Source organism: Panthera tigris, chromosome B2, assembly GCF_018350195.1.
Source record: "Panthera tigris isolate Pti1 chromosome B2, P.tigris_Pti1_mat1.1, whole genome shotgun sequence".
Taxonomy (NCBI): domain Eukaryota; kingdom Metazoa; phylum Chordata; class Mammalia; order Carnivora; family Felidae; genus Panthera; species Panthera tigris.
This window is the reverse complement of record NC_056664.1, coordinates 42,160,758-42,232,846: the sequence shown is the minus strand read 5'-3', so window position 1 is coordinate 42,232,846 and position 72,089 is coordinate 42,160,758. Positions and strand designations below refer to the sequence as shown.

Below are 72,089 nucleotides of genomic sequence, written 5' to 3'. Positions count from 1 at the left end.
GAACTGAACACAGCCTTAAATGTTTAGCAGTAGGGGGACTGGTATAAACAATGCCTATCCACTCAATGGAATAGTATGGAATACTATGCTCACCTTAAAAAGTAGGCGATAGATACACACATATAGAACTATATGAATGCTTTACTACTTTTGGTACACACACACACACACACACACACACACCTGCAAACGCAGACTACAAAACAATGTATGTGCTCACCATCAGTCAAGGTCCTACAAAACCTGAGGTGGGGTGATTTGGGGAGAGTTAAAAAAAAAGGGTTCAGAAAGGAAGGCGGGAAAGAGGGAAGAGGGTGCCTGGGTGGCTCAGTTGGCTACGCTCCAACTCTTGATTTCGGCTCAGGTCATGAGCTCACCATTCATGGGATTGAGACCACATTGGGCTCCGAGCTGGGTGTTGAGCCTGCTTAGGATTCTCTCTCTCCCTCTGCCCCTCCCACTCTGCTCATGCACACATGCTCGCTCTGACTCTCTCTTAAAAAAGTAAAATAAAACAGGGGCGCCTGGGTGGCTCAGTCGGTTAAGCGTCCGACTTCGGCTCAGGTCATGATCTCGCGGTATGTGAGTTCGAGCCCCGCGTCGGGCTCTGTGCTGACTGCTTAGAGCCTGGAGCCTGTTTCAGATTCTGTGTCTCCCTCTCTCTGACCCTCCCCTGTTCATGCTCTGTCTCTCTCTGTCTCAAAAATAAATGTTAAAAAAAAATTTTTTTTTTAAGTAAAATAAAACAAACAAAAACACCTAAAAATAAATAATAAATACATTTTTTAAAAGGGTTCTTTATAGGGTTAAAGGAATGGGCAAGGCGTGATGAAGGACCCAGGGGCCAGCAGCACCCCTTCCCCAGCCCCCACGAGCTAGAGTAAAGGGAGGAGGCGGCTGTGGGGATGGGCAGGAGGGAAGGAATGCACTTGACAGATGCTCTGACCCAGAACAGACACACCTGGCAGAGAGGAAGGAAAAAAACACCACGACACTGTCCCTGCAGGGGCAGAGAGAGGCAGAGCAGGCTGGGGGAGTGAGAGTGGGCCTGGAGGTGTGTCCAGGGAAGAAACCACGCAGGTTGTACACAGATGAAAATGTCCAAAGGGACACACGCCAACATGCGAACGTGTGCAGAGTGTTAATCTTGGGGGCGGGGGCCAGAACTGCAGGTGGTAGGGGAAATGACATGTGACCTTTCACTGTCTGTGCCTCTGCCTTTGAGCTGATGACAAGTAGCATATATGAAATGTACAATGGCCACTAAGAATGAAATACTCAATCCTGGGCACCATACCTGGACTTCAGGGAGCTGTGATGGCAAGAGCCCTGTGGGGGAGGGAGGGTGGCCTCCTTCACAAGGTCCTGCCAGTCTCCCTACTCCGACCACCCTCAGCCCTCCCTTCTCAGAGCGCCACGTGGGCTCCAGCTCACCTCGGGCTGTTCTGGACTGTTCCACTTAAACAAGGCGTGTGTCTCCACGGCTAGACAGCAGCCACCTCAACGTCCTTGCCAGCAGCCCAGCGTGGGGCACAAAGGAGGTGGCTGTGGCAAATACGCGGTCACGACAGACGGACGGAATGCACAGGGCGACCCGCACTGTGAGTCAGTAACGTGGTGTCCTCGTCTCTCAGGTGCACAGATCGATGGGGGCCCTGCTCGCTGCCCGGGGCCGCTGTGAATGGGGAGCCTTCCGAGAAGGCAAAAGCACACGCAAACCCAACGTGTCAGGAGTAACACGCTTGGATTCATGCACCTTTGCGAACACTTTTCTTTTCGTTACACATTTTTTTTTTAAGTGTGTTTAAGAAGAGTGATCATTTCTCTTCATTTCCTGCCCTCTCCCCTTCTCAGGGGCATGAGACGTTTCATTCAGGGTCGCAGATTCTGTTTCCGTCTGGGGGAGGCGGGCCTCGGGGGAATGGCCCCCTTTAGGAATTTATACCGGCTGGGAAATATAATCCAGTGTTTTCCAGCCATCATTTAGCAGAGAGTTGTCATCAGAGTGGTTTCCTCCCGCCCGACTTTGCCTCCCACCGCACCCCCTCCCGGCCCCCGATGGACCGACTTGGTGACTCTCTTCGTAGTTATGAACAAATCTGCGAAAACTCAGGAGGCCTCGGCTGAACCAAAACGTTTTTCAAAGAAACACTTTCCAGCCCAAGAAAGGTAATATCCTGGAGGGCTGCCCGCCTTCCTGCAATTAACTAGAATACCACCCAACGGCGCTTTTGTTGGCTACCATTTCCCGTGGAAATACCTCAAATGCTTTTCCTCCTGGTGGTTCAGCAACTAGAGACATGGAAACAGACAGCAGCCCTAAAATGGGACCTTTGTCTCTTTCCTGTTCAAGCCGCAGATGGGCAGCCGGGACCAGTGAGCCCTTCCTCTGCCACCCACCGCAGCGCAGGCGCCGTGGGCAAGGGACAAGGGGCCTGGCTCCCAGGTGGGCTCTGGAGGCCAGGGGCCCGAGGGAGGGAGAGGAGGGGAGAGGAAGGGGCACTGTCTTGAAGACGGGCCAGGGGTTGGGATTGTACCAAATGTGCGTGTAAGTGCGGCCCCGCCAGAGAGCCGCCAGCTCTGTGACCTTAACCGAGTAACTACCTTCTCAAGCCCCCAAACCTCCACTTCCCTATCTGTTGAATAGGAAAGTAAACCCATCTGTTGTGGGGATGAAATGAGATGATGCTTTGTGCAAAGCTCCTGGCATCCAGTGGGTGCTCATGACACCCAAGTCTTTTCTTAACTTTTTTTTTCTTTTGAGAGAGAGAGAGAGAGAGAGAGAGAGAGCATGCATGCGTGCCTGAACTGAAATGGGGGAAGGGCGAGGGAGAGAGAGAGAGAGAGACAGAGTCCTAAGCAGGCTCCATGCTTAGCAAGGAGCCCGACTTGGGGCTCAATCCCACGACTCTGAGATCAAGACCTGAGTTGAAATCAAGAGTCAGACGCTCAACCGACTGAGCCACCCAGGCGCCCCTCCACCCTAGTCTTCATTGTGTTCTTTGAGTTGGAGCATTGCCCTCTCTGGTTGCCCCACTGTCTCTTTTTATAATATAAAAAGGGAGGGAGACCCTTAGAGGGTTTCCAGGAGCCTATCAGGAAGAGAAAAGGAGGCAGGTGACGGTGTCAGGCGGAGGGGCCCAGAGCAGGCACGTCGGACAAACCGAGCCGCAAGGCAGCCATTCTACCAAATTGGGGCCGGTAGCGGAGAGGTCCCTCCAGGCAAGCATTGGGGTACCTGAGCCCCAGGGACACCGAGAAAATGCCCATCAGACGCAAGGACTACAAGAGCCACCTCCTGTCCCCCCCACCCCCCACGCCACCAGAGTTTCACCACTGGCAGGGTGCCCAGGGGAGCGGGCACGCAGGACACCCCTCCAGTTTCCCGCCTGCCCTGCACCCACCTCCACAGCCCGCTCTCCGGGTCTGCCGTCTCCCTCATCCACCCCGTGCAGCCTGCCTAGCCTCGGGAGGATCTCCTACCCCAAGCGACCTGTCCCAGCGGCAGTGTCTATACCTGAAATCACACCACTGGCTGTCGACCTGTTTCAACAGGAAATGTCCAGATCTTGAACACGTTCAGACCATGGGGGAGGAGGGGAAGGGGGGAAAAAAAATGGTTAGAGAGGGAGGGAGGCAGACCATAAGAGACTCTTAAAACCTGAGAACAGGGGCGCCTGGGTGGCTCAGTCGGTTAAGTATCTGACTTCTGCTCAGGTCATGATCTCACGGTCCGTGAGTGAGTTCGAGCCCCGCTTCGGGCTCTGTGCTGACAGCTCAGAGCCTGGAGCCTGCTTCAGATTCTGTGTCTCCCTCTCTCTGACCCTCCCCCGTTCATGCTCTGTCTCTCTCTGTCTCAAAAATAAATAAACGTTAAAAAAATTAGAAAAAAAAAAAACCTGAGAACAAACTGAGGGCTGATGGGGGGTGGGAGAGGGGCATGGAGGAGGGCGCCTGTTGGGATGAGCACTGGGTGTTGTATGGAAACCAATTGGACAATAAATTTCATATTTCAAATAAAATAAAATCAGGAAAAAAATAAATAAATAAACAAACAAACATTAAAAAAAAAATTTTTTTAACTACTTAAGCACCAGCCCCTCATTGGGATGAATAATCTCAATAGCAATGAGAGCTGACACTTACAAGGGGCTTGTTCAATGCCACGCACCTTTTTAAATGTATTAAACTGTATAAATGCCACACACCTTTTAAAATGTATTATGTATTAAAATGTATGAAATGTATTTTAAAGGAGGCACCTGGGTGGCTCCGGTGGTCAAGCATCTGACTCGACTTCAGCTCAGGTCATGATCTCATGGTTTTTAGGTTCAAGAGATCACAGCTCAGAGCCTGCTTGGGATTTTTTTCCCTCTCCTCTGTCTTCCTCTCCCCCTTCCCTGCGCACGGTCATACATTTGCACTGGCTCTCTCTCTCTCTCTCTTTCTCTCTCTCAAAATAAATAAACGTTAAAAAAAGTAAATGTACTATATACTTCACTAAGTACCATCATCATCACCATCCCCATTTTTACAGGTGAGGAATCAGAGGGCAGAGATATTTAGAACTTCACTGGCAGAGTGAGTCCAGGCTTCAAAACAGGCCATCTGGCAATGGAGAGCCCACCCACTCAGCCAAGTAGGCTGCCCTCCCTCCAACCGCCTGAAACTTTGCACTTGACCCAACTACACATGACATTTCAAAGAACGATTCCCGGCGATTTTGTCAATAATTAGAGGTATGGAATATAGAAAGCTCAGGGAAGTTTATAAGGCCTAGAAAATGTTTAATTTAATTGCTGTTAGTTTAGCAGAATCGAAGATAAGCATCATTTATAGTATCACTGACATTCAGAATAATTTTCCACTTACGGAGGCTACACGTTACCCAATGACTATAATTTAAGTAGGGAAATCGCCAGAAGAGCTTGGTGCCATGTCCTGCATCAAATCATTGTCCAGACAGGTTGCGTCACTTCAGAAGGGTCAGCCACAGCAACCGGGAGCCCACACCAACGGTTGTTGAACGTGAACAAGTAATGTGGACATTATCAGATGTGTTTGATGAACCATTTGTGCTACGACTTGGAGAGTAAAAGAGAATATGTTTCTTTAGTTTATTCTGTCATTCTGAAGAAAGACAGACTTAAAGTCACTCAAGTTCTGTTTGTCTTTTTTTTTTTTTTAATATATGTGTTTGTCTTTATTAATCACTGCACTGTCATTGTCCATTTCAAATCCGTTGTTTAAACCCAGAAGTACTCACCCGGGGGCTGGAGACACGGGCTGCTCACCAAGCCTGAATGCTTTTGAATAGCTGTGAACTTCTTCTCCAGGCGAATGTACACACAGTGAGTTCCCATGGGTCAGGGGCCACCTGTAGAACTGAGTATTCTCCAAATGTACTTCCAGGTAAAATAGTAACCTTCCTTCCTTTCTTTCTTTTTTTTAAAGTAGGCTTCACGCCCAGCGTGAAGCCCAACACAGGGCTTGAACCCACGACCCCAAGATCAAGACCTGAACTGAGATCAAGAGTTGGGCGTTCAACCGACTGAGCCACCCAGGTGCCCCAAATATTTATTTCTTAAAAGATAAAGGAGGCGCCTGGGTGGCTCAGTCGGTTAAGCGTCCAACTTCGGCTCAGGTCACGATCTCACGGTCCGTGAGTTCGAGCCCCGCGTCGGGCTCTGTGCTGACAGCTCAGAGCCTGGAGCCTGCTTCCGATTCTGTGTCTCCCTCTCTCTCTGCCCCTCCCCTGCTCGTGCTCTGTCTCTGTCTCAAAACTAAATAACAAAACCATTAAAAAAATTATTTTAAAGATAGATTAAAACAAGCTAATTTAAAGCTTACGTATATGTTACAACAATTGTTTATGACTTAAGCCAACGAAACATTTTTTCAAGGAGTCATGTTATCACTGCCATGGTTCAGAACTGCTGGCTTTATTGCTGATGCACGGTGATCGTGAGAAGCCGGTTTTTCTTTGTTTTTGTTGTTGCTGTTGTTACTTTCATTCTTTAGTCAATGTACCCCCTTGCCACCTGCTCCCCCCATTCACACCACTGCCATGCTCAGAAGTGTTCCAGTTTAGATGATACGTTATTTGGTTAATAATTTATTGGCATCTTTGTTTTTGCTTACATAGGGACCGGAGGGGGAATGGGGAGAAAATGGCCATTGGATACAAGTGGGAGAGGAGAGAAACAGCCAGAAGCACAGAAGCTTTGAGACACAGCCCTGCACCTTCTTACCAGGCTGTCCTCCGTCTCTGTGGAACTGCCCCCCGCCCCCAGCCCTGCCTCTCTCCCTTGAGGTCCTGTAGAAGAAAATTAAGCCTCTTTCCCAGGGCAACCCTCCAAGTATTAGAAGAGGGCTTGTTATGGCTTGAATTGCATTCCCTCCAAAAAGGTGCTGAAGCCCTAAGCCCCCAGTACCTGTCAATATCTTATTTGGGAACAGGGTCTTAGCAGATGAGCAAGTAAAATGAGGTCATTATAGAATAAGCCTAACTTAATATGACTGTGTTTGGACACAGAGACATGCACACAGTGAGACGACCCCGTGAAGATAAAGAGATAGGGCTGATGGGTCTACAAGCCAGGGAATGCCGAAGATTGACGGGAAATCACCAGAAGCTAGGAGAAAGGCACAGAAGAGGGAACCAACCCTACCAACGCCTTGATCTTGGCTTTCTAGCCTCCAGAACCATAAGACCACACACATTTCTATCATGTTGGAACTTGGTTTTGGCAGCCCAAGGAAACTAAAGGGGCTCTTGCCTCATTTCACCCCATCCCACCAGCTCTTTCCTCAACCGGATCTCCCATAACACATGTCTGAGTCTTTTCACACTGATGGCCAGTTGCCCCCAAAATCAGAGCTCAACGCAATTCCCGCAGTGGGAATTATACTGAGGCTGCTGGTGTGTGGTTCCCACATCAGGCAGATTCTTCCATTCAGCCTCATCTCGTGGACCATATTGTTACATTCAGCTCAAAAGGCTGTTGGATCAAAGTATGCTTTGCATCTTTCTAATATTTTTCAAAATATCAGCTCTCCCAACTCGTTTCAAATCATCGCCAAATGTTGTAAGTATGCTCTTTAGGGCTTCAGCCAAGTTACTGCGTTATCCATAGGGTCAAGGTCAGAGCCTGGGGCACAGCACCAGGTACCACCCTTGGGAGCAGCACTATTCCCGGCACTGGCCGGAGTATTTCCTCTTCCCGTTTCTCTCGCTTACCCACAGCTGAGCTAAGCTCACCAGGCACCACCGCAAGCCTGCTTACTCCTGCTGAAATTTTAAGTAGTGCATTGGGAGAGATAATCAGCTTCTTTAGGGATATCTTTGCATGTTCAGAAGTCCAGAGATGGTCCAAGTGGGGCTAGTGTGTCCCTCCCTGGTGTCGGGGACCTAAGCACCTTCTCTCCTGTTCTCTCCTAAGCCCGGTTTCCCTTCTCAGCATGTCCCTGTGGGACGGTGGCTACTGTGTCCTATCCCCAGTTCCTGGCACAGGGCTCCTAATCTGTTTGGAATGCCCTTGAGTGGTAGGGGTGTCGGGAATGTCTTTTGTTATTCATAACAAGCCCTTTAAGACCATAAGGTGACTCTAATCTAATAAGGTGACTCTTGGTGGTCCCCTAGATGGTGATAAGGAGGGAGGCTGGTCGCCAGAGGAACCGACCATGTGATTGATTAGAGGGTTGGAACTTTCAGCCCATCCCCCACGCCCCAGGGAGGGGAAGGGACTGGAGGTTGAGTGCAGTCACTAGTTGATTATGACTTTTTTAATGTTTATTTTTGAGAAGGGGGGGCGAGTAGCAGAGAGAAGGGGGACAGAAGAGTAGGCTCTGCACTGACAGCAGTGAACCTGACACGGGGCTCGAACTCATGAACCATCTGACCATGACGTGAGCCGAAGTTGGACGCTCAACCAACTGAGCCATCCAGGTGCCCCATGATTTAGTCAACCGTGCCAACATAATGGAACCTCCATAAAAACCTGCAAACGACAGGATTCAGAGAGCTTCCAGATGGCAAATGCATCCGTCTGCTGGGAGGGTGGTGCACCCCAACTCCATGGGGCCAGAAGTACCTGTGCTTGGGACCCATCCAGACCTCATCATACATGTCTCTTCTTATGGCTGTTCACTAGTACTCTTTATCATATCCTTTATATCCCCAACCAGTAATAGTTGGGGCACCTGGGTGGCTCAGTCAGTTGAGCATCCAACTTCTGCTTGGCTCGTGGTCTCACGGTTTGTGGGTTCGAGCCCCACGTCGGGTTCTGTGCCGACAGCTGAGAGCCTGGAGCCTGCTTCAAATCCTGTGTCTCCCTCTCTCTCTGCCTCTCCCCCACTTGTGCTCTGTCTCTGTCTCTGCCTCTCTCTCTCAAAAATAAGTAACATGTAAAAAAAAAATTTTTTTTAAATAAACCAGTAATAGTTAAGTTGAGTGCTTTCTTGTGTTCTGTGAGCCATTCTAGCAAATTGCCAAAACTGAAGGGGTCGTGGGAACCCCCGATTTGTAGCCAGTTGGTCAGAAGTGCAGGCGCCGGGGTGCCTGGGTGGCTCGGTCGGTTAAGCGTCTGACTCTTGATCTTGGCTCTGGTCGTGATCTCAGGATTCTTGAGTTTGAGCCCTGCATGGGGCTCTCTGCACGATTAGCACAGAGCCTGCTTGGCATTCTCTCTCTCACTCTCTCTCTTCCCCCTACCTCAAAATAAACAAACAAACAAACAAACTTAAAAAAAAAAAAAAAAAAAAAACAGAAGTGCAGGTGACAGCCCAGGACTTGTGATTGGGCATCTGAAGCGGGGCAGTCTTGTGGGACGGAGCCCTTAACCTGTGGGATCTGACACTAACTCCAGGTCAGTAGTGTTGGAACTGAACTGAATCGTAGGACCCCCGGGTGGTGTGCAGAGAATTGGGAGAACTGGTTGGTGTGGGAAACAAAACCCACACGGTTGGTGTCATAAGTGTTGGGAGTAAAAGTGTGGAAAGAGGGACGAAGGGCACCCGGCCTCTTTTTAAGAACACATCTCTCACCTACACTTCTGCTTCCGTCCCACTGGCCAAACCTTAGACACATAGGTCTTTCTTTTTTTTTTTTTTTTTTAACATTTATTTTTTATGTTTGAGACAGAGCATGAACGGGGGAGGGGCAGAGAGAGAGGGAGACACAGAATCGGAAGCAGGCTCCAGGCTCTGAGCCATCAGCCCAGAGCCCGACGCGGGGCTCGAACTCACGGACCGCGAGATCGTGACCTGAGCTGAAGTCAGACGCTCAACCAACTGAGCCACCCAGGCACCCCAGACACATAGGCCTTTTATATGGCCTTGAAAACTTACCGCCAAACCGTGCTGAGAATGTTAACTGAGAAAGTAGTAGTTATTTTAGAAAAATACGAAACAGGCTTAAAGGCTAGGCCGTGTGTAGGAAGTCTGGGGCTCATAACTTTGGGTTCCTCTCCTAAGAGACGTGTGGAGTTTATTTGTAAAGTGAGTGTATTAGTCAGGATTAAGTTCAGCTGTAACACAAAACCCCAAAGTAACAGTGGTTTGGTTCCGTTTCCCGCTTCTGGGCGTTTTAAGTGACCGTAATACCTACCATTGACTGGAGGCCTGCTGCGTGCTGGGCGCAGTCTGAGACACTTTACATTTAATCGTCACAAGAGCCTGGAAAGGAGGATCTGCTTTACAGGTGAAGAAACAAGAAACCAAAGCTCAGAGAAGGTAGGTCACTCGCCCAAGGTCACACAGCTCCTTCGTGGTAGAGGCTGCATGAATCCAAAGCTCTTTCCACTCTGCTGTCTGGCCTTCTGAGGACAAATGCCCCCCCCCCACCCTGCCCACTTCTCCCCCATCAGCATAAGGGAGGAAGGACATCACCCAGCTCACCCTACAGTTGACAGAAGCATGTTTTTCCAGACCGGCTTTCAGAACATATGTGTTAATGGTTGAAAAGGCAAACCGAAATGTGCTTCCACACTCATCACCCCCACACTGCTCTTCCTGTTAATTTGTTTAAATCCCACAAAGGAACATATTTGGGTTGTGCTTCTGGTTCACCAAGTACAACTAATCAGCACATCCACTCACTCAGATACAAACCAATGCCAAGGACTTCTGAGTCAGGACACTGTGGAATGAGGAGTCTGCAGGCACTCCCAGCCTTCCCGGCCAAGTCCCCTTTTCCTCCACAGTCCCATGTTTGGGCTCGGAACCTGATAGGGGGCTCGCGCTAGTATCTTTCCCCATGAACGATGGGTCAGGAAGTCGTGAAGAGCTTGGGTGGTAGGGAAGCTTTGCAGGCGTGAGCGTTCGGCAGCTCACAAACCCACCCTAACCGGACTCTCGGGACAATCCACGAGAGCAGAACAGCCGCATCGCGCACAGAGAAGTTCAGAGACATCAAGTAACCTGCCCCAAGTCACACAGCCTGAAAATAAACAGAGGCAAGACTCACACCCAGGACTTGAGACTCTGAGAACAGTGGTTTCTCCTTCCCGGGACATTTCTCCTCGACGTCCCTTTCCCTTCTGTCCAGCCATCAAAAGTAATTGTTATTTTCCAGATTGAAGGCGCATCTGCTGGCATGGGGGTCAGGGGTGGGGACTGACAACGGGATCTGTTTATGGGCCAGAGGTGCCAGGACACAAGAGGTAGACGGGGAAGAGACACAAAGAGACAGAGACAGAGACAGAGACAGAGAATGAGCAAGATACTTAGATACCCAAGTATCTTTCTGAGGAGATGCTTGGAAGACATGGTTCGAAGAAGCTCTGGTCTAGCTAAGGAGTCAAGAGGAGACACAGGAAGAAATGAAGCCTAAAATACATGAGGCCAAGGAGCACCTGTGCGGCGCAGTCGGTTAAGCATCCGACTCTTGATTTCGGCTCAGGTCATGATCCCACAGTTTGGGAGATTGAGCCCCGAGTCCGGTTCGGCACTGACAGTGCAGAGCCTGCTTAGGATTCTCTCTCGCTCCCTCTCTTTCAAAACAAACAAACATATTTTTAAACAAATAATAATAATAAAATTCATATTTTTTATTCACATTTATTCGTATGGGGGCGCCTGGGGTGGCTCAGTCGGTTGAGCGTCCGGCTTCGGCTCAGGTCATGATCTTGCGGTTTGTGAGTTCGAGCCCCGCGTCGGGCTCTGTGCTGACAGTGCAGAGCCTGTCTCGGATCCTCCGCTTCCCTCTCTCTCTCTGCCCTTCCTCCTCCTCTCTCTCTCTCTCTCTCAAAAATAAATAAAACATAAAAGAATTTAATAAAATAAAACAAAATGCGTGAGACCAGATACGCGTCAGCACCACAGGTGACAGAGGAGGGCTGAGTGCGGGAGGGTGGGCTGGGGCTGGCCTTGCTGGACTTGAACAGGGCCGAGAGGGAAGACAAAGACAAGACCGGCCTGAAGCAGGGGTGAGCAGGGGTGGGGGGGTGCCCCAGCCCCAGGGCACAGGACTGCACAGCGTTCCATGGCGCAGGCATTGCCGTGAAGAATTGGATCCGTTTACGGGCATCTGGGCTGTTCCCAGTACACAGTGCTGCAACGGAGTACCCTTTCGTCGCCGTGGTCTCTGCAGGTGGCTATTCCCAGATGGGCCACTGTGCTAAGACGGCCCCAGAACCGCCCTCCTGCTTCTTTCCAGCTCAGTGACATGGAAATCGGTGCTCCGATCGTGCATTGGAAGAAATGTAGAGAAATGAAGGTTTACAGGCTCATTCTGACCTTTGCAAATGTCCGAGGGGGCTAGGCAGGTCTGTAAACCCCACCCCGACTCCCACATACAGTGACCACCCTCTCTTTTACGTGCTGTGGGAAAATGTGTGGGGAGGACACCGTCCTCTGGCAGTGACCTCCGTAACCCCAGGCCCGAGTGGGCCACGCCGGACATGAGACGGAGAACTGGGCTGAACCGCGAATGCCTCCCAACCTTCGCCCTCATCCTAACCTTATCTGAAGCTGGGGATCCTGACTTGGGCATTCCCTCCCTCGCGCCCACTTCCGTGCTGCTGAGTAAGCAAGTTTCCCCCTGTGATCACCCCGTGTCCATGGGATCTCAACGGAGTGTGAAACATTTTGAAATAGGCTTCAAAGACCAAGGCACAGAGAGGAAAGCCTTCGAGACACTGTTTTACTTGTGTATAAGGAGAACCAATCACCAGGGCTAATAACTAAACGCGCCGAAAGAAATAAAACCTTCTTATTCACAGAGGAAACAACTGCTAAGACAAGGTGCTTTGAGCTTGAGGCAGGAAATGTACAGACACATTTCATACGTGCAAACCCTCACGCTTAACCGTTAGCCGTAGGAGAACGCGAACCCGCGAACACCTTTGTGTTTGAAAAGTACCATTTTGAGGAACTGCCCACCGAGGTTTTCTTCTGTAAAACAGCCTGCATCAGGGTTAGTTTCGAACCTGTTAAAATCAAATCTCTCAAGCAACACAAAACTGATACAGCTTCCTTGTCTAATACAGTTTCAAGAGCTCACTTCTGCCATGTTCGCCGTGCCTGGTTTTCTTCCAGAGAGAATAATACGCACATTGCTGGAAGTGCAGGGAGCCAGGAGTGTCTTTTTTGTTATTGTTGTCACTTGCTTTTATTGTGGCCGTTTTACTTAACTGAATGAGGATCCGTGAGTTGTTGTTTTGTGTGTGTGTGGGGGGGGGGGGGGGGGGTTAGTGTTTTTATTTAGAGACAGAGCATGAGCAGGGGAGGGGCAGAGAGAGAGAGGGAGACACAGAATCCAAAACAGGCTCCAGGCTCTGAGCTGTCAGCACAGAGCCCAATGCGGGGCTCCAACTCGTGAACCGTGAGATCATGACCTGAGCCGAAGTCGGATGCTCAACCGACTGAGCCACCCAGGCGCCCCATCCATGAGTTTTCTTCTGATAAGCCTTGTGGGCAATTCAGAACGACACCATCTCTCTCCTCTCTCCCCGCCCCCCCCCCCCCCCGCTCTCTCTCTCTCTCTCTCTCTCTGGCACCCAAGCACACTTCCCAGTTAGTGACACACACTATCCTTAGAGACCACTGCTGTCCCCTACTGTCCAGTGTGACACAAGGCAATGAAACATGGCCCACAGTTCCTTATCACTTGGGCAAAATGAGCACGGATGCCCTGTTTTACTTGGTCTTCAAAGCATTACAGAACTGAAAGGCACACTTATCCCACCACGTCTAGGGAAGACCAGGCAGATCTTTGGGTCCCCTCTTGTAAATTTACTCTTGTGAGTTAATACTGCACGCCAGCAACTGACATGTCAACCCTATACGGCTTCCCCAAATAGCAATGCCCAACAGAACTTTCTTGGTGGAAATGTGGCCATTGAGCACCTGAAATGTAGCTGAGATCACTGAACATAATTTTATTGAACTTAATTAAAATGTTCATTTTAATAGCTACATGTAGCTAACGTCCATATTGGACGGCGTAGTTCTAGAACCCGCACTTTTTTTTTAATTTTTTAATTTTTTTTTATGAATAGAACTTGTCAAATTGGCTTCCATACAACAGCCAGTGCTCATCCCAACAAGTGCCCTCCTCAATGCCCATCACGCATTTTCCCCTCTCCCCCACCCCCCTCCATCCACCCTCAGTTTGTTCTCTGTATTTAAGGGTCTCTTGTGGTTTGCCTCCCTCCCTCTCTGTAACTTTTCCCCCCCATCCTCTCCCCCATGGTCTTCTGTTAAGTTTCTCAAGATCCACAAACGACTGAAAACATGTACCTGTCCTTCTCGGACTGACTTATTTCACTCAGCATAATACCTTCCAGTTCCATCCATGTTGCTGCAAATGGCCAGATTATATTCTTTCTCATTGCCAAGTAGTATTCCATTGTATATATAAACCACAGCTTCTTTATCCATTCGTCAGTCGATGGACATTTGGGCTCTTTCCATAATTTGGCTGCTGTTGAGAGTGCCGCTATAAACATTGGGGTACCCGTGCCCCTACACATCAGCACTCCTGTATCCCTTGAACCAGCACCTTTTTGAACTTTTTTCCTTGGATTTCCCGGCCTCTTTGTCAAAGTACAAAAATGGGAATTTACGGATACAGCACGAGTCCTTGTTCTCCCCATCCTCACCCCCTAACTGCCCCTGCCCTTTCTACCTTCCCCCCTTCCACCCAAGTTCTCTAGAGCTTTCTAGGACCAAATATTATTTCTAATAACAGAACTTTCTCACTCCAGTTATAATCACAAATCCCTCTGGGGAAAAAGTCTTATAGAGAAACAAATGGCCTATCCAAAGGTTTCCGAAAATTGCTTTTTAAAAACTCTTTGGAGTGGACTATGCAGGGAAATGAAGTAAGTATCAGGTTGGTTTGAGTAAGTTATCACATAAGCCCCACAAGCTCCAGGGCATGTTTTGAGAAGGCTTTTTTCATGGCTCCCAAATAACGGACAAATTGTTGATATAATGAGTGATCGAAGGAAGGGCTGGTCGGCAGCCTCCGGAGCAGAAAGGCCTCTGCAGGGAGGAGAATATTAATGCAGGCTTCCCAAGAGCAGGGGCAACTGGGAGAGAAACAAGCTTCTCCTTCACGTACAAGGCCGCTCCTGGGTATGTTTCCAGCAGTGTTTCCCGAACTTTAACGTGCACGCACGCCAGTTGGGGAATCGCATTAAAACGCAGATTCCCATCCAGTGGGACCGGTGCTCTGAGGCCGCTGGTGCAGAAACCACACTTTGTGTAGTGAGGCTTAAGGCCTCAATGCTGCTGGCGTCCACGGAGAGAGCCCACTGACGACAGCCGGCAGCTGGTTCCAGCGCCCTGACTCCCGACCCACTCCTGCCTGCCGAGGGCTAGGTTCTCTTGCAAGGATCGCCTCGAAGCCTGTCTCGCAGAAAATCGGCCCCGCTTTGTAAACTCACCTGCCGCAATCAGCAATCAACAGAACTCTGCAAAGTTACCAGAACCCGTCCGAACACAGAGGACCGACGCCCCGAGAGCCCAGGGTCTCTGGGAGAGCCAGCAGTCTGAGTGAACACATCTGCGCCCCAAACTCACCGGCTCACAAGGGGCCTGTGCTGAGGCTTGGGAGTGGGGGAAAGACTCCAGAAGCCACTGTCAGCACAAATCTCGGCCCCACCTTCCAGCCTTGTTTCATCGGTAATAATGTTGATATTTTCGCTGATTTCTTCTCGGTTCTTCTCTCCCTCACACTTAATTCCGTCTAAACTGGGGGTGAAACACTTGGCCCGTTCAAACCACTTTACCTCCATCTGGAAAAGGAGGGTATGAGAGCACCTACGCTTCTCAGTTTTGTGAGGATTAAGTTAGTGCACAGGGGTCTAGCACTGTCCCTCGTATGACAGGTACTTACGACACGCAAGCCATTACTATAGGCACTTTACAATGTTCGTTCCATGAATAAATACAGATCAGTCTGCAGTAACAACTGCCCTCTGGGCCTCTAGAGCCAATGCCTGCTCGGTATTTCGCTAGAAGCAAACATTTCACCTTTTCTCCAAAATCTGGTCCCCTCAGCATCTTCTGTCAGAAATGACTAACCCGTAGCTTTGTTTGTTTGTTTTGCCTCCATATCCAAATGCCAACAATTTTCAATCCTGCCTTCACCTCTTGAATTCTTCTGCCTTCACTGCCCCCCCGCCCCGCCCTTGTCACCTCGGGGTGACCTCACCTCGGGCTCCTTCGGCAACTTCTCACCAGCCTTCCTGCCTCCACCTCTCTCCTTCCCAACCCCATTACAGAAACAGCCTCCAGGTCAGTCTTTCCCGAGCACCGCTGAAGAAATTCCAAACAATTCCAATAAGCCTTTTATTTTTAAGCAGTGGCGGCACTGTTGAAGTAAGCGCATGGCTTCCTAGGGGACTGCTTGGGAAAAGGCCACACAAATACACCCTGGCGCTTACGAAATTAGTCCACAATCAGGCATGGTACTTTAGAGCCACATCGCAGGTACTGTGTGACAGAGACGCAGACAGACCTTCGCTGCCTCGTCCACACTCAGGGAGCCCCCGCTAGGGCTAGACGGTGAGGCATTAACAGCTCAGTCTAGTGAGGGACAGACGTAAGTCTCGAGTTGGAGGAACCCGTTTCTCAGACAGCACTGGTTTTGTTTAGGTTTTTTCCCTTAACCTATTGGCTATGATTTTGTCATCAAGAAATCACTGCTTCTATTTCTTCATTACCTGCTAGGGATGTCAGGGCCTAGTATTATTCTGGAATTCATCTCGTTCAAAAATCAGGATTTCCAAAGAAGCAAGTTCCCTTGAAAATAGCAGTGACACTGGAGAATGAACATGTTCTGTTTCTCAGATTTGAAGGTCAAAAAGTCTTAACTCAGTTGTTGGTTCCTTGGTTGAAAAACAATTCCTCCACTTAACCACTAGATGGCACTTGAGCCATGGTTTGCGGAGACAGCTGGGTAGAGTTTAGGGCCAAACCCCGCGGGGGCTGACAAGAGACTTGGAATTCGGAAGGTATGCCGCTACTTCCTTAACCCAGACATAACAAGCATGTCGCTCAGAACTGATTCTTATTAAAGGCAAGAATAAAATACTTGACTATCAGCAAAGAAGTAGCAGAAAAGCAAAGAGATGACTTGGAAAATAATTCCACATAGGAGTCTAGGTCATGATTCTTCCTAGCCCCACCCTCTAGTTTCAGCTCCTCACCCCGTGAAAACGACAGCTTTTGCAGGTTAACTACTTCCAAATCCCTCTGGCTTAGCACCAGGTCCCTATCTGCAGGCTCATCGCTGCTAAGATTCCCGCCTTCCCTCTGAGCCCAATTCTCCAAGATGCTATCCTGTAAGTATTCAGAAACCATTCGTTCACATGGGCTCTTAACTCATCAACCAGAAAAGTGGCTCACTGCCAAGCCTCAGTTCCCTTAGCCAAATACCAAATTAAAACATGACTGTCATCCTCTTTCTTCTTCCTTTACTAGATTTTATGAACCCATTCTGAACTTTGAGGGCAGACACTGGACACTTCCACAGTTGTTAAAAACTTCTACATTTCTCAGGCAAGCAAATCCTGAATCTGGGCAGGTTTTCCGGACATCTCCTTCCTCCAGTAAAGAATTTTAAACACAAAACTAATAGCTGGCAGACCTGATGCTTTTTGTTGGGGAGTAGGGAGTTCTCCTTGGGAGAAATCAAGTAACCATCACCTACATATTTTGAACAGTTCTCTTCTCCGTCAGATACTAAATTTCCCTGCAAGGGCTCTTCTGGAAGCAAAGAGTAAATTACACATTTGATCTTCCAATTAATCCAAAATATACCTCCTCGAGGCAAGCCATATGCATCACTTCTAAAATCTGGTCCAGCTTCTGTCTTTTGGCCACTTCACTATACCAGGACAATCTTCAAGTACATTCTGTAAGAAACTCTTGGCAAGAAGGGGCACAGGGACAGAACATCAAGTGATGCTCAGTGGGAAAGGGTGACAATTGCTCTTCCCTGAATCAGTTTCAAGGGTAATCAGTACAAGATAATACTCCTAAGATATAGAAGGAAAGTCCATAATTATTCATTATTCATTAAAGAGGGATTATTCAAAAAGGTGGATTTCTTTAAACTGAAAGGTGGGGCGCCTGGGTGGCTCAGTCGGTTAAGCGTCCAACTTTGACTCAGGTCATGATCTCACAGTCGTGGGTTCAAGCCCTGTGTCGGGCTCTGTGCTGACAGCTAAGTGCCTGGAGCCTGCTTTGGATTCTGTGTCTCCCTCTTTCTCTGCCCCTACCCTGCTCATGCTCTGTCTCTGTCTCAAAAACAAATAAAACATTAAAGAAGAATTTTAAAAATAAACTGAAGGGTGATGAGTCAGTCCCAAGTTTATTAGATTATAGGAGCGTACAGTGTTATTTCATTTAAAAACAAGTGTCCTTGGATTCATCTTGAGATTTCAGATCCCATGGTGCCTGCCTACAGTAGAAAAACCAGGCCTACACTCTGGATGTGGCTTGAACATCAATTTCACTATTTAGGCAAATCCCTTCCCCTCATGAGATTTCAGTCACCCCATCTGCAAAGGAAATTATACTGCACTAACCGCTTCAGGTTTCCTCATGACTATATTTTGCACACCTAATATCAAGAAAGAAAAAATAACAATAAAAACAACAAAATCTAACTAGTCACTTCTGCTATTTAAGTTGAAAAGCCCCAGAATCCAAGAATGAGTGTAAGGACAGGACAGTGACACAGTGCACACACAGGACACAGCCACCACCAGCCTCTCTCAGGCACATATATGTGGGGTGAGAGGCCCAGGAGTGCAGGGCACACCACACTTGTTTTGTTTTGTTTCTTAATTTTTTTATTTTTGAAGGAGAGAGAGACAGAGCGTGAGCAGGTGAGGAACAGAGGAAGAGGGAGATACAATCTGAAGCAGACTCCAGGCTCTGAGCTATTAGCACAGAGCCCGACCCGGGGATCGAACCATGGACCATGAGATCATGACCTAAGTTGAAGTCGGATGCTTAATGGACTGAGGCACCCAGGCGCCCCATCTGCATTTTTTTTGTGTAATTTTTTTTGACATTTATTTATTTTTGAGAGACAGAGCAAGATAGAGCATGAGTGGGGGAGGGGCAGAGAGAGGCAGAGACACAGAATCTAAAGCAGGCTCCAGGCTCTGAACTGTCAGCACAGAGCCCGATGCAGGGCTCGAACTCAGGGACCATAAGATCATGACATGAGTCGAAGTCAGACACTAAACCGACTAAGCCACCCAGGTGCCCCGCCCCATCTGCACTTCTGATCAAAGAGCAGAGAAAGCTGTGGATTCTCTGAGTAGATGTTCCTTTTTTCCAGCCAGCTTAATCTAAATTAGCAGTTCTCAACTGGGGGGGGGAGGGGGGGGCTCAGGATCCCTTTATACTTTTAAAAAAATTGAGGACCCCAAACATCTTTTTTGTGAGTCACATCTGTTGATATTTACTGAAAACGTCACACTCCCTGATTTCTAACTATATTACAAAGCTACAGTAAGTAACACAGTATGGTGTTGGCATAAAAACAGACACACAGATCAATGGAACAGATTATAGAGCCCAGAAATAAACCCATGCATATATGGAAAATTAATTTACAACAAAGGAGCCAAAAATATACACTGGGGAAAGAACAGTCTCTTCAATAAATGGTGCTGGGACAATGGGACAGCCACATGCAAAAGAAGGAAAGTGGACCCGTCTTATACCACACACAAAAATTAACTCAAAATGGATTAAAGACTTAAATGTAAGCCCTGAAACCATACACCCTCTACAAGAAACATAGGCAGTAAACTCCCTGCCTTGGCAATGATTTTTTGAACCTGACACCAAAAGCAACAAAAGGAAAAATAAACAAGTGGGGCTACATCAGACTTAAAGCCTTCTGCACAGCAAAGGAAACCATCAACAAAATTAAAAGGCAAGCTATTGGGTGGGAGAAAATATTTGCAAATCATGTATCTGGTGAGGGACTAATATCCAAAATATATAAGGAACTCATACAACTCAATAGCCAAAAAAACAAACAATCGATTAAAACATGGGCAGACATTTTTCCAAAGACATACAGATGGCCGATGAGTACATGAAAAGATGCTCATCATCATTAACCATCAGAGAAATGCAAGTCAAAACTACAATGAGACATTACCTCACACCTGTCAGAATGACTAGTGTCAGAATTACTAGTATCAAAATGACAAGAAATAATAAGAGTTGGCAAGGATGTAGAGAAAAGGGAACCCTCATGTACTGTACTCAGGAATGCAAACTGGTGCAGCAACTAAACAGTATGGAGCTTCCTCAAAAAAATTAAAAACAGAACTACCCTGTGATTCAGCTGTTCCACTTCTGGGTATTTATCCAAAGAAAATGAAAACACTAACTCCAAAAGATATCTGCACCCCCGTGTCCATTGAACCATTTACAATAGCCGAGATGTGGAAACAACACAGGTATCCATCAGTGGGTGAACAGGTAACAAAACATCACACACACACACACACACACACACACACACACACACACACACACACAAAGAATATTATTCAGCCATAAAAAAGAATGTTCCCTACTTAGGTACTCTCTATCTCTGTCTACAAGTAGTAGTTCCTCTCTACATCTGCTAGTCCTACATTCTTTAAGGTTGCCTTTGTCCCTCTTAGTGATTGATCTCCTGTTACTAGCAAATAATTCTTCGTATTAAATTTCCCTGTTCAAATTACTGGTATGGTTTCTTTGTCCTGAATGGATCCTGAACCCTAAATGATACCATCATCATCTGTAAAACTTAAAAGAGAATGCATATTTCCTAAATCACTAAGAAAATTAAAGCCCAGGGCATTATAGCCCATTTAGGAAATGAGAGGAATCAGTGAGAAAGCATAAAACATGATCACAAAGACCAAAGTCAGTAATTAACATAAAAGCAAATGGATTAGTCTCCCCTATTAAATTGCAAAACCTCTCCAAATGGGTTGAAGTATAAAATCCAACAAGACATGCTCTTTAGAGAAAACAAAAAATTATATAAAAGTTAAAAAAAAAATAGACAACTTATCAAGCAAGTATAAACAAAAAAAAAGAATATTCCAATCTCAAAGAGATAACACATAAAGGACAAAAAGAATAACTTTATAGATTGTCTTCTTATGAATGATCCCCAACAGACACAAGTATTTACATACTAAACAACCGTATCAAAATATATAAAGAAAAAGCTCCAAACAAAATAAAACTGAGAGAAAGAACGATCTAGAAGCCTTTAGGACAACACTACTAGTCTATGGTAGTTTACACCCAAAAATAAGAAAATAAAATTTCAATCATATAATTAAAGTGGTTGAGTACGTGTTCAGCTGTCCCACATACACTGAATAAACCTTCATTTAAAACATCCATAGCATGCTTTTTTAAAATGCTGGGCCCCAAAACCTCAATCAATTCCAAAAAACAGAAACTACATAAGCCATTTTTCCTTGCTACAAGTAACAATTATTTAAAACAAACAAACAAAAAAAAGCCAACCACACAGAAAATTTTAAATATTCTTAATTATTTAACCAAAAGTTTAAACACAATGATAAACTACTTAGAAAAAAAAGACACATCAATGTAGCTGGGATAGGAACATATTTGAAATTAAAGATAACTAAAACCCTTCATTTGTATACATATAAAAACAAAAAATAAACATCAGACTCAAAAAGTTACAGGGAAAAATTCTACAGAAAACAAAAGAAATACACATAAGATGAGAAATTAAAATATTTTAAAACAAATCTCACGTGATAAATCCAAACAGCAGGGGTTTCTTTTTAAGGGAAAAAAGATTACCTTTAGCAAGTCAAATCAAGGAGAAAAAGGAATGGTCAAACTAAGAAAAGGTCATTTCTTATAACTTAAAAGTAACAAACTTAATATAGAAAATTTCTTACCCTATTCAAATTCTCTGCTAATAAATGTGTTAAATTTCAACAAAATTCGGTTTTCTGGAAAAACATAAATCACTTAAATTTAACAAGTAACAAACAGAAGGAGAAATACATTTGAAACAAAATCTTAAAATCAGATATGAAAATACCTAAGTTTAAAAATAGGTAACAGTCACAGAAGAAACTTGACAGTTATCAAGAAATGACTTCCAAACAGGGCTCTCAATTCAAAAGTTTTATAAGCGCAATCCTTCCATGTTTAGTGGAACAAGTAACCCCAACGATATACGTGCTTGATGCAAATACACATATTTATCCTATTCGCCTCATACAGCTAGCAAAATCTCTACGTCAAAAATTGGACATGAGCCCAAAAGATTAAATTCACTCACGTAAAAATGCCATTTTCCTAAATAACATATTAGCAAATCAAATTTTATAGGACCAATAAGGCGGCCACATTTGAGGAGAAATGCACTGCATGACAATCACAAATTTCACAACGGATTTTCCCAGAAAAATAAACGTAAAAATCAGGAGAATAAAACGGTTGGACAGCAGAAGTCTACAATTGCTGGTAGCAGAGAGGCGGCATCATTTCTAATATTTCAGAGAGGAGATCCCACTCATGCTGGCGGGTTTGAGGGCTCTTTATCACATTTAATGTCTGTCCCAAAGTTACTGACACTTGAACATGACTTTCAACACTAATGTTACCACAACCATTCAATGAATGCCTGTAAGAGAATACGATAAATGTGAATGTGAAAACAGTCACCAAAATCACTCTCAGAGTGGTACTGGTGAAGAACCCTGGGCTTTACAGGATGCTCACAAAGGAGGATGGCAGAACTCTTTACCAGTTAAAGCTTCACTGCTACAAAGCAAAAGCATGAGCCATGCACGATGCAGACTGCCAGTTATGAAATTACACAAACCGTGGTCATTCTTTAGGCTGAAAGTATGTGTGTACTACTTCGGATTTTGAAAACAAAGGGAGTCTTTAATACGAGAGCAACTATTTTAAATCCATATAATTCAAGTCTACACAAGATGCAAGCAAAATGTAAATCTTAAAAAAAAAATTTTTTTTTAATTATCTACCTGATTCCAGGAGTTCAAAGATTGGTTTAATGTTGGAAAAATCGACTGATGATCTCATCAACAAATTAAATGGAAAAAAACCCATATGACTATCTTACAAGATACCCAAAAAGTGTATGTGACAAAATTCCAGAGCCAATCCTAATTCAGATTCTTTAAAAACTAAAAATAGACAGGTATTTCCTTTCTAGATAAAGAAGAACTCAAAACAGCCAACCTCGAAAGAAAATATTACGGACATTCCCATGAAAATCAAAAACAAGGTCTGCCATCATCGTCATTTAAAACTGTTCTAAACATTTGTGCCAACAAAATATGCAACAAAAACGAAACTACTAGAAGAAACATTACTGCTATTCACAGATGATAAAGTGTTTCCTAGAAAATCCATGTGAAATTATTGAAAAAAGTTCTAGAATTAAAGTGACTAGGTAACTAGAAAAATATAGTCTGAGGAGACCGCATACTGATTCCTGCTCAAGTCGCTGCACCTGCCCCACCAGGACTGCCTCTATCCTGGTTGGAGTCAGTATTATTGTTCGTCTGCCATCACCTTCATGCTCAACTAAGTGGCTTCCCCACCCCCCGTCAGCCTGGTGAGACGTTATGCACTATGACCACAGGATGTTTCTAAACCAAATCTGATGCCATTCCTTTGCTCAGAATCTTCTCACAGCTTCCCATAATAGAATAAAAACCAAATTTCTTACCAAGGCCTTCTACATATGCCCCTATACACCCAGGCCTTACTCAAAAGCCATTCTTGACACCCTAGCCACCTTGTCTTCCTTCCTCTTCCTCAAATACCCCAAAGGCGCTTTGCCGGCATTGCTCTTCCCCACATCCTATCTTAAATGTTAGCCCTTCAAAGAGCTCTTCTGATCATCCAAACTAAAGTCGCCATCCAGTCACTGTCTCCCATCACCCGATTTTAATTCCCTCCAGAGAATCAAAGTTCATGATCTGATACTTTTCCCTGTATGTTGAGTATCTCCTCCCACTAACGTCACCTCCATGAGAGCAAGAAGTTTGTCTTAACTCTTTATCTCCAGCACTTAAATAAGTGTCCGGCACTTAAGAAGAGTCACTCAAAAAACATCTGAATTTGAGTCGCCTATCATCATTCCCAATGGACTGTAAGCTCCACAAACTAGGAGTCATACCTACTTTACTCATTGTTCTATCTCCATGACTCTGACACCGAGCGGTTAATAAATTACCTGATAACTGAATAAATCCCTCCTTCCCTCCTTTTAATCCCTAGGATTAAGATGGGGAAATATTCCTGGTAGGTCCAACATACTGTTGGTCCATACTGAACTTGTAGCCAACTAGTAACTATCCCAAACGATTTCATGTGAATTATAAAGTCTGGTCTTCCCACTTCTACCAATTCCCAAAATTCTACACTTGTGTAATTAACTTAGGATAAACACAAAGCTTTAATAAAGTGTGATAGCCTTACTGAAATTAATCTTCAACACACCTTCATAGAAAAGACATTTAAAAGAACCTAACAGGTCAATAAAAATGAAATCTTTTGAGTCCTAATCCATAAACTGTGTGAGTAGCTGGGCAAAGAAGAGAACTTCTTAAAATTATACTTGAAAAAAAACCAAAAAACGAAAAAACAAACCCTGAGGTATTAAAATGTTAATCCATCTTGTCAGTGTATAGAGAAATGAGTGCCCTGTGCTAAAACTAACGAGGCCACAAAAGGACTGCCTCTGAAGGAATTAAGATACGGGATCACCATTCTGATTACCCAAGAGTTACTCATTAAATATGACACAGAGTACATACTTGCTGGTTTGTGGGCACTCTAACTATCTAATTACTTCAAACAAAAGGCTACACTCACAATTTTTTATATTTTCTTTTTATTCAAGAGTTTACTCACAGGCAGCACTTTAAAACCAGGCTTTTAAAATTAAAGGCCAAAACTAAAAAAATTTTTGCAAATATGACACTGCTAAAAGAATGATCATCTTAATAATTTAAACCCTAAAACATTTTGTGGAGTTAAAGTCTTTATACATAGACTGTGTAAGATCGATATCATTTAAAGTAAACAACTGAAAAACCACAGATCGTGGGCAAATTTGTCAATGAAGATAATCATCAGTTTCAGCCTTCCAAAGTATGAAAACCAGCAATTAATTCATCCTGTGACAGAGTATAAACTATGCTTCAGAATTTGGACTTTAAAGTCTCTTTCTCCAGCAGCAGATCAGCATATCTATGCTGAAGTTCTTTTTCTCTTTCCTGTTGTCGCTGAACATCTTCTTTTAGACACTTGAAGAGACAAAAATATTAAATCATTATTTCGTATGTAAGCATGCAATGAAAATTAAAAATATCTTATGGCACTTTATCATCTTACGAACAGAAAGGTTAAGTCATGACTCTTAAGAGAGAAGTATTCCCCAGAGAAACAAGGAAGAACAACTACTTATGCTCTAAAGCCAGTACTGCAACGGTTCTTTGGTCATACGACTACCATCTTGTTGCGAGAATCTCTGCTAGCTCAAATACACAAGCCACTGCTGCCCTATCAGTACCCACAAATGCACCTCGATAAGCCCTCACGGCCCTTTATCTCGGTAGGGACTATCATGCACACTTCGGAAATAAAAGTTAAACCAAATCTGGCCAGAGGAATTTCATGCTGTACAATGACCAGCTATATTCCCAGCATTCTAAATTACAAAACAGGCAACGGTTTAATGTACCTCAGAGAGCTGTAAGAATGGGATGCAATTAAGTTTCAGGGGGACAAATCACAAGGGTTACTTATTCTATTTCACCGTGTATCTATATGCAAACCAGAAAATCAGTAAAGGAAAAGCCATTGTATCCACCACTAGCCTGGTCTATCCACCTATACACAGACAATTCTAGATAAGAAAGTCAAAAACTTCAGGCTCTCACTGAAAAAAGCCAGACAGTATCAACTTCAGAGATAAATCTGCACAGGAGAAAGAAAAAACAGGAAAGCCCTGGTAATTTTTTGCAGTTCTCTTTTTAAGCAATGCTGCAAGGCAATGATGTTACCTCTAGCCTCCGGGGAATAGCAGAATCTTCGTGTTTCTTGAGTTCTTCAAAAGTGCGTAACTCCAAGTAAGCCTGCTCGATTTGGTCCCATAAGTCATTCAACTGTTTCATAAGCCCCATAGCACGAGACTGGTAACCCCCAAGCAAAATTTTCATCTTCTTTTCCATCTTTGCAGCTCTCTTGGCTTCCGTTGTCATGTGACCCCTGTTTATCTGGGGGAGCAGGGGAAGATCACATCAGCAGACATGAGAAAAGCAGGCTAAATAACAGAAAAGGTCCTGTTGGTTCATCTACCTCCTCAAAGCCAAGGCGCATTAGAATTCCTCATACTTGAGCTACCATAACACAAAATGTGGCCTAAGAAGGATTTGTCTTGCACTGGAAGGGTTGTACAGTTTAGTCCCAAATAATCGATTTGTAATAATCTCACCCATAATTCAATTTCAAAGCAGGCTTGAATTTCACAGTGTAAGAAAAAGTAACCTGCACTTCTGAAAATAACTTCTGCTATCATTAATCTGCATGGATGTGGGGACTGGCAGAGACCTGTCTTCACCAGCTTCATCCCCAAAACGCATTGCTATACAATATGACGACTACAGCTAAGACTCCTGTATGACGTACCGGGAAGTTGTTACAAGAGTAGATCTGAAGATCACAAGAGAAAATGTTTTTCTTTCTCTGTTTTCTTCTTTTCTTTACATTTTATCTATGTGAGATGACAGATTTTTAACTGAGATGAGACTGTGATCATCATTTCACAATATATGTAAGTCAAACCATCCTGCTGAATGTCCTAAGTTTATACAAGGATGGATGTCAATTATTTCTCAGTAAAAGTGGAGAAAATGCACTTCTATATTATACATCCAGTACATTTTTAATAACTGAATAACAACCAATTAGTGCACCACAGTTGTAATCAAAATGTAACCCCCCTCAAACTATAAAACTACTGGTTATTTTTATAATGTTATAATTCTAAATTTGGCATAAAACCCATAAAGGAAAAACAATGCCACGTTTGGCAAAGGAAAAAATATTTAGTTTTTGTACAGTGAAAAGACACCATAAAATTGAGAGATGGCAGTTTTCCTATTAAATATGTATCCTGGGCACAGATGGGCTGCCTCCTCAGCTCACTCTAAAGTTAGGGGAAAGGAGTTCAAAATATATAAACTCACAAAAGAACAGGAGAAGGACAATGAACAGGAGCAAGTTATCAACAAAATTCTAGAGCTGAAGCAGGACAGAGAAGGCCCCAGTTGAGAGAGAACGAGAGAGTCTAAGGAGAGATGGATGAGAAGGGGTAAAGGTATGTAATGCAGAATCCCATCCACATGGCATCTATGCCAGGTATCTAGTCTACGTCCCACAGTATATAACCACTTCATATTTTAAAGTGATCTGCAAATGCACATACGACACTTACAACTGTGAGGTCAAAGCCTTAAGAGTAATTATTAAATCTGTTAGCTTCTTATATTCAATCTGTGTTAATTTATTATCTATATATGTCTGTCCGTTCCTTTCCTCTCTCCCTCCCTCCCCTTACTTCACCTCTCTCCACTCTCTTCCACTCCCCCTCAAACTGATTTCATCAAGTGACTCCAAAACTAAGTAGTTTCAAGATAACATACACCCAAATGATAATCCATAATTCATAACAATGTAACTATAAACAAGGAAGACCATATGACAATGTAAATACCCTTTTTTTTCTAAGATACCAAATGTGGAATAAATAGGATAGGGATAAGTAAACAGAAATGGTACCACGGATAAATGTCAAATGCAAAATAACTGATAGGAAAAACTATACATAGGATGTTTTATTAAAATATTTAGAAACCATATAATCACCAAAACAAATATATAGCTTTCCAAAATAACAACTTTGAAACATCCACTTCAATGCCTAATATCCGATTTAAAAATAAACACATCAATTACAATGCTTTATGGTTAGAATATATAAGAACACCAAAAAATTAAAATGTTCCTCAAGGGCACCTGGGTGGCTCAGTCAGGTAAGCGTCCAACTCTTGGTTTCGGCTCAGGTCATGATCTCATGGTTCCATGAGTTCAAGCCCCCTCACTGATCTCCGCACTGACAGTGCAAAGCCTGCTTGGGACTCTCTCGCTCTCCCTCTCTCTCTGCCGCTCGCTCCCTCCCCCTCTCTCTCTCGCTCTCAAAATAAATAAATAGATAATAAATAAAGTAAAATAAAACATAATAAAATATTCCTCAAAATACAAAGTATAGTTGAGCCTTGAACAACATAGGTTTGAACTGCACGGGTCCTCTCACATGGATTTTTTATAGTACTGTAAATGTATTTTCTCTTATAATTTTAATAACATTCTTTTCTCTAGCTTACTTTACTACAGGAACACAGGACATAATACATACACAATAGAAAATATGCGTAAATTGACTTTATGTTATCAGTAAGGTGCCCCAGTCAACAGCAGGCTATAAGTTTTGGGGGAGCCAAGCCATGCATGAATTTTGAACTGGGGGGAGGGGGGCGGTCAGCGGCCATAAACCCTGTGTTGTTCAAGGGTCAAGTGTATACTTTTACCGGAAAAGTAACACTTCATACCTATCCACCTCCAGCTTAGTTTATTAAAAGTCAAAGTCAAATAAGCCTGTGGGGTGGAAAGAACGAACATGTCGCATGTCCACGCCTTGCCTTAAAAATGTGAGATGGATCTAAAATTAAAATACAGCTTTTTAACAACCATTTATATCTTCGGCATTTTATACAAGTTAATAAGCTTTTATTCCTCTGCAATTCATTTGAAGAATAAATCCAAGAATAAACAATGTCCTTTATAAAGGGGCCACTTTCCTCTAATAGCAAATCAAAGTAAGTTCCATGGCAGTTGTATGTCTTCTAAGGAAATACTGTGTGAAGTCAAGGCAGCACAGTATAGTGGGGGAGTGAGTCGTTCTTTCCTCGCAGCACAGCCACCCAACTGTTGTGAATCGATGCAAGTTATTTAACCTGTCTCCATTTCTCCATCAGTAAAATGGCAGTCACTGCTAAGTTATTATGAAGCTTAAATAAGATAATGTACGTAAAAGCCCTTAGCCACCCAGTGACTGGCACAGAGTAAGCAGTTAACAAATGTCAGCTCTGATTACAATTATTTCATATATACTAAGAGTTTAACCATTTTGATCTCCTCTCTAATGGACCAAGGGACTAATGATGAGGCTTTCAAACCTTCTTTAAAATTCCAACCTTAATTAAAAAATGACCTGGAATCCTTGCTGGAAATAAAACAAGGAAAAATAGCTGTTCCTTCTTTAAGAGAGCAGTTTGCCTCATGAGGACAACCATACCAAGTAACACGTACTCAAACACATCTTCTCAAGCCAGTGGTTTTCAATCCCAGCTAAACTTTAGAATTACCTGTAGAGCTTTTACAATGTACCAGTGTCAGTGCCCTAAACCCAGAGACGCTTATTTAAATGGTTTCAGACTTTGGTATTTCTAAAGCCCCCAAATGATTCTCCTGGACAATCAGGATAGAGAATCTGTTTCAACCACTGTCATTACAGAAGCTGGACATCAATCAGCTGTTTTCTCTGAACTAGACCCACCAAAAAGCCCTCACTCCCAATAATAAGTGAACTAAATCAATGAGTTGCATGCAGTTCCTTAAATATAATTCAGCACGTTCTAAGATACTCTAATCACATGTGGATTCAAATAAACATTCCAAAAACCTTACCAGTACAGAATTTCAAATACACATAGCACATTTTTAAAAAAATAGACATACAAATTTTCATTTTCATTGGTCAAGATAATCCACTTAACTATATGCTGCACTCCATGGATATTCAATTTCCAATTTGGTGCAATAGCTTAATACTTATGTTCCAAAAGTGTTTAATTAGTCATCAAGGCACATTTACTATGACTGGTACCTTGCATCCGGGGAATACCTTGCCTCGTACAATTGAGTCATTTATGCTTCCCAAACTATCAAGGATTTTAAAACTACTAAGCTGCTAGGTTCCATTTCACGCCAACAATTTAATTTAGCTCAAGCTTTATATAAAATCTTCTGACTCAAACACTGTGCTAAGATTTCAAGCAAATATGGAAATAAATGATACCCCAAAAAATTAAGTACAGGAAAAAATTTAGTCGAGTAACTATATAAATTTAATCACTAAAAGTATAAAGAAGAAATTAAATGCAGCTTTTAATATTCAATTTAAGCTCAGTTATCTTAACACCTATCATCTTATCATCTGATCATTAAAATGTGAAGGAAGAGATCTGTACACTTTGTAAAATTTTCTATGACTGCTCAATGTGCTTTAGGAGGGAAAAAACTAACCTATAAGGCTGGCGTTTTTCTAGCAGCAAGAAATCACAAGCATGAAATAAATGCATATGCAAATTAGTCCAAACCCCCCCCCCCCCCATACACTACAGAAACATTAAAGTCCAACAGGATATAAGACCTTATTGTTTAAAATACAAAAAATCAGGGATGCCTTCTTGGCTCAGTCAGTTGACCACCCGACTTTTGATTTAGGCTCAGGTCATGATCCAAAAGTTGTGGGATCAAGCCCTGCATCTGGCTCCACTGCTTAATATTCTCTCTCCCCCTCTGCCCCTCTCCCACACTTGCTCACTCTTTCTAAAATAAAGAAAATTTTTAAAGATTTTATAATACAAAAAAAAAAAAAAAAAAAAAACGGGAAAAAAAGACTGATTTAATCATATTCGTGTTTCTAAACCTTTTTTTAAAAATTAAGTATTTGCGGGGCGCCTGGAGGGCTTAGTTGGTTGAGCATCTGACTGTAGCTCAGACCATGATCTCACAGTTCGTGGATTCAAGCCCTGCATCGGGCTCTGTGCTGACAGCTCAGAGCCTGGAGCCTGCTTTGGATTCTATGTCTCCCTCTCTCTCGACTCTTCCCCCACTCACTGTGTCTCCCTCTCAAAAATAAATAAATGTAAAAAAAAATTTTTTAATAAAAGAAATATATATTAAGTATTATTAGCAACTGCCCTTCCTGAAGGACAACTTATTTTAAACAAAACGATATTGGCTTAAGGAGCTTGGATGGTACATTAGAGCTGACTTACAAAAAGTTCTCAAAAATTTTTTTCAAATCCTTATCTGCACTATAGATATGCACTTCAAATTGCTCTTCAAACATCTAACAGAGGGGTACAGAGGGGTAGCTGGGTGGCTCAGTCACTTGAGCATCCAGCTGGCGCAGGTCCTGATCTCACGGTTGGTGAATTTGTGCCCCACATGGGGCTCGCTCCTGTCAGCACGGAGCCCACTCCAGATCCTCTGTCCCCCCTGCCATCTGCCCCTCTCCCACTCGTGCGCAAGCTCTCTTTCTCTCTCACAAATACTAACAGAGACGGCAGTGGAGACAGGATTAAATACTTTGTTAACTTGTCACTAGACAAACCTACCAAATATGGTTATAATGGAAGTTTATGCTTTAAATACATATCAGCACAAAATTTCTAATATCTATGAGGAAATTAAAGTAGGCAACACTTGATATAATTGAAGCTGACTACGCCCAAAATGAAAGAGTGAAATTCAATCCAAGAGATGAATGAGAATATATCTACATATAAGTGTGTAGGGACACCAAGACAACAAATTTCATGTACCATAACTGTTTTACAATACAATGTCTGGAATTTGGTTCAAAATAGTGGGGAAGGGAAAATGCCATATGAAAACAAAAGTGGCGGTGAGTTGATACAGCTGGATGATAACACTGGAGGACTCATTAAACTAATCCACTTCAGGATGTATTTGAAAACTCCCATAATAAAAGGTTTTATAAAATTCAAATTCAAGATCTACTGCAGAGGCTATTTAAGACTGTACACCACAAACCATGAAACACCAATACAATGAAATATAAGAGACATCAAAATCTACATGTCAACGATTTTAGCACACCAGATGTATATATGAAATGTTAAATTAAAATCCACAATTACGTTAAGATCCATTTATACTAACCAAAATCTGAGCCTTCAGTCTTACTCAATCTCTGCGAAAATCAACCCATATCTCCAATTTCGGACAGTCATCAAAACTTCTAGAATAAAAACTCAGCCACCCTGCTGTTCAAGGTAACAAAGTTACTTCATGACACCTAAAAGTATCAAACCAAGTTTAATCCAATTTAGACAACACTAACGGTGGTTAACAGACCTGAAGAGACATGGGACGGAATTCCCATTTGCTAAAACTTGCTATTTGCTAGGCACACAGTATCTCACTTAATCTTACATTATCTCAAACTCTCACTTCCGTGAGATAAGAACTATTACCCACCCTAATTTTACAGGTAAGTATGAGGAAATACGAGGCTCAGAGACAGGTAAGTAACTTGCCCGAGGCTACACGGCCACTAAGTGATGAAGCTATGAAGTACGTCCTACTTGAAAGTTCAACACACCACTACTAATAAACCGAATGTCCCCTCTGCCTCAGCCTGTGAAATGCAAACATGCCTGAAGAAATTCAAGCTGTGGGACTGAATGGCTTAATGCCATCAGACAGTTCCCTGAAAAACAAGTTATTCTAGACACATGTAAACAAGATCTTAATTAATGGATCTGCCCATCACTCTTTCCCTGATTGAGACATTAACCTACAAGAGTTTTATTTGACACTTGAGAAAAGCTTTGACTTTCCTCAGCTTATCCTTTTAAATTCCTAACTCTTCTATTCTTAACAAGCTATAAAATTAGAAGAACACAAACATTTCTCAGAAAAAATTTACAGGGAAAAAAAATGTTATTTAACAACTTCTCAAGAAGTTGGGCAGAATATAACCAGCATAATTGGGGATTTCACCAAACCAGATCTTTGCCACAACTCTATAAATGAGAGCAAGTGATCAGGTCTTTTTAAAATGGTATTTGTAATATGTTATTAAATCTACAAAGTAGTATATGATGATTCCAATTCAGTTTTAAACATCTTCCTCCTTTCATCCACACACAGATGCATACAGTAATTTTTTTCTATATTTAATTATACACACACACACATATATTAATAGATATACACACACATACATATCCCTCAAAATGTATAAGGCGATTATGTTTGGATGGTAGGCTTCTTTTCAAATTGTTTTTTAATTTCTTTTTAAATTTTCTACAAAGTACAGGTATTATTTTTAGAAAAACGCCCACAAATGTTATTTTTTAAATGCATAGAAGAGAAACTGTCTAAAAAAGGCTGGCCAGAGACCAATGGAAAACTGATGGTCCCCAGGAGATGAATCAGTGGAACCATAAGTGTTTCCTCGGGTCATTACAAAAGGGGGCTGTATGGGACTTATAAAAGTGTAATTGTTACTTTCAAACTCACTAAGTTTGTTAAGGTTACTAAGCTTAAGTAATTCCAAAATAAACACATTATCCTTGGGTCTCCAATACTGTCTTCAGTTAAAGTCTGTTACAGTGAGGTTCAGAAACATTAAGAGCATCCCTCAGTGAAACTCTTGCTTGGAGGCCCAGAATATAACTTTACACCACTGGAAAAACAGGTTTAAGGATACCCAAAATAAATACATAGTTGATGGCAGCTCCACTTCCTAGTCCATCGTTTAGCAATATGATCCTATGGTAGTAACGATGTGGTTCAACCACCGAAATGTTTGCAAACAACAAGAGCCCATCAGTGCCTTTCCTTTCATCTCTATACTACTCACTAGCATTAAATCGTATCGGTGAACCTTCTCCACACTGACGAGATGCAGGTCCAAGCATGTGATTATTGCTTGCATCTACCAGAGTTAGCATCCACCAGACTGCATCCCGGCAAAGCAAGCTAAACAGGAAGGCAAAAAACCTTACCAAAAACCTTTCCAGGAACAGTAATGTACCAACAAAGCAATACCAAGAGCACCTGACATCTGCATGAGCTAGGAAATGAAACACATAAACTGCATGAAAGAAATTCAACTCAACGTTGAGGCATACCAGAAGCAACACGACTGTACCAAGGAGATCTCTGGTCCAGCTCTTCTTGATAGAACAAGCAAGAACTCTGCCAGTGCCCTTAAGGGTCAAAGCACAGAGCAGAATTTGAGAAAGGGAGCATTCCAGAGTACCAGAAACTTCTCTCCTGTGCCCCATGTCACCCCTCCCCCACACGCACAAGAGAACATAAACCTGCCGAGTTACTTCAACATACAGTCCTCCATCCAGATTTGCCCAACAACTTGATCCTTACCCTAAATTTCCACTCCTTAAAGTATTAAGGGAATTTTTTCCTATGTAAAAATATCTGACTTTATAAATAAAATCACTGAGAAAATATGATCCATTGTACAGTCAATTTTGCTGAAATATAACCATTCAGTAAAGTCAGGGGTGCTCCTAAGAGTTCTACAAGTACACTGAGAAAGATGTGTTATCTGTGTTTTTCAAGTTACTTTATTTCCAAGAAGTCGATGTTACATAATATTTCTTGACTAAGTTGACTGTGCCAGTAAAATACAGAGAGAAGTATTACTTCTGGACCTAGTTTCCACCTCTAAGGAAAGCCTTTCCATTTTTATAGCTAACATGACAAAATCTACTTTTCAGCCAAACTTCCTCAACGCAGCAGTTTAGATACTATTTCAAATACTATTAAATTTAATAGCAGGCCTAAATTCAGACTTCTCTTTTCACTTTTGCACCTCCTGGAAATTATTTCACTCAAAATAATTATGTCTTCAGACGATTTCCTATTTCCACTTAAAGTGGAAACAAATTAGAACACTTCAAATTCTATTTGCACTTCCCAAATACAGTAATGACTCATTTATCTGGCATCATCAGAAAATGAGGTTCTCCTCCACATGAAGCATTTTCCAGATAACTGATGTCCACAAGAGCATAGAGCTTGTCCGCTTTGTTCCTGCTACACTCCCAGGTGCTAGAACAACGGCTGGCACATATTAGATGCTCAGTAATAGTCACTGAACATACGATCACATCAAGGACTATAAAGTCCTTTTATTTTTTACCATTTGATACAAAATTTTCCTACCATTTTAGGCATCCTTCTTTAAAAATATATATATAACAGTGAGCAGAAATTAACCATTTTTTTAAATATCTGGGGCATCACTACAGATAGCAATCACTCTGCTCTCCCACCACACACCCATAATGCCCTCAGAGGCTAATAAAATAGTGTATCTAAATGGCCTCGACATGCTATGCTTTCTAACTTTTCCTTTTCAGATATTAGTTATCATTTCTGTTTGCTGCTGCTGCTGCCTTGTTTGACACACAAATGTATGGCACAGTTCTAAAATTAATTCTGCCTCCAAAGCAGAATAAAACACGTGAACTTGGTTACAACTCAGAAGTCTTTCCCACTTACTTCTGACCTGTGACTACTTTCCAATTCCATTTATTTAACAGACTCCTTATACCACCCACCACATTCTACATAAAATCTGAGATGGTTCCATTAGTTTTAAGTGAGTATCCTAAGGATTTTCATTTAAATTCTGCATTTCAAATACTAATCATGAGTAATGGCTCAAAGACCCAGCTCCAATATAAACCTCAGGGCATATTTTTTAATCCATTTAGGAGACACCAACCACGACAAAGCTGGATCTCATCTTGCTTGGTACACTGTGATAGGGCCATAATTTAGATTCACTGTTCCAAAGTTCATGACAGCAAAAATCAAACACACTGGCAGCCATGGTGTATTGTGCTTGCACAGAAAGGCATATCTCCCTGAACCTAAGAGTGGAAAGAATAATTTAAGTATAGCATTTAGTTTATATAATACAACTGGAGTTCCTTCCCCACAACAAACTTTGAATAGTGTTTATAATTTAGCAATCAACTGAAATGATGAAAGAATTACCACAATTGAAATAAAATATTTATGTATTTCAAACCAGTAGAATTGTGTCTTCAAAAACTAAAATAAGCTAACACAAGCCTAGTTCTGAATTAGGGATGGATACAAATAAAATGGGGGAGTTGTTTATTTGGGTTTTTGAGTCTCTTTTCTTTTTAAAGATTTAATGAACTTTCATTTGAAATAAGTGTAGTTTACTAAATTAAAGGATTTGATTACATATTCTTTAAAAGTAACTAGCTGAGTAAACAATAAAGTAAGTTATCCAGAAGTCAAGAAAAGAAAAATTACTTCAGACTGTTTTATGAATATTCTTCCAAAATCACCAATCCTTCAACAAAAATAGTTCAACGGAAGATTTCAGTTCCTGGTACTGAACTGAACAAAGAGAGCCACATGTTTTTAATGGTTGCTCATAAACGACCCAAATAAATCTCCAAAAGAACGGCAGTGGTTCTTTCTGTATTTTTCCCTTCAAAACTCACAAGACCAATTCAACATAAAAATAAAAATTACTGTACTTTATGGCACCACTCACTTCGTGACACATTTATTTGCTGTCACGAAAGTTAGTGCCTCAGCAAAGTAAATGAGATTTAGGGAAAAACTTTTTTTATATTTTAAAGAGCACAAAATGTCCTTACCACGTGGGGCAGAAAACGTTTACCCACCTCAAATGAGAAGATTTTCAAACTAAGTGAGAGACCAAAGTATTTATATATAAAGGTTACAAGAAAGCTTTCCAAATAGCTTTCTAATCAATTACAATGCTGACCTTAGATCAGGATTACACTGCTAACTACCACTTATAAATAAACGAAGCCAACACAACAGAAAATGTAACTCAAAATGTGCCCACTGATGTTCTACTTTCCCTGACTTTAAATCCCAAATTAAAACACAGAACAACAGCACACCCTGCTGGAAGTTAGCAGTACAACGGAGTAACAAGCAGCAACTGGACTGCAAAGATTTCACCCACGATGAGAATTACTTCAAAGAGAAACTAATTTCCCACTAAGTGATAAAAGAGGCTCAAAGACATTAACCACCAGATGCCTATACGTGTAGTCTTAAAGGTAAAATTAAGACTTAGAATAATTTCATATTACTAGAACTCTTTTTCCTGTTCATTTCCCTAGCCCCACATGATACCAACCACTCCCAGTGGTACTGCTATTTTTATTTTAACTCTAAATAAAAATATTTTCCAATCTGCTTTCTGTAAAGAGAAATTAGTAGTCACAAAGGAGGAAATTGAGGCCATTTCTGCATGTGACTGCCTGAAGCACCCTTTTCTCCCCACCCTACCCTAGCCTCAGAAACATCCCTGAAGACCACCTTGAAAAATCCACAAGACAGCCCAGTGGTCCATGAACCACAATTTACATGCCATTGGCAAAATGCCTACACAGATTCTGGAATTCAAAACCTGCAGACTATATTAAGAAACCATGTGCCATGAAACTCCCATCTAGTACATTTCAACATTTCCTCAGATGTGAAAAAAATCACAGAAGCCATTATCTAAGATAATCCAGCTCGGTGCTCTCTCTCTAACAAACCCAAAGGAATCAGAGAATGAACAGAAAGGAACCAAAGTTACATGAATGTGCTCTTTTGGCTCCAGAAAAAAAAGCTCCTTGGCACCACTGAGATCCTTCTTTACAGAAAACAAGCTATTCTAGCATTGATGGACATTGTTCTGGGTGACCAGTGTTAACTTCTTGTCTTCCTTGCTCCCACATTTAAAAGGTCCTGTTTGACCTGTGATCAACCTGGAGGGCACCATTCTTTATCATAAAGGCCAGCAATTCTGAAAAATCAATGAAAGCCAAACAAGACCAAACACTTTAGTACAGTTTTCCCTCCAGAGCTGCAAAAGCAAGGGGCACTCGGCTGGCTCAGTCAGAAGAGCATAATACAACTGTTGATCACGGGGTCGTGAGTTTGAGCCCCATACTGAGTGTAGACATCACTAAACAAAAGAAATAGACTTTAAAAAAAAAAAAAAAAAGGCAAGAATTGCAAAACCAGTAAGTGCCTCAGGTCTGTTTTTCTGTAATTGTCTCCAGTGGTTATTACTTGGTCCATTGTCTCAATCAAGGTACATTTAAATTAGAATTTTAAAAGGATACCAACCTCAAGCCTCTTTTCAAGTGACTCGATTCTGTCCTTTTTGCTAGCTAAGTTGGCCCGTGTGTAGCGGCTCTGCCCAGGAAGATACAAAACTTGACTGTAGCATTCTTCCCACACCTGGTTATAAGCTTCACTTGAGAGTTCTCCGTGGCTCATACCTTGTTTTACCACCTCCATCTCCTGTACCAAAACATCCTGGGCCTGTGTACAGTAATAATTTCAGTAAGCTTGGGTACCAGAATTACTTGCTATCAAGAGAGAACTTTAAAACACTAATTTTCCTCTTTCTTTGGGTAAAGGCAAGGAGTTGTGGTTGACTTGTTTTTTTGTTTTTCGTTTTGGAAGGGGGGAACAATATCTAAACAAAATGAATTAAGAAGCCAGTAAGTTGACGCAAACTGATTTGAAAGTCAAGCTTCCGTATATCACCAATAAACATCTTTGCCTTCACTCTATTATTAACAGTAGCTACCATTTCTTGGACATCTACTCTATGCCAAGAACTCAATTTAAAAATTTTACCTACATTATCTCCAAACACCATTAACACGTTACAAAGTAGCTGGTATTACTCTCTTATTAAAGATGATGAAACTAAGGCTCAGAAAGATTAAGCAATTTTTGAAAAACACATCACACTAGTAAAGGCAAGACAGGATCATGCCCCAAAGCCGAATGGTACCTTCGCTTGGGTGTGCTCCTTCCACTCTACCAATTCCTCCATACACTTCAGACTTCACAGGATTATGAAGGGGAACCAGGCATTTATTGCTTCTGATACATGCCTTTTTTCTCATCTGAAGAGATGCCCCTGACATTGCCAAAGAATGAGATGGGGGCACAGATCAAATAATAATGGCTCACACACCAGCTTTTACTTTACTAAAGAGAGTTTAAGATGACAGAATGAGGAGAGATAAAGTTGGACAGGCCTGGGTACATATCATACCTTTACCATTTAAGTAGCTGTCTGAACTTGCTTAACATCTCTGAGCCCGTTTCTCATCTGTAAAGTGAGGATAATACCCACCTGACATGTTTGTTATCAGGATTAAATGATAAAACATACACACAGAGTGTGGCCCAACTCGAGACCCAAGGACTCCACAAGCATACCACATCAACTTTTTCCAGCCCTTTGCTTCCTGGCTCAAAACTGACAACTATCATTTTGTGCCTTAAAGAAAGCTTTCGATCGTTCCAGTACATCACAGACCAAAATATATAATAAAATCAAATACAAAAACGTAAAACAACGGAAAATCATGTCTATAGAAGATAAAGAACGGATACTTTTAAACAAGATCTCTGAGAAAATAACAAAAACAAACCAATTTTAACACACTTAATGAAAACCCAACATTTCATAGTAACAGAAATGGTATTTCACTCCAAAACTGTACACAGTAAAAATTTACAAATTCAGCTCTTATGATTATTAGAAGACAGTAGTACTATCTTTAAATTTTTTTATGTTTACTTATTTTTGATAGAGAGACAGAACATGAGCGGAGAGAGGGGCAGAGAGAGAGGGAGACACAGAATCTGAAACAGGCTCCAGGCTCTGAGCCGTCAGCACAGAGCCCGACGCGGGGCTTGAACTCACAGACGCAAAATCATGACCTGAGCCGAAGTCGGATGCTCAACCGACTGAGCCACCCAGGCGCCCTACTAATTTATCTTTAAACTGCCCATAAAGAATCTGCTCGCTAAGTAAATGCTGTTTCAAATTCATTTTGGAACAGAGAAGAATATAAATACATACAATAAAATATGAAAGAATATTTAAACTAAAAAAAAAAAAAACCAGGGCTGCATGGGTGGCTCAGTCAGGTAAGCACCCAACTCTTGATTTCAGCTCAGGTCACGATCTCACTCATGGTTCATGGGTTTGAGCCCTGCATAGGGCTGCACACTGACAGCAGAGACTGCTTGGTATTCTCTCTCTCTTTCTCTCCTCTCTGCCCCTCCCCTACTCACCCTCTCTCTCAAAATAAACTTAAAAAAAAAAAAAATTCAAACTACTTTGTAATGGTTTCCAATAATTCTAAAGCACTACCTACAACTATTATTTTTAAAAGTTTTATTAGAATCGATTCCCCACAGAACCTTCTGTTACATAACAATGTGATCCTTATTTCAGGTTTCCATACACACAGTAAATTTCTCAAATCCCATCTTCCCCTATTTTCACTTTAAAAAGAGGAGACTGTTCAAGTATGGAGTTCACAGTGTAATTCTCAACCCCAGTCCAATGGTAAAATGTGCCTGCCACAAGCGTAAGCATTCAACAGATGTCAGTTTCCTATCATACTTACTAAGAGTAATTCAAGGTTACTCAGAAATCGGGGCCAACTGTCTTTCCTTTCTCTAATTTCTAAAAATCCTTCAATAAACACGTATTACTTTTGCAAAAAGGAAAATAGAAAGCAAGAAAAAAATACAGGTAAAGAGCAGGAGAGAAGACAGAAAAAAATATATATATATTGTAGGGATTCTCTCCCCAAGTATTCAATAACCCATTCCAATCAACAAGTCTATAACTGCCCTTCAGGGCTAAGGACTAAAGAAATAAGACTAAAGCTAATGACCACTCTGCTTCCAACCATGACACCAACTGTATTTTCTCATACCATGGAACAGATTTCTATTTGCAATCACAGCTGTTTGCTCTGTCAGAACAGAAAAATCAAATGCATACGGAGGAAGAGGCAGGACAGACTTTATACAAGAAAATGTTCCTGCATTTCCTTATCTAAAAGGATAGTGGGAAATGATTTAAGGGAAAAAGATTCAGTACACTGTATTTCTTTTCTTTGAATAGGTGAAAAAAACGTTTTTTACGCATGCCTGCTTTTTCATATTAATCTAAATAAATGAGGTTTAGGTATTAAAGGTATTCAATTCAACTCAGAAGTAGCAGAGTTAAACACAGAAAATGGCAATTTGCAGCAACTGTCCATGAGGCATACACCCATGAAACAAAACACCTTGCCACCTAAGCCAGTGTTTACCTGGAAAAGGTCTGTCACTGAATGAAAAGGGGCGGGGGGGGGGGGGGGTGATTAAGTATGTCTTCTTCATAACACTTACTATGAACGTTTATCTCCTAATCATGAAATTCACTTGTTTATAAATATCAGCATGAGAAAAGACAGTGTTTGTCCATGATACACAGTATTTAATGAATACTTTATAATCAACGATACCTTTTTCAGCTCTTCTTTGGAGAACTTTTCATAAGGGTTATGTTCCAGATAGGCAATGTGCTCTGAATTATTAGTACCAAATCCTACAGTTTTTCCTTTTTTATTTCCAGATGGTTCATAAGGGTGATGCAGAAGGTCATAATGAAGCATTGTGATCATTTCTTTTTTGATTAGTTCTTCACTTTTTTGTAAATCTGTTAGAGGTGGTTCTACATTTAAGGGTCTTAGAATAGTTTCATTTACCTAAAATTTTAAGACAAGTACAATTACCAAACATTATCACTCCAATGCTGATGTTATTACTTGTTCTAGCATGAATTAAATAGTAGTTTTACATTTTCAAAAGAATTTTGCTTTCCTTCTAAGGTCTTATTTGTACCAGCAAAACATTTTACATTATATCTGGGAAGTGCTTTACTATATTCCAGAAAGAATATAATATTTTGTTTCACAAACTTTATGAATGATATAAAAGCATCAATCACGTAAGAAGAAACTCAAAACTTCCTAAGCCAGAAACTCTAATACTTACTTCTGATGGTCTTGGCAGATCTTTCTGGACAGCTTTGTGCATTCGCTTCATTTCCTTTACACGCTCTGCCTCTCGTATAGCCTAAAAAAATTATTTTTATATCCATTATTACAGCTATATGGTATTTGCCACATTTCAATAAAGTTGAAAACATGTATAAGAACATGTATGTTCAAGAGTTAAAGCTGTCGAAGTCTGTGTAAGTTTGTAGAAAGGTAATAAAAGGCAACAGAAATCAGTCTATTCATTCTCTCATTACAATACAAACTAAGAACTGCCAACAGCTACTAGAGCATTCTCCAAGTTTATGTGGCTCCATCCATCAGATAATCATTCTTTTCTTGTTTAATTTGGAATTCTAATAAAAATCCTAGAAGAGAGCATAGGCAGGAATGTCCCTGACACCAGCTGTAGCAACATTTTTCTAGATACGTCTCCAGAGGCAAGGGAAATAAAAGCGAAAATAAACTATGGGAATTACATCAAAATAAAAAGCACAATGAAGAAAATAATCAACAAAAGACAACCTGTTGAATGAGAAAAGATATTTGTATACAACATATCCAAGAAAAGGTTAGTATCCAAAATATATAAAGAACTTATACAACCCAACACGAGAAAACAAATACTCAGTTACAAAGTAGGCAAAAGACATGAACAGACACTTCTCCAAGAAGACATCAAGATGGCTAATGGACACATGAAAAGATGCTCAACATCTCTCATCATCAGGGAAATACAAATCAAAACTACAATGAGATATCACTTCATACCTGTCAGAATGTCTAAAATCAAAAACACAAGAAAGAACAAGTATTGGCGAGGATGTGAAGAAAAAGGAACCCTTGAGCACCGGTGGTGGGCATGCAAACTGGTACAGTCACTGAGGAAAACAGTATGGAGGTTCCTCAAAAAGTTAAAAATAGAACCACCTTACAATCCAGAATCACACTATGGGGCATTTACCCAAAAAATACAAAAACACTAATTCAAAGGGACATGCACCTTTATGTTTAGAGCAACATGATTTACAGGAGCCAAACTACAGAAGCAGCCCAAGTGTCAAATGGATTGATGAATGGATAAAGAAGTTGTGGTGTGTATGTGTGCGTATATGTATATACCTATAAAGATAATGAAGATGTAATACATACATACACACACACACACACACACACACACACACACACACACACACACACACACACGGAATATTACTCTGCCATGAAAAGGAATGAAATCTTGCCATTTGCAACAACATGGACGGAGCTAGAGAGTGCAATGCTAAGTGAAATAGTCAGAGAAAGACAAATACCATAAAATTTCACTCATATGTAGAATGTAAGAAACAAAACAAACCAGCAAAAGAAAGAAAAAAAAAGAGAGACAAACCAAGAAACAGACTGTTAACTATAGAGAACTGATGGTTACCACAGAGGAGGTGGGTGGGGGGGGATGGGTGAAATAGGTGATGGGGATTAAAGAATGTACTAGTCGTGATGAGCACTGGGTGAGGTATGGAATTGTTGAAACACTATACTGTATACCTGAAACTAACATCACACTGTATATCAACTAAATTGGAATTAAAATAAAATTTAAAAATTTAAATAATCAATTGGAATCCTAAACTTAGAGGATAAGTTTAACAAATAAACTCTTATTTGTTCCTCCTGCAACACAACCCTCACTTCCACCTCAAAAGCTACTGATTTTTAATTTAAAAAACTAGCCAATGTGTTGTTTCCTGATTCTTAAATCACGAATAATATAAGTTAACATATTAGAATTTCAAGGCATTTCTGAGAGTAAATGTAGGGCAAAGTAACTAAGAAAACTAAACATAAAAAGTAATATCCTGGGGGCACGTGGGTGGTTCAGTGTGTTAAGTATCCAACTCTTGATTTCACTTCAGGTCATGATCTCATGGTTCATGAGTTCAAGCCCTGCACTGGGCTCTGTGCTCACAGTGCGGAGCTTGCTTTGAGGTTCTCTCCCCCCCCCCCCCCCTCTCTGTCTCAAAATAAATTAACTTAAAAAATAAAGTATTATCTTGTACTACCAACTAAAAAGCACATTCAGGGGCACCTGGGTGGCTCAGTCGGTTAAGCGTCCGACTTCAGCTCAGGTCATATCTCATGGTCCGTGAGTTCAAGCCCCGCGTCGGGCTCTGTGCTGACAGCTCAGAGCCTGGAGCCTGCTTCCGATTCTGTGTCTCCCTCTCTCTCTGCCCCTCCCCTGTTCATGCTCTCTCTGTCTCAAAAATAAATAAACATTAAAAAAAATTAAAAAATAAATAAATAAAAAGCACATTCATGTGACTTCTCTCTGAAATACATTTACATTGATGCTATTCACACTCAAGTCCCATGAAATTCCATTTCTAAAATTATCCTAGGGGTGCCTGGGTAGCTCAGTCAGTTAAGCATCCGACTCCTGATTTTGGCTCAGGTCACGATCTCACAGTTCATGAGACTGAATCCTAATTTGGGCTCTGTGCACTCAACATGCACTTGTTTTTAAGACTGATCAATAACACCTTTTCTTGGCTAGAGTGAAAAGCAATGTCTACAAGAACATTTATGTGTATTTTAAAGAAGCATAATAAATTTGACAGGAGGTATTTAAATTATGTACATACACATATACATACACACGTTTTAAGACTGCCTATCAAGATATTCTTGTATATTATTAATTACATGAGTACATATTATTAACTATGTTAAGCAATTTAGGGTAATTTCTTTTTTCAGATATTGAAAAAACTTTTAAATATGGACACATTTAATGACCATTCTTCATTCTTTCAGCCTACTGACACGGTCAGCGACTTCACACTTCTTTTCTAGCACAATTACCCACCTGCTTTCGTGCATCCACATCAGCAGCATCTTCAATGTAAGTATCATCTATTTCACGGTCTTCCAGCTCCTTCTCAGCATTTTCTGGCAGAACAATCTCAAAGTCATTCTTAGGGGCAGGGAGGCCCAACAATCCTAAACGGAGATGCTCACGAGATTCTCTTTCCTGTAGAAAAAAAATTGACCTTCTCAATTCATACATCTTAAGTATTCAACCTCCATTCTTAAGAGTTTCTAAAAAATAATTAGCCTAATTTTAATTCTAGAAAAATAATCCCTAATTTCAGAGCTGAGACAAGTTTGTTTGATTTCTATCTCAGTTTCTTCTCTAAATTAAGATCAAAAACTCTGATTTGTGATCCGTAAAGTTACTCTCAGATATTCTAATAGAAGGTTTGGGAATTATCTCTGCAGGGCAGAAAAAAATCCTTTAGAATTTCCATTTAAGGAATACATTTCTGACCATGAAATTTAATAGCAAATGAAAGAACAAATTCAAAAGTCAATTTGTTCTTGGACTAATAAAATCTAATCTGAAAAGATGCCTGAGTTTTTGTGTGTGTTTATTTTTAATAGAAATTACCAAATCATGGGGGGCCTGGTTGGCTCAGTCAACAGAGCATGCAATGCTCGATCTTGGGGTTTTGAGTTCAAACCCCACATTGAGGGTAAAATTTACTTAAAAACAAATTAATTAACTAAAAAAAAGAAAAAGAAAGGAAGAAATGACTAGATCATATGATGACCAAAGAAAACAGTCCACACTTCCCAAAAGAAACTGCCTGGTACCCAAAGTTTTCCCCAGTACATCCTTGGCTTACCTTTTATTCCCCATAGCTCCATTACACGTATGGTAGGTGTGGGGCCCAACCAGATGACCTGCTATGTCCAAAATACACTCCATGCTTACTCATTTTGTGGCCTCTGAGACAGCCCCCACCTCTCCTTCTGAGCATACCTCAACGAAGGTTTTCCTAGTACCCACCCAACAAATGTGATTATTTCTGTCTTCGGCCCCCCCAAGCATGTTGGTCTTACACAGAAAGCTTATTTTGTTCTTACATTACAATTATTTGGGGACTTGGTTTAGCACTGTCAATCTCTCCAGAGTATAAACTTCCTTAAGACAAAGGACACCTTTACTCAACTTTAGATCCTCTGAAGTCTCCAAATCAGCGCTCTGCACACATTAAATTCATTTGTTTAGCTATTATGTAGCCATTCACAGTTGACATTACTTGATATCAAGGTGGGCATTAAAAAAATTCTAAACTCGGGATGCCTGGGTGGCTCAGTCAGTTAAGCGTCCCAACTTCAGCTCAGGTCATGATCTCATGGTTCCTGAGTTCAAGCCGGCGTCAGGCTCTGTGCAGACAGCTCAGAGCCTGGAGCTTACTCTGGATTCTGTGTCTCCCTCTCTCTCTCTCTCTCTCTCTCTCTCAAAAATAAACAGTAAAAAAAACACTTTTTTTAATAAAAAATTCTAAAATAACCAAATCTATACACTAGGTTAGAATCTGTAAACTAAAAACAGGTATCACTGGAACTCATTAAAAAAAAAAAAAAAAATCTCACAATGCTTTTCTGTGGCATCATATAAGACCCAAGAGTGACGTAAGAAAAGCAATAACGTGGGCAGAAACAAAACTGTGGCTTTTATGATTAGCTGTCTGTATCAGCTTGCAAAAATACAAAAGAAAACTTCACTAAGATAAGCAATAAACATCAACTTAATTTGGCTTTGAGATCTAGATAGCTCTTCTAAAAGTCTAGAGCAAACAAGAATCAAGGCTCAAAATCTAATTTATAAGGCATTCCAAACTCAAAATTTGTTTTACAGAAGTTAAAGAAAAAAAAGAGTGCCATTCAAGAAAGTAAACTATTAATTAGTAAATGATAAAAAATAAAATTATATGACATACAAGGAAAACTACTATCAGCACAATCAGTATTCACAAACACATTAAAAATTAGTCAGCTTAGGGGCACCTGAGTGGCCCAGTCAGTTGAGCGTCCGACTTCAGCTCAGGTCATGATCTTATGGTTCGTGGGTTCGAGCCCCGCGTCAGGCTCTGTGCTGATAGCTCAGAGCCCGGAGCCTACTTTGGATTCGGTATCTCCCTCTCTCTCTGCCCCTCCCTTACTCACATACTCGCTCTGTCAAAAAGAAATATTTTTTTTAAATGTTTTAAATTAAAAAAAAAAAAAAAAGAGTAAGTAGGCTTAGGAGACCAAAAGGTTCCCCTTCTCAAGTTCTATAAATCATTTTCCTTTTCTGGAATCCATAGGTGTACAGTTATCTTAAAGTATATGTAATATGCACCAACAAGGGAAAATATTTTAATACAACGTCCATGAGATAGAAGAGTTTAAAAAAAAAAAAGAGTATTAAAGGGATTTGACATGTACCATCTGCTTCACATAAGAGGGATCACTGTAGTCTGCCATTCCATCCTCGGGATTAATGTTTAATTTGTCTCGAAGAGGAGTTCTACCCGGGGTGGAGTTAATAACTGGTTTGGGAGTTGTCCCACTGCGGGGAGTCAACCCTTCAGATCCATGAGAAGGAGTCCTAGAAAGACAGAAATTCCAATTAATAAAAGTGCCAATTTTATCTGGATTGTGCTTCCAAATATTTTTCACATAAATTATTTTACAAAGAAAGCATAAAAGAAAGAAACTAAGATTGCAGAATATCTGTCTTCCTACCTGGTTTTAAGTGAGATCTCTACGTTGGAGTACAGGTTTAGTTCAACTAGCTTAGTATTTACACACAGTATTTTTATTTTAATGACTTCAAGTAAAGTTATTACATTTGACATTTTCTTGCCTTGCTAAACCAGGCCCACCAAACATTATTTCAACCTTTCTTGATGCATTGTGGGGTGGCTAAGAACATACCATGGGCAGAGGGCAGCCATAATGCTCAAAGACCCCTACGAAATTGTTTATAAGTTCACAATAGTGTCTTCATCTTATCATTTGCCCTCACCACCAGTAGCTGCTGGCTAGAACACCACTATCATAGGTATGCATCCACTTCAGTGGTTCCTCCTTTACGTTCTGTTTGGAAACTTAGTTAACATGTCTACATATGAACAGTTCTGAGTGAGGGCCGAGACTCTCTTAGCAATAAATAAAATCCACAGACTTTGCAACTGATATCTTAGTTGTTCAAAGCCTGTTTTTGTTTGTTTGGCTGGTTGGGTGCTTACTTCCTATACCTTAGCTCTGTTCCAGACAAGTGATCTGCCAGGCAGATGTTCCCAAAGGTGAGATGAGGTGTTATCAAAAGACATGGTCCCTGCCCCCAAGGAGCTTACAATCTAGTTGAGAGACAAGACATACACAGGGAAAGAAGGATTAGGCTCTCTTACAAGCCCTGCAAAAGTGTTAAGTTGTATATTAGGATCTGGCTGCCAATGCTTCTTGATCCTGCTGTCAGGCACAGTTGTAACAGTTTGAGACACTCCCATACTAAATAATCAGTACGAGGATATATCCTAACACTGAAAATTAAAAACGAACCTAAAAGATTTCCAAACTTAAAAGCTCAAATTTCATTTTAATATGACCTGCTTCTACAAGGTTTTTATCTAAAAAATTCCTCTTAAAAAACAGTAACTTAAAAAAAATCGTAAACAAAGACTGAACTCTGGACTCTAGTTAATGATAAGCACAAGAAAGTGTTAGAAGTGAAATGGACTGAAACCTGCAACTTATTTTGAAAAGCACCAAATAATTAGATGGATTGACAGATGGATGGATATGTGAAAAGCAAATACGGTAAAATGTTAACAACTGTAGAATCTAGATAGTGAAATATGGATGTTTGCTTTCCCATTCTTTTAACCTCTCTGAATGTTAGAAATTTTCAAAATAAAATGTTGGGATATGGGGCATCTGGGTGGCTTAATCGGTTAAGCATCTGACTCTTGTTTTCAGTTCAGGTCATGATCTCAGTCATGAGATCAAGCCCCACAAAAAGCATGGAGCCTGCTTAAGATTCTCTCTCCCTCTCTCTCTCTGCCCCTCTCCCACTTGCTATCTCTTTCACTTTCTTTCTCAAAAAAAAAAAATGTTGGGAGAAAAGCAATAGTAACACAGATAAAGGACTACAATTTTTATAAAATTCAATGAATGATCAAACGAACAATGGACTGATTTGTTCTTTTAAATCGGATAAAATGGGGGTGGTTCAGTTGGTTAAGCGTCTGACTTCGGCTCAGGTCACAATCCTGCAGTTCATGAATTCGAGCCGCATGTTGGGCTTTGTGCTGACAGCTCAGAGCCTGGAGCCTGTTTCAGATTCTTTTTTTTTTAATTAAAAAAAAACAATTTTAAAGCCAATAAATCAGATAAAATGTATTCAGAAAAAAGGTGATAGCATCAGAAACTCTGAAAAAAGAAGACAGTTCCATACAGTAATAACCAATTCCTGGGTATTATTATGTTATTTACTACCATGAGTGAGAAGAAATCAAAAAGCCATGTTAAATACTTATTTCCATTCTCTGTCAACATTACTAAAACAAACATGTTGTCCAAATCCTTTAAGTTTTTCTAAAACAATAAAGATGTATTCATTTACAATACCTGAATGGGGTAGAAAGAACTGTGTTTGGAGTCTGTACAACCTGCCGCTGTGGAGTCACACCTGAGAAGTCGCTCTCATGCAAAGGGGTATTAAGTCCACCTTTCAATGGGGTGTCCACATTGGTCAGGGCCATGAGGTTCTGAGCTTCCTGATAAACAAGAAGGTAAAGAAGTGTGTTTTAACAGTTCAGCCAGAATAGCCGAATCCTCTCTTCTGGTCCTACTATATAAACCTCAAAGGAGACAGAATTCTTATACATTTTCTTAATGAACACCAACAGATAAAATGAACTCGCCATGACAGAATTCAATACTTCCATTCCTCTGTCAACCTAACACAGCAGATCAGAAGTTTTGGAATAAAGTTTTAAATATCAAAAAATGTTTTAAAATGAAAGTATCATGACTCAAAAGCTTCTATTACCTGTGCCAAATCTCTTTACAATCATAAAAAACTAAAAATGGAAATTTCCCAATGTGAACTTAGGCTAAATGTCAGAATACCCAGATTTTAGTCTGGCTTTATCACGAACTCTCTCCAGTGTTCACTAGCCCCTCTGACTCTCAGTTTCCTCTACTGGGAAGTTAAGATACCTCCAACTGGCCAGTCCAATCCACTTCCTGAGAAAACTCATGAAGGCAAATTCCTTTCAGAAGCCTTGTCCTCTTTAGGCAGGCCTGCCAATGTTCCGAAGTCTTTAGTCCCTCTGCCACAACCCTGCAGCACTTACTACTATCACTGCACCCACAATCTCCTAATCCCCAACTCCGGGCCTGTGAAAGACTACATCTTCCAAGATAATGACAGCCATATCTCTCATCTTATGTGCTCTTCTTAGAATCCAACCTTGATACTCCTCCCATCATGAAGTGGAGGTCTATGTCCCCTCCTTTTGAGTCCAGGTGGCCTTGTGAATTACCTGTAACTAACAGAACGCAGGAAAAATGACACAGCCTGACTTCCAAGGCAGGGTGAGCAAACATACAGCTTCCTACCACACTCTTTACGACACCCCTAATGGAGCCTTGAGACACCATGAGAGAAGTTTAACTGTCCTGAGGCCACAGGCTGAAAGAAAGCACAAGCTTTGGAGAGGCCACATGCAGATGCATTCCCCATTCTCAGGTGAGGACCCAACCCACAGCCAGCATCAACCACCAGTCATGGAAAGAAGATGATTCAAGTCCCTATGTGTCAAGACACCCCCCAGTGCTGAGTCTTCTTAGCTGAGGCCCTTGACATCATGGAGCAGAGACAAGCCATTCTTCCTGTGCCCGGTCCGAATTCCTGACCAAGAGAGACCATTAGCATCAATGACATGTTTTAAGCCAGTAAGTTTTGGGGCAAAATGAAGATAACCAGGGGCACGTGGATGGCTCAGTTGGTTGAGTGTCCCCTGACTTCAGCTCAGGTCATGATCCTAGGGTCATGGGATTGAGCCCCACATTAGGCTCTGTGCTGAGCATGGAGCCTGTTTAAGATTCTCCCTCTTTCTCTCCCTCTGCCACTCTCCCCCGCCCACTTGTGCACACACTCTCTCTAAAAAAAAATAAATAAAAATTTAAAAAATAAATGAAGATAACCAGAATAAGGCTTATTCCATTACCCATTATTCTGTTCTTAGTTCATGGAAAGAACCTTGAATTTCACACTACCAAAGTCCTGTGTGTGTTCTTTTTGCTAGTCCAAATACAAAACACTTTCCCCAACTAGGCTCCTAAAAGTCTGGCCAGCTTTACACCTTTGGGCAGAAAATTGGAAGCTACTTTTCTCAAGAATCTGACTAACCCAAAAGATGTAGAATACTGACATCAAGAATTTGCCAAAGAAACCCAGCAGACAGTTCAGCCTACAGGGAAGCCTGGAGTTGAGGAGCCTTACCCACACCTAGAGAGCTTCTAGTCTACTTTTAACTGCCCTGCCCTTAACCCCTAGATACAGGCAAAGAGCCAAAGATCAAAAGATATTTGAGGAAACATCCAATATGAAAAACAGAGAACAAAAGAAACTTAAATACTATACAGGGAAAAGAAAACATAAAAATAAAACAAAACCATCATTAATAGCTTCAGAGAAATAAGACAAAATATTCACTAAATGAAATATTTAAGAACTGAATACATTTTTTTAAAGAGCTCTTAGAAATTAAAAATGTGATTGTAGAAATTTAAAAACCGAAAAAAGATAAAATTCACAGAAAATCTCCTAGCAAGAAGTCAAAAGGTCAATTAAAACAGAAAACCAGAGAGGAATAAATAAGAAAATTCTTATTTTATTTCATAAGAGAAATAGACCAATGAAAGGGAGGAAACAAAATTTTCAAAATAACATCCCAGAACTGAAGGCCAGGAATCTCCAGAATGAAAAGATCACTAAGTACCTAGCGAGTGATTGAAAACAGACCCACACCAAGAACTATGCATGTGAAAAAGAGATCATATTAGCTTCTAGAGAAAGGAAAAAACGGATTTGCTAAATGGCAGAGATCTCAATAGCTATAATAGAAGCCAGAAGACACTGGAGCACTGCCTTCAAAACTGTAAACAAAAACCATTTCAATCTGGGAGCACCTGGCTGGCTCAGCCAGTGGAGCATGCAACTCTTAATCTCAGGGTCATGAGTTCAAGCTGCACATTGGGTGTAGAGTTTAAAAGACCAAAAAAAAAAAAAAAAAAAAGATTTCAATCTTGAGTTCTATACCCAGTTATACTATAGTTAGACCAATAATTCACAGCTATGCAAGGTCTTAAAAATTCCATCTGCCATGAACCCTTCTCCTCAGAAAGTTATTGAAGGAACTTCCATAACTTCAGTAACCTTTCACTAACAGACATAAACCAAAAAAACCAAAGACATGGGAGCCAGGAAAGAGGTGATCCAAGAGACTTTCTAGGGTGCCAGTAACAGGAAATCAAGAGAACAAGCTGTAAACAAGATCTAATCGTCCAGGGGTATTTGGGTGGCTCAGCTAGTTAAGCACCGACTTCAGCTCAGGTCATGATCTCATGGTTTGTGGGTTTAAGCCCCAAGTCAGGCTTTGTGCTGACAGCTGGGAGCCTGAAACCTGCTGTGAATTCTGTGTCCTCCTCTCTCTCTGTTCCTCCCCCATTCATGCTCTGTCCCCGTCTCTCTCAAAAAAAAACATAGGGGCACCTGAGTGGCTCTGCTGGTTAAGCGTCCAACTCTTGGTTTCGGCTTAGGTCATCATCTCATAGTCTGTGAGTTCGAGCCCTGCATCAGGCTCTGCAATGATAGCACAGAGCCTGCCTGGGATTCTTTCCCTCTCTCTCTGCCCCTCTTCTGCTCTGTCTCTCAAAATAAATAAACTTAAAAAAATAAATAAATAAATAAGTGGGGCGCCTGGGTGGCTCAATTGGTTGAGTGTCCAACTTCGGCTCAGGTCATGATCTCACGGTCCGTGGGTTCGAGCCCCGCGTGGGGCTCCGTGCCAACAGCTCAGAGCCTAGAGCCTGCTTCAGATTCTGGGTCTCCCTCTCTCTCTACCCCTCCTCTGCTCACGCTCTGTCTCAAAAATAAACATTAAAAAAAATTTTTTTAAAAAGAAAAAATAAGTAAAAATAAAAATTAAAACATTAAAATAAAAAAGATAAAATAAGAGTAATCGTCCAGAATAGAACACTCAGAAATTCTGAGACTTTTTCAAGAAGCTGAGAATATCTAAAATTTGATCAGATTACAAGAGATTTACATAGACAGTGTCAATCTAGAGTTGAATTTGTGCTAAGTCATCAAAAAATTTAGCATCTGAATAAAACAAGTATTAACTCAAAAAAAAAAAAACATAATCATAAGTAATCATAAGGCGCTTTGTGGGCTCAGCAATGAATATAGCTTGCACAGTCATTAAGTAAACCATGAATACAGAACTAATCAAAATTATGATATAACCATAATGGAAAATGAGGGAATAGAAAGAGTGTGCGTGCATGATAGAGGAAGAGGGTGGGAGAGCCAAATGTTCAAATCCCCAGGTGGAGAAGTGGCTAAAACTGAAAATAAAATCAACAAGTAACAAGTGTCCAAGCAAGAAGATGGTAAAAACAGAGTTGTAATTGGTGCCTCTAGAGAGCAAGCAATGAGGAGCACAACTATTTTTCTTACTAAGTTTTAATAGGAACCATGTGACTCCCAATAAAGACCTTAAAATTGTACTTCTGACTATTAGAGAAGAGGAAATGAGACGTAAGGACGTTCAATAGTGTTTTGTTAGGTGTGGCTATTCTCTGGCATACAAACCCCCTACAGAGCTGTATACCCCATGTGTTTAGGAGAGAGAGGGAAACAGTACTGATGGCAGCCTGTGCCAAGCTAAGCACAGAAATGCAAGGAAATTTTAAAAGCTACTGACTACATACACCTGACTTCTTTCTAGGACTGCTAGGCAATGTGAAATTTTAAAATGCTTTGCTTTACTAATAGGTACTAAAGATTTCGAAGGGCTAGCTTCAAAAAAACAAAACAAAACAAACAAACCTATGAATAAATGTGGAAATGAAATCACCTCATTATTGAATCTGCTAATTTAGGTTCCTAATAACAAAATCTCTAGGATCTAGTTTACCCCTTTTAAAAGAAACAAACCAAATCACTTACTATGCTCCTTCACTTTCAAGGACAAGAAGTGAAAGGCTCACTCTACTATCCGACAGCTTACCTGCAGAATTCTGTCCTGGGAAGCCGGTGTACGAGGTGTTCTAAGAGCGATGCTGTTGTTGGTGACATTGTACTCAGACAAAAGCGTACTGGAGGCAGAGTTTGTTATGCCAGATTCCTCAGCAGTCTGACGTGCGATTTCACTTGCTTGGCCTACTTTTACAACCTCCTGGAGTTCTGCATCTGAAATCTGAAAATCATCATACAGCAACATTTAACCAAAGAACAATACAGCCTAAAACTTCCATATTCCAGAAAGATGAATCACTGAAGCTGTGTGATGAGTACACAGGGGTTTGCTGTACTCCTTTCTTCACTATTGTGGGTTTGAAAAATTCTACAAAAAAGTTTTTAAGTCTTCCCCATATAATGTGGGGATAAATTCCATATATGATATACTATCAAGCGGCAAAGTCTTGTATTTCTATAATGAAATGCTTTCAAACCAACTAACACATCAATAAACCAAGAACATAAAATAATCACGTTTGTATACAACCATCAAAGGAGGGGGGCCTAAAAACCAATTAAAACATCAAAGTCCACTGAGCCATAAGATCCCTGAGAAAATCAAAAAGCGTTATCTTAGTAATTTTACAAAAATAAGTATCCTAGGGGCATCTGGGTGGCTCAGTCGGTAAAGTGTCTGACTTCAGCTCCAGGTCATAATCTCACAATTTGTGGGTTCGAGCCCCACGTCGGGCTCTGTACTGACAGCTCAGTCAGCTGTTCTCGCTCTCAAAAACAAATAAACATAAAAAAATAATAAATTTTTAAAAAGCAAGTATCCCAAAGAGAACTAAGAAAAAAAAATTACAGGCAAAATCTCAATTTAAGAAATATCACTACTTTAGGGCGCCTGGGTGGCTCAGTTAAGCATTCGACTCTTGATTTCGGCTCAGGTCATGATCTCACAGTTCGTGGGTTTGAGCCCCGTGCTGGGCTCCACACTGCGGAGCCTGCTTGAGATTCTCTCCCTCTCTGCCCCTTCCCCATTCAGCCACATGAGCACTTTCTCTCTCTCTCAAAAGAAATAAACTTAAAAAAAAAAAAAAAAAAAGGGAGTATCAGTACTTGGATGGCAGCATCTGACAAAATTATGTCATGTTTATGCCCAAGAATTTTGTGTTGACCTAAGTGCATCATTTGGATAAAGAAAGAAGCTCTTCTGGCCTCCTAAGTCCATCCTTCTGCTCCATTAAACCAAACAGTTCAATTCTACAGAGCTGTACTATTCAAAATAAACCAAGAACTTTTTCAAAATTCCCATGGTTCTGACCAACTATAATTAAGTCAAAGGAAGAGAAGGCTGTTCCTTGATAAGCTGAATGGTAAGCTGAATGGTAAGCTGAATGAGGGTATGTTTCTCTCTTCACATCTACCACATTGATTTTCACAGCTGTTGTCTCAAAAAGAGAAGTATGGCACAACAAAACATTCCCTATAAGAAAGCAGCCTAAAGTCCACACAGCCAAATACCACCTGTATCCTAATCGGCTACAATAAGAGGCCAGGAGCCCTAACCTGCTCACAAATTGCTAAAAGCTGACAATTACTTACTAAACCATCACAGGGGCAATTTAAGGCCAGATATAATAATTTATACAGAGAAGTTGTTACTTATCATAGTAAATCACAAGGACTTATCCTTATGTGGCTCACCTATTACACTGTAAATTTCTTAAGGGCACCCAACACCTAGCGAAAGCCTGGCATGTAGACCCTTCAAACATGTGCTAAATAAATTATAAGCATATGAGTTCACACAATAAAAAAACTGTTTTTATTAGATTACCTGAGGGGCAGGGAGTACTAGTTTGCTTCTTTTTTTAGTAAATTCAGAAACACCACTAGTCTGAAGAATAGCTGATGGCAAATCAGATTCTTTTTTCCTTTTTAAATGCTGTTTGTCTTTTTTTCTGTCTCTTCCTTCTTTTTCCCTACCATGAATCAAAGCAGAGAGAGATTTTAAAAGTTACACATAGACAATAACAGTAAAAGCCATATAAATACTCATACACTTCGAACAAAATAATCCCATTCCTAAAAAAATTACTGATAAAAAGACAAAATCCAAATACATTAAGCTGTGCCCTACACCATTACTCACCCACTATACTCAAGAGGAATGCAGGCTGAGAATAGTGATAGAATTATTAAGAAGATATAGTACTAAGTAACTTACATATTAAATATTAAGCCTACATAAAGACTATGATGATAAACAAAATTTTATATATAATTTCAACAAGAAAATTAAACTATTCCTATATCATGATTACATTCTTACAAAAGTATGTGCGTGCACTTACGAAAATGATGGAGACAAGCATACAAAAAAACGGAAAACAGTAATACAAAGGGGATGGGATTAAAACACTGAATTTTTAAATTTCCCTTTAAAACTGTTCTTCAATTGTTCATTATGATTCTTTTAATTCACTTGTTTTTTTAAAGGATATTTCAGTCCTGACAAATGGTTAAAGTCTAATGCCAGGCTCAAGGCCACCTCTGAAAGCTCCAAGAATGCCTCCTCCCAGTCTGGGTGTCAGCCTCTTCCCCATCCAGCCTGTTCCTTCCAGACGAGCCGCTCCCACTTCCACCTCTTTATTCAAACAGCCTACCTCATACAAGGTCTTAATTTGAGAAACAAATACAATGGAGTACATCCAAGAAAATCCTGTTTCATGGTGCCTGACACCTGTCATTTAGTCCCAATTCATGTCAACAGAGTGGAAGGTCAGTAGGGGAGTAGAAAACTAAAACTCTCTGACAACCATAAAAAGTTCTCCCCACAAAATTCAAATGGAAGAAATAGAGAAAACTCTAAAAATCCCTAGAAATAGGCAAAATCCTCTGCACCTTTAGACAAACATTTTATAAATACACTTACGTATCCCCATTAGATAAAAAGACTTAGGTATGCATCGGTAACTTTAATTTCATTCAAAGAAAACAAGATAAAATTTTCACTAGAATAGACAAAAAACCAGACCAGATTTTGACAGATTCCTCAGTCCATTAGTAAAATAACTAACTTGTTCACAAATGCACATCAACGTTAAGACTGTGACTCAGTGAGTAAAGACTACACTAAGAGCCAAGTGCTGACGTGTCAGGAGATGCAAACAGCCTTCTATGCCAAAGACACGACCACAAGGGTCACTGGTTTTCTCAGAAACGTGAATCCAGTAAATAAATAAAAATATTATGTAGGTCACATTGTCCTAAATAATAAAAATCTGGCTCTGACAAGGATAGCGCATGGCCCTCCATAAAATTCCTACTATACTTTTCCATTTTCAAAATCAGAAAGGCAACTTACGATCTTAGTTCCCCATCAAGATCTTGTTGTCTTAATTTTCTGAAATCTGCATCAAGAGCCTGGTAGTTTTCCTCAGAAGTATCATAGAAACCAAGAGCAGGCTTTTTTTCAAATGGGATTTCAGCATTATAATCAACTCCCCTCTTCTTTTTTCTCTTCTTCTGAATTTCTATGCCAGCTGCTCTAAGTTCTCTTCTCTTCTGGAGGGCTGCAAGACGCCTGAAGAAAAACAAAACAAGATCACCCTGAAAATCACATACCATGGGGAAGGGACAGATCATCTAACAGAGTTAAAAAAACTACTTGGATATTTGGGGAAGAAATATTTATTTAAATTTTTTCTTAATGTTTTTATTTATTTTTGAGACAGAGAGAGACAGAGCATGAGCGGGGAGGGCAGACAGAGAGGGAGACACAGAATCTGAAGCAGGCTCCAGGCTCTGAGCTGTCAGCACAGAGCCCAACGCAGGGCTCAAACTCACGGATCATGACCTGAGCTGAAGTAGGACACTTAACCGACTGAGCCACCCAGGCACTCCAAGAAATATTTATTTAAATCCTCACCTCACAACCATTCACCAAAATAAATTCTCCTCTTGATTTAAAGATACGCACACACAAGCAAAAAGAAAAACCAGAAGGAACTATATAAGTATGCATCTTATCTGTGGTTGGGAATTACTCACTTAATATAAATTAAATAAAAGGCAAAGGTAAATACCCAACAGCAACAGCTTTGAATTTTAAATTTTATATCTCTGTAGATTCATTTTTTTTAATCATAAAAGTTAAACAACAGGAAAAAACATTTGCAATTTATATTGGGAACGGTTAGATATAAACAATCTATTCAGGTTTTTTTGTTTAATATATTCCAAGGGGGGGTGGGGGAGGAAACAGAAGAAAACAAATAGTTCTCTAAGGAAAAATATGCAAATAGCCAAAATGATAAAAGGTATACTTAGCTAATAATCACAAATTAAATCAAGTACCATTTCTGCAGATCTAATTACTAGTGTTCAGTTTTTTGTTTCAATGGCAAGTACACAAAAAGTGGACAGTCACCCTCAGTGGTAATGGAAAACAAATGGGTGTAGTTTCCCCAAAGAGAATTTGGAAATACACATTAAAACCCTGAAGTTTCTCACATGTTTTAACCCAATAATTTCATTCCTCAGCCTTTAGCCTAAAGAAGTAAGTAACATAAACAAGGCCTTGGCTGCAAGACTTCAAGCAGCATTCATAAATAAGCTAATAACTGGACACAATCTAGACATCCAACAAGAAATGAAGAAAATGTATAGCATAGTTATAAGCTAGAATATTAGACAGCCATCTATATAACGTTTAAAAAACGTGTAAATCTACTTTGCCAGGGAAAGATGCTCAAGACATACTGGTGTGTAAAACACGTTACAAAGTTTACACGTTACAGAGCAACATGTAAAAATTACATGCATATATCTATCAGTGAATATACGCTTGTAAGATGTGAAGGATGTCCAACAAAATATGAACAATAATCACTGGAGGTTAGAATTTCATTTAATCTTTACTTTTTTGTATTTTCCCATGATGCTATAATTCTAATGATATAATGACGAGAAAAGTTATTTATAATATTAAAAGGGGAAATCAGCATATAAGAACACTTTCCAGCATGAGGCTCTGCAGACCTACACCCCCAGTAAAACTGACAAAAATTAGAAAAAAAAAAAAAAGTTTAAGTCTCTGGAAAGGATCCAAAGGAGATATAGCACATGATGAAACATTTATTCAAGAAAACCTGAGGAGTGCCTGGGTGGCTCAGTCAATTAAACATCCGACTTTGGCTCAGGTCATTATCTCACAGTTCAGGAGTTTGAGCACCACGTCGGGCTCTCTGCTGTCAGTGCAAAGCCCACTTTAGATCCTCTGTCCCCCTCTCTCTGGCCCTCCCCTGCTTGCGCTTTTCTCTCTCTCAAAAATAGACATTTAAAAATTTTTTCTTTTAAAAATTTTTAATGTTTATTCATTTTTGAGACAGAGGGAGACAGAGCACAAGTGGGGGAGGGGCAGAGAGAGAGGGAGACACAATCCGAAACAGGCTCCAGGCTCTGAGTTGTCAGCACAGAGCCCAATGCAGGGCTCGTACCCACAAATGTGAGATCATGACCTGAGCCGAAGTCGGACGCTCAACCGACTGAGCCACCCAGGCGTCCCTTATTTTTTTTCTTAATGTTTACTTTATTTTTGAGAGAGAGCATGAGTGAGGAAGAGCAGAGAGAGAAACACACACACAGAATCTGAAGCAGGCTCCAGGTTCTGAGCTGTCAGCACAGAGCCCTACTGGGGGCTCAAACTCACAAACCAAGATCATGACCTAAGCCCAGGTCAGATGCTTAACCAACTGAGCCACCCAGGTGCCCCCCAAAAAATATTTTAATTAAGAAAAAAAAAAAAGAGAAAGAAAGAAAATTTGAAAGACAAGGCACCTGGGTGGCTCATCAGTTAAGCATCCAGCTTTTGATTCTGGCTCATGTCATGATCTCAGTTTGTGAGATCAAGCCCCGTGTCAGGCTCTGAGCTGACAGGTCAGAGCCTGCTTGGGATTTTCCTCTCTCCCTATCCAACCCCTCAAAATAAATAAATAAACTTAAAAAAAAAAGGGGGGGGGGGGGAAGAAAATCTGAAAGAGGGCTTCAACTACCCCCATTGTGGTATCAGTCTGTACTTTTTAAATTTTTATTTATTTTTTTAATTTACATCCAAGTTAGCATATAGTGCAACAATGATTTCAGGAGTAGATTCCTTAATGCCCCTTACCCATTTAGCCCACCCCCCTCCCACAACCCCACAGTCTGTACTTTCTAATTAAGTTCTTCTTTCCCGCTTATCCCCTCAAGCAATAAGGACTGCCCCAAGCCAGCAAGACCCAGCAGGTAATGAACTCCAAGACCTTGAGTGCCAGACTTTTCCTGCCCACCTGCACATACCCACTGACCTTTGTCCCACTTTCCTTACATAAACCAGGAAGTATTTTTGTCACTTTGGAGACAGTCTTTGAAACGCTATCCAAGTCTTCCCGGCGTTGGCCTCACTGAAATAAATTTCTGTCTTGTTCCACCACCACTCGTCCCTCTGCCTTTGCATTTTGTCAATGGGGAGTGGCCAAATCTGGTGTGTTTGGGACCCCCCAGAGCAAGGTACTCTTGCACCCCTGCACCCCAGCTACAAATCTACTAAAATTCATTAAAGAAAAGTGAAAGTCTATAGTATCTGAATTAAGACCCACTTCCTCATCTCCTACCCCTGTCCGCACTGGGAGATATAAACTCTACTCCACACTAGTGCAGCCAAAACCACAGGGTTCTCTCTCCCCTCCAGTTCCCAACAGGAAGGCTTTCATTACAAGAGGGGCAGAACATCAGCAATTTTCATCCTGCCTCCAGATACCTGTTGCAGAGGTTAAATTCCAACAAGAGTGCCCCAGAACGAGGGCCACTTCTTTCTTGTGCCCAGACAGAGGCTCTATCTTGGACACAATGCTGCTAAGAATGCTGGGGCTCCAGGAGTCCTTGCCCTAGCTTGCGGGATGAGGCTTCCACACTAGGAGAAGCAAGCAGAGGAGACCTAGGGCTGCTGCCCACACGGAGCACTCAGCTCCTGAAATGGAGATGTCATTCAGAGAGACAAACACACCACAGCCCAAGGGTAGAAGAGAGAATGCCAAATCTCCCCCCAAAAAAATTGACTTCGTTTGCAACAGAGTATGGAGAAAACGTTCAAGCCTAAAAGCACTCTCAAAAACAGTGGAACTTGTGGTAAGAGGTAACTGGGAAGAAACTGGTAGATTCACTGAAGAAAGAGACTAAACTGTTGGCCCACTAGTTTGCCAGAAAAAAATGGGAGGAGACTTCCTGGGGTCAGAGCAAATACCAAGCACTGATCTGAGAAACTATGCCTTCAACTGGGTGTTGTAAGTGACAAATGAATCACTGAATTTTACTCCTGAAACCAATATTGCACTGTATGTTAACTAAAATTTAAATTTAAAAAAGGAGGAGGAGGAGGAGGGAGGAGGAGGAGGGAGGAGGAGGAGGGAGGAGGAGGAGGGAGGAGGAGGAGGAGGAGGGAGGGGGAGGGGGGGAGGAGGGGGAGGGGGAGGAGGGGGAGGGGGAGGGGGAGGAGGAGGGGGAGGGGGAGGAGGAGGGGGAGGGGGAGGAGGAGGAGGAGGAGGAGGAGGAGGAGGAGAAACAACCATCCTTTCAAAGGAGCCCAAATTTAATTGGATAGGTTTGTGGAATACTTTATGTCCCAAGACATTGTTGAAAACAATACACCAATCAGCTGACAATTAGTAGAGCTTAAAATGTGGGTGTAGCTAGGGAAAAAGATGCCAAAAATGTGGTCAAAACCACACCATCCCAGGTGACTGTGGGCATACCCAAGACTGCACCCCCCATGAGGTGCAACATCAGAGGCTTTGCATTCTGAGGGGACCACTAGGGGAAAAGAGACTTCACTAACATAACCCACACACAAGCAAATAACAATAAAAAGTCTGGATGGAGAGAACAGAGCACCCAGAATTGCTACAATGTATGATCTAAAGTGTCCAGTTCCCACAAAAAAAATTTGAGACCTGTGAAGAAACAGGAAAGCAAGACCCACATGGGAGAAAAAAAGCTGGCAACAGAAACTGCCAGTGAGAGCAACTAGATGTCAGATGTAGCAGACAGACTTCAATGGACCCATTATAAATATTTCCAAAAAACAAAAAGAAACCATGATTAAAGCAGCAAAGGAAAGTATGATGAAAATATTGCATCAAATAGAGAAAATCACTTAAAGATAGAAATAACTTAAAAGAACCTAGAGAGAGATGGTAAAGATTAGGCAATCCAGAAAAAAAAAAAAGTAAGAACAGAGCCTCACAGAAATGCAGGGCATCATTAGGTGCACCAAAAGGAGAGAGAAAAAGAGTAAAATATTCAAAGAAAAAATGGCTGAAAATTCTCCCAAATTTACCGAACCTACATATCCAGAATGCTCAACGAACTACAAGTCAGATAAAGAAATCTGCACGCAGGGGGTGCCTGGGTGGCTCAGTCGGTTAAGTGTCCGACTTCAGCCCAGGTCGTGATCTCACGGTCCGTGAGTTCAAGCCCCGCATCAGGCTCTGTGCTGACAGCTCAGAGCCTGGAGCCTGTTTCAGATTCTGTCTCCCTCTCTCTGACCCTCCCCCGTTCATGCTCTGTCTCTCTCTCTCTCAAAAATAAATAAACGTTAAAAAAAAAAATTAAAAAAAAAAAAGAAATCTGCACACAGAAACATCATGCTAAAAATGTTCAAAGCCAAGGGAACTCCAGTAAGATTAACAGCTAACATCTCATCAAAACAACATGTAACAATACCCCATTTTATACAAATATTACTGTGTGTATATGTACACATAAATGTACCTCTGTATTGAAAGAAAGGCTTGCAAAGACACACATTTCAAAAATAAAGTTATTTCATTCTTTTAATGTTTATTTATTTGGATAGAAAGAGAGCTGGGGAGGGACAGAGAGAGAGGAGAGAGAGAATCCCAAGCAGCCTCTGTGCTGTTAGCACAGAACCAGACATGGGGCTCAATCCCATTAACCGTGAGATCATGATCTGAGCCGAAACCAGGAGTCAGACACTTAACCGACTGAGCCACCCAGGCGCACCAATAATTTCATTCTTTAAATAAAGGAAATAAAGACTTCAAATGACATCAGAAATGCTTTCACTAAGTGAATATAACCAAGCTAATAGCATCATATCAACCTCAAAAAGAAAATAGTGCAATACCGGAGGAAAAACGTATTACATTTATAATCAATAAAAAGCTTTAATGGGAATGCAAGCTGGTGCAGCCACTCTGGAAAACAGTATGGAGGTTCCTCAAAAAATTAAAACCTACAACCCAGCAACTGCACTACTAGGTATTTATCCAAGGGATACAGGTGTGCTGTTTCGAAGGGACACATGCACCTCAATGTTTATAGTAGCACTATTGACAATAGCCAAAGTATGGAAAGAGCCCAAATCTCCATCGACAAATGAATGCATAAAGAAAATACAGTATATGTATACAATGGAGTATTACTCAGCAATCAAAAAGAATGAAATCTTGCCATTTGCAACTACATGGATGGAACTGGAGGGTATGATGCTAAGTGAAATTAGTCAGTCAGAGAAAGACAAATATCATATGACTTCACTCATATGAGGACTTTAAGAGACAAAACAGATGAACATAAGGGAAGGGAAACAAAAATAATATAAAAACAGGGAGGGGGACAAAACAGAAGAGACTCATAAATACGGAGAACAAACTGAGGTTTACGGGAGGGGTGGTGGGAAGGGGGATAGGCTACATGGGTCTGGGGCACTAAGGAATCTACTCCTGAAATCATTGTTGCACTAGATGCTAACTGATTTGGATGTAAATTTTAAAAAATTAAAAATAAAATTAAAAAAAAAAAAAAAAAGCTTTAAAACACATCTGTAATTTAGCATTAAAGAAATAGTCCTGCAATATATTTTACATACAGACCAATCTGGTCTATTACAAGATATATGTACAAGTTAAGACACACAGATTCTATAAGAAAATCTACAAGATAGACCAGAGAAAATTTAAATCTGTAAAACAGTGTTTAAAGCAAGCAATGCCACTTATACTTAGAGAAGCATCCTTAGCCATCCATGGTTAAAAGGCTCAAAATTATTTGGTCTCCAAACAATGGATTAAAATGGAAAAGTGAATTTTTTTCAACCCTACTCACATTATTTAACCCTAAATAGTGTACAAAATACAGAAATGACTGAAACTGGGCAGAAAATTGAGTATCTCCTCTTGGTTTCTGTTTATTGTTCCAGGCCATTCATACTTCCATTAAGTAACTATTCTGGACTAGTGGCTGGCCAGCTTAGCTATGCCAAGAAGCATCCTCAGGTATGAAAGAATCCTCCACCCCAAGATTTGGCACTTCAAAGTCACTACTGGGGAAACCATCAACATAATGCTAGTCATCAGGTCAGGAAGGACTTCCCAGTGTGGGGACCAAAAACGGCAGCTGTGTAGGCTAGGAAGGTCACCCCAGTACCCAAATTCCAAAAGCTAATAAGCTCTTAGACAATTCAGATTTTCCCTTTAACCATTTCATGGTTTCTGGGCCATAGGAAATGAGCTCAATCATAGATCTAACCAAAAGGAAAAAGGAAGGGGAAAGTGGAGAAAACCTTGAGCAGACAGCAATGATACCACTCACTTTTTAAACAAAAATTTCTAGAAGGGCCTAAAATTTGGTTCAAGGCTCATTAACTCCCTCTACATTCAGCCAAGTTACTTATTTCACAGCCAATACCTGCACAATACTAATCAAGGAGAGTAAGTAAAAATCACATAGCCTTGTATATCCTCTAGCCATATGACTCCAAGATGCCTACAACAAATGAAGCTCTCCTATGTTAACAGAACAAATCCAACATAATCAAGCGATCACCCGGGCGTCACTTCTGCCAACATCTTTTACTTCTTACAACATCTCTTCAAAGACGTATTTTTTTTCTGTATCTATTCTATGATAGTTAGGGAGAAAAAAATAAGATTTTTCCAAAGTATAAGGGTGTCTGGCTGGCTCAGAAGAGAAAGTATGCAACTCTTGATCTCAGGGTTATGAATTCAAGCCCCATGCAAGGTGTACAGATTACTAAAAAAATAAACTTAAAGAAAAAAAAAAAAAAATTTTCCAAAGTATAAAGGAACTAAAGAGTATTAGCAAAACTGGAATCAGACAATTCTAATTATTACCCAACAGAGTTGACAGATCACAGTTTTATGGGGTCTAAGGATGCACAAACTAATTGTTCAACTACGGATGAAAACAACTATACCTTGCTTCTTCCAACTGTTTCTCTCTTGCTTTCCTCTTGGCTTTCTTTCCCTGAGTATTTGCCAAGCGGGCTCTAGCTTCAGAAAGCATCTCAAGTTCATCTGCAAAAATAGAGAAGAAAAACTAAGTTCTTCAACAGAAGTATGGTATGTGAGAGATATACTGTAGTACTTGAGAAAAACCATAAATATAATCATTACATGGTGTTGTATGGGGTTTGAAGTCAGAGAAACCAAAGTTAAAAACCAGGCCCACCACTTGCTAGCTCTGTGACCCTGGATAACTTATTTACCCTCCCTGAGCATGTTGCATCATCTATAAAAAGGGAATAACAAGTCTTATTTCACAGGAATGTTGAGAAGAGCTAAATAAAATATAATAGGTAAAGCATCCAAAAGTATTCATTAAATAGTAGCTATAATTACCATATCTCTCATTATCATCAACTAACTGGCACAGCACCAATCATAACAAACTACTGTAAAAACTACTATTTAATTATAAGGAAACAGATACTCTATTAAACAAACCTTTTTTTCCTCAGAAAAGGTTTTTTTCTCCCCTCCAATACATTTCCATGGCTCCCAAAATAGAATAAATTTCATTACTGATGCCTTACAGCAATTCCTGTATAAGGTTGTTGAGTGGAATCACAATTTTTTTTTTTTTTTTTTTAAACAAGATAACTTTTTAAAAAACTCAGATCCCAAGATTACCCACTCCATGCTGCAGCTTACTGACTCAGATCTCCTGGGGAGACCCTGGTACTTGTATTTTTAGAAGGTCACCACATAACAATGATGCAGGTAAGAACCACTACTTTTAAACTTTTAAATTTTAAAATTTCAACAAACATTCACTGAACACTTCACAACATCTCTGTTGAGGTAAGATAGCTATCATTATTCTCTATCTAGCAGGAAAGAGAATGAAATCTCAGAAGGATTATGATCTTGCCTAAGATCAATAGCTAATAAGTGGCAGGCAGGAGTCTAAATCCAGTTCCTCTGATTCCTGATTCAGTGTCTGAAGAAGGCATCGTGAGTCTGCCTCCTAGTACCGCACTGCTGCCTTACCACAAAGATTAAATTACCTGCCTGAAGTCAAACTAGTTAACAGGACTGAACTCCAAATCCTGTCGTGGTGCCTCTCTCCACAGAATGGGAAGGAGAAAACAGAACTCTCAAGGGCTTACAACTAGCCTTTAGGGAATCTGTCCAGTAGTATTACGCTGCTTAATTTATTATATGAAATGAAAAATCGAAAAATAAAGAGACACTGTCCAGAAAGAACAATTACTCTATAATAGAAGACTGGACACAATTAGAAAGAGAGAATAACAACTGCAGACAGAACTGGGGTTCTAAAAAGTCGGAGGAGCTTAGAAAGAAAACTCAAAGAGTTAAAAAGAGGCCGGAGGACTCTATGGTTACCAAAGAAATAAAGTCCTCAGAAGCACGCACTCACCCTCATCCATATCAATCGGATCAGGCCGTGCTGGTTTTGTTTCTGGATTTGGATCTATTTCCCCAGGTTTAAGTTTTCGTGGATCATCTGTCGTTTCCTCTTCATTGTCTCTTTGTGCAGCTTTATCCCTAGAAAAAAGCCCATAAAAGTTAGTCACACTATCACACCATTCAGTCTTAAGAAATACCAGGTTTCCTAGCACTGGCACTCTTTTCTTTCCAAAACCCAACAGATGGACATTCACAAAATAAAGTGATTCTACTTTAGAGATGGTATTCAAATTCTAATTTCAATGAGTGTTCCATTCACTATGAAACAGAATCCAAGGAGCTCCTTAACCACAAATGCAATAAAGTCATACAAAAAAAAAAAAACAAAAAAACAAAACTTTACATGAAGAACCAAGATGTTCTGGTTCACTCTTAGCAATGTAATTACGGGTGTAACTATGGGTGATGATTAGCTTTTTTACCATTATTTCCCTAATTTTCTAAAAAAATAGAATATGTATGATTATATAATATTTTTAAGTTACTCTTTTAAAAAGCATGTAACAAGTATGTAATATTATCAATAACATGAGACTTAAGAGTATATAATCCGATAGCTTTAGCTCCTTTGGCTTTACTCAGATCTGTAACTGAATGTTTAAACACAGAAAATGCTAAACGCTTATTCAGCCTCATTCAGGAGATATACATACATTTTAATACTGATTTGGAAATTCACTTACAAAAGAAATTCATAGTGTTCCAAGCACTGGGCAGCTGTTCGTCCAATGATTGGCGCAATGGTCCTCCACTGAGTTGGCATCAACTTAGCCAAGTGCAATAGTTTTTCCTCTTCTTCTCGGGACCATTCTGTTTTCTTAATGCTTGGATCTAGCCACTCATACCTATTAAAATGATACCATTTGATACATTCATTAGTCACTCGGCATGAATATCCTATTTACACATTAGATATACTAACTTCTAGTGTCTGAAAAACACAAGCTAACTCTCACCCTTCAATTACAAAAGCTGTTCTTTTTAACACTATTTGGTTAACTTTACCCCATTTACTATTCCCTATCTCACTGACTTCTGTTTTTTTTTAATTATGCAAGACTAGTAATGCCTGAAAAAGGTACCCTAACTGAAACATGATCATATGCTTTCTTTCTCTACTACCAATTGTTTTCATTTATTTTACACATTATTAGAGGTTTTGAAATTACCTGAAATAAGACAGTACCACCTCACATTTTTAGTGTTTCTAGTTTTCATAGTACTTTCTCACACTTTTTTTAAATTTTATTTATTTAAGTAATCTCTACACCCAACACGGGGTTCAAACTCCCAACCCCAAGATCATGAGTCACATGCTCTTCCGCCTGAGCCAGCCAGGTGCCCCTCTCCTACTTTGATTCAATTCTCACAATACCTTGGCTTACTTTAAGTATCTGACTTATACTCACTAAATGCTTCCCAATATCATATGATTTTGGAGTTTTTTAATTTAAGTAAAACTACTATGCCATCCTCTGTCTTTCCTACTGCCCAACCCAACCCACCTTTCCCATCCAGTCTACTTAGCTGCAATTAAGATACAAGCCTTACTAAATATTGGGGCAGGAGCTTAGCTCCACTAAGACAAGCAGAAATCAAAACTTCTTCAGGCTGAGGACAATCTTCCTCTTTGGGATCCAATCTCTACATTCTGATCCTTTCTCCCACCCAGGTGCCTAGGAAATGAAGTCACTCTTGTACAATCCAAAATATGATCTTAGTACCACATGGGTCAAGGCTGGGGCCAGATCACTCATGCCAAGAGCTTAATGTGTCCACTACCCTGTGACTTCAAAGGAGACACCACAGGTGCAGTGTTAAGTTATATTTGGGGATAGCAAATACACAATATTTCAACCGTGTTGATGAGGAAAACTCACTACTGTGAGCTAGCCTAGAAAATTAACCATTATTTATCATTAATTTCTTTGAGAAAGTGAGTTCTAAATCAACTTACAAATTTTTGGAACACAATCCACTTACAAGCTGGGGTCCATCAGTACGAAAAGTAAATTTATTTTATGCTTAACAAAACACTCTCAAGCACGTTAACTCATCTGTACCTCGTATCTCCATCAGTTAGTAAGGATTATTATCCCCAATTGGGAGAAAACAGAGACAGGAAAGAGGGTATAAAAAAAATGCCTTGCCTAAGATCACACAGGAAGCAAGTGACAGCTAAGGCTTAAATCTAAATTCCCATCTCCCACTCCATACTTTCTGTTGTATCACACTGCCTGCTTTCTTTGGCAAGGTTCAAAGAACTGACATTTTCCTCATCATAATTAAGGTCGCTTTCTGTTTTCTACTCATTAAGTGGTACATACCATCTGGCTTTGCACTGCTTTGCTGATTTTCTATGCAGCAGTGAGGCAATCCTAGACCACTGGTTTTTTCCATATTTCATTACTGCTGCTTTCAGAATTTCATCCTAAAAAAATTGTCAAGGAAAAACAATATATTCAATCACAAAATTCCAAGTGAGAACAGACAAAATTTCTCCCTAGGATTGATAGGGAGAAAAGTCATAAACACACACACACACACACACACACACACACACAGACCAAGGTCTGGAAAAAAATACAAAAATTTCATTTACTATAACAAACAACAAGCCAGAATTGGCAAAATGCAAAATATTAAGAAGAAATCCCTCCGAAGGACATCCTACCCTCCCTAATACACAACCTCCCCATCCTAATAAATTGGGAGTACAGCCCAATCTGAGAAACACTACCTGGCAGTGATTAACAAAAAGTACTCTCCAACGTTTGGCTGTCATTCTCAAAAGGATACAGCTCCATCATTTATTCATTTACTCAAAAAACATTTCCTATTTCCTGTACCAGGTCTTCCATGCTTAAGAAAAGAGAATCAAATAGGTCTCATCCAGCCCTCAAGAAGCAAAGCAAGACTCTGGGAATCCATTCTCCACTCCAGTTTACAAATGTCATTTTCTCTCCAGTCCCATAACCCCTGCCCTGACCCAAAAATCCACAGGTATAACTCAAGAATGAAGTATTTTTCCCCTACTACACCAGTCAGCTCTTCTTCTAGCCTTTAGTTATTGTTTCACCAGGGCACCCATTCTGATTTGGAATTCACTACTCCCAGGGGAGTCCAGAAAGCTAAGCCATAGACAGACGCCAAGGATAACAGAGCGACAGACGAACGCACTTGGGGCATCTTACTTTTAGGCTTTTTTCCACATTGAACTTGTGATACATGCCTCATATATGAGCCACTCCACCCATCCCACCCCCTACCTCAACATCAGAGATTTAAAAAGGCTGCAGGGCTTTGGCCACTACACAGGAATCCTGCTGTTACTTGATTTTGTACATCTGTCTCTCCCCCAGAAGTCATCTCTTCTCCAATTTAGACAGCCTGGTTCCCTCTGTACAAACTGTGAGACAAGGTCGTCACTGATTTTACGTGTCACTTTGTTACAATACGCATCTTGAAGTAAAAACAAATAGCAACTGTCCACCCTACTAGATTCATTCTGCAAACATTTGCCAAAAAAAATTATTTCATGGTGGTTACCGTCCGAGGTTCTAGGGATTCCAAGACCTGGTTCTCTTGCAGTGCTGTCTGCTGGGGAAAAGCAATGTCAACTAGCACTTACTGAAAGACTACTATGTGCCAGACTCTATTCTGGCACATAGAATAGATTCTATTCTAAATGTTGATTCATTTAATCTATAAAAGAAGATTACTGTTACTATTATCATCCCCATTAGAAAACTGAGGCTCTGAAAGGTTAAGAAACTTATCAGCATCACACAGAAGAATATGATGCTTGCAAAAAGATAAAACATGCTGTATCGGATGGATGAAAGATGTACCATGGGGCCACTTATTTTTACAGGGTGATAGGGCAAAAATTCAAGAGTTTCTGAACTGGGTTTTGAAGGATGGTCAGAAAGATGTCGAGCAGTAGGGCATTCTGAGAGGGCACAAGAAGTAAAAAGACACAACATAAAAAGGTAAGATGTGCTCCTGAAACTGACAAATTCAGTGCACTATGAACACAAAATGCATCAAAATCTTATTTGTATTTTACTCTTTCTCTACTGCCCTTTAGCTAGCCATTGGCATTATCCATTGCGTTTCTGAAGCAAAGAGACTACTGCAGGTAGTTTGTCCTATCTGGTTTCTATCCTGGCTGAGGCGGAGGGACAGGAAGAGACAGGCCTTGGGATCCGTCGTGAGGACAAACAAGTTATGCCTTGATAAGAGATAACAAGAGGGATACGGGCATACACGGGAACTGAACTTGGCACTCAAGCTGCTTCCCCTCCGCAAGGAAGTCAATGAAGGAACAAAGTTGTGGCCACAGCACTGCTCTATATTTTATCAGAGAAGCACAATGCCCAGGCTGAGGGACGGGGGTGTGCCAGATAACCAACTCTCCCAGAAGTCCTATCCCGCCCCTTCTACACAGTGAGTTCCTTCCTCCATGGCAGGGGCGCGTCCTCAATTCAACAAATATTCACTTAGGGCCTAACAAGTGCCTGGCACGTCAAGTGATTAAATCACGGTCCCTGTCCTTGAGGTGCTCTGATGACTCAAGGCCGGACATCAAGTTAAGACCTCGAGGGTCCGCCCCGCGCTGCACCCCACCCCCAGCACCGCGCCCACGTAGACCCCGCAGGGTATCCTCCTCGCCTCCCCGACCTCCGCGCGCGTGCGCACAGGCCGCCGGAGGGGGCGGAGGGCAGCGGACGGCGGGAAAGGGGGACTTACCTCGGTATTCCTCCACACGCCCCCCTTGATCATAATTCGAGGCATCTTGGCTGCGGGGTGTCTCGGCAAGCGGCCGAGAGGAGCTTCACAGAAGTAGTAACGGCCCTACGGCCACGGGACCTGAAGCCGACACTTCCTCCAAGCGCGACCTTCTGGCTTGAAGAGATGTGCGCAGGCGCAAGGGGGGGGCGGGGGGAGCAGAGTAGCAAGTCTCGCGAGAACCGAGGCTGCTGAAAGGACTAAGTGCCTTGTTGTTATAGCTCTGGTCTAGGAAGACTGACAGAAACCCATCAAGCCCCTCTGGCTAAAGCGCTCTACGCCCCGCGCATGTCCAGAACAGGTTGGAGGAAACCACGACTCTCGCGAGATACCGCCGGTGGCTCTTAGTAAGCAAGGTTGTGGTGGGATTGATCTTGAGGTCACCTAGTGGCGGAGAAAGGGAACGTCACGCGTGCAGAATTAGCCAGCTGGTTTAGGAAGAGCTTTGTTAACTTATTAATTTAGCATTTTATTAGGCATGTAACTAATAGGAATTTACTCGCGGAATACTCAGGAAAAGGAAATCATTTAACCCTAATTTTTTTTAAGTTTATTTTGAGAGCGTGGGCTCGTGAGCGAGGGAGGGGCAGAGAGAGAGAGAGAGAGAGAGAGAAAGAGGGAGAGAGAATCCCAGACAGCCTCCGCGCTGTCAGTGCAGAGTCCAGCGCCAGGCTCAAACTGAAGAGCAAGGATATCATGACCTGAGCTGAAATCAAGAGTGGGAGGCTTAACCAACTGAGCCACCCAGGCATCCGTAACCCTAAATTTTTTAAGCTGTAAAATAGGGATAATAGTATAGCAACCTCATAGGGTCGTCCTAAGGATTAAATGAGATCATAAACCTAGGCCAGTGTCTGATACATATAACTACCCCCAAAAGCGGCAGCTGTTATTACAAGAAAGGCAACTTCAGATGATCGGTGATTGTCCCAGAAACCCACAAAAATATCTCACCAGTTTTTCGTATATTTCTATTCAATCTATGTGGATTAATAATAAAGTGTTACCATTGATAGGCACTGGTATTAGACAAACCCAGGTTGGATT

The 72,089-nt window shown here is 41.1% G+C and overlaps 1 protein-coding gene across 2 annotated transcripts; it reads right to left on the bottom strand.

The window, feature by feature from the left end:
* Positions 1–21,232: 21,232 nt before the first annotated feature.
* Positions 21,233–71,169, bottom strand: CDC5L (cell division cycle 5 like). Of its 2 annotated transcripts, XM_007085119.3 has the most exons (16): positions 71,004–71,169; positions 68,579–68,682; positions 66,935–67,096; positions 66,202–66,329; positions 64,736–64,835; positions 56,825–57,043; positions 55,295–55,439; positions 53,501–53,689; positions 48,825–48,973; positions 46,638–46,800; positions 44,230–44,394; positions 41,365–41,445; positions 40,833–41,075; positions 37,627–37,824; positions 25,581–25,793; positions 21,246–24,821 (listed from the first exon to the last, which is right to left on the bottom strand). In XM_007085119.3, the coding sequence occupies exons 1-16, from the start codon at positions 71,046–71,048 to the stop codon at positions 24,717–24,719; spliced, it is 2,409 nt and encodes an 802-aa protein (XP_007085181.2). In that variant the 5' UTR covers positions 71,049–71,169; the 3' UTR covers positions 21,246–24,716. The 2 variants fall into 2 exon arrangements, with proteins under 2 accessions (XP_042842412.1, XP_007085181.2); XM_042986478.1 differs by lacking the exon at positions 37,627–37,824 and having other exon boundaries at positions 21,233–24,821.
* Between the last annotated feature and the right edge of the window lie 920 nt (positions 71,170–72,089).

Bases quoted from the DNA above. Each gene is read 5' to 3' on its own strand.
- CDC5L (XM_007085119.3), bottom strand. From the start codon at position 71,048: ATGCCTCGAATTATGATCAAGGGGGGCGTGTGGAGGAATACCGAG. The intron at 66,330-66,934 runs GTAAGTGAATTT...GCTTTTTTCTAG, and splicing joins GAACACTATGAATTTCTTTT to GGATAAAGCTGCACAAAGAG. The intron at 41,076-41,364 runs GTAAGTATTAGA...TTAAAATTTTAG, and splicing joins ATCTGCCAAGACCATCAGAA to GTAAATGAAACTATTCTAAG.